Source organism: Pelophylax lessonae (genome assembly GCF_965119305.1).
Source record: "Pelophylax lessonae genome assembly, chromosome: 2".
NCBI lineage: Eukaryota > Metazoa > Chordata > Amphibia > Anura > Ranidae > Pelophylax > Pelophylax lessonae.
The window spans coordinates 359553206-359625294 of record NC_138769.1 but is presented as its reverse complement, the minus strand read 5'-3'; the positions used below and the strand labels follow the sequence as shown (position 1 = coordinate 359625294).

Here is a 72089-nt window from a genome sequence, read left to right as displayed (position 1 = left end):
GGCAGTGAGAATCAGACCTCAGAGAAAACCCAGGTTTCCCAAGTGGGATCTGCCACTAGTTCTGGATTTCCTGGCGGGTCAGATTCAAGACACGTCTGATTCTTTGACCATAAGAGAGCTTACACTGATAACAGTGTTTCTGGTAGCTATAACCTCAGCAAAAAGAGTGTCGGAAATTGGGTCCTTTGGGACACAAGAGCCTTTCTTAACTTTTTTTCCTGACAGAGTGGTGCTCATTCCCATGCTGGATGCGAGACCAAAAAGGACCTCTGTCTTCCATGAAAACATAGAAACAGTATTACCAACCTTTAGACAGGAAGAGGAAGAATCTTCGGTTCATCCGCTGGATGTTGGAGAGTGTATTAAGAAATATTTAGATGCCACTTCCTCTTTCAGAAAATCAGAACATCTTTTTGTTACCTTCTATGGAAAAAACAAAGGTTCAAGAGCCTCGACGAGATCCATTTCCTCTTGGATCATCCAGACCATCCAGTGGGCTTATAGGGCTAAGGGCTTGACCCCTCCAGCAGTAGTTACAGCTCATTCGACGCGGAGCATCTCTACCTCCTGGGCAGTATCCAGACATGTGGCTCCTGAAGTCATCTGCAGAGCAGCATCGTGGTCCTCTATTAACACTTTTTTATCCCATTACTGTGTTGAGCCAGCGGCTCTTTCTTCTGTGAATTTCGGTTTGCAAGTCCTGTCTGTTTGACAAAATGCATTAAACTTTTCTGTTCAGCACCTGCCCACCCTGTGTGTACGGCGAGTTATTTCCCGATACGTATGCTGCCATGGAGTCTGTCAGGAAAACGGAAAATTTATATCAAATACTTACCGTAATTTTCCTTTCCTGATGGACTCCATGGCAGCAGGAGTTCCCTCCCGGATTTCTGTGGAGGATAGTTACAGAACACGTGTGCTGAACAGGAGCAAAGATTTATGGGAGTGAGGTCCTATGGGTAGGTTTGGAGGCGGGGCCAAACCCGATACGTATGCTGCCATGGAGTCCATCAGGAAAGGAAAATTACGGTAAGTATTTGATATAAATTTTCCGTTTTTTCACATTCTGCTATATAACATTCCCAAAAAAAATTAAAAAATCAAAATTTTTTAACATTTTAGGCCAATTTGTTTTCTGCTACATATTTCTGGTAAAAAAAAATCACAATAAGCGCATTTTGATTGGTTTGCGCAAAAGTTATCGCGTTTTTTTTTTTTACTAGTAATGGAGGCAATCTGCGATTTTTTGTGGGACTGCGACATTGCAGCGGACAGGTTGGACCCCTAACTGACATTTTTGACACTTTTGGGGGGACCAGTGACATTACTACAGTAATCAGTGCTACAAATATTCACTGTTACTATAATAATGACACTGGCAGGGAAGGGGTTAAGCCGAAGGTGATAAAAGGGTTACGTGTGAGCCTAGGGGGTGTTTTCTAACTCTATCTGGGGGAGGGGTTTGTGAAATGAACACAGAGACCTGTGATTCTAAATAGGAGGATCACATGCGCTCTGTGATCATTTTAGACCATCATTCTCTCTCAGCGGGAAACGATCATGGTTGCCCGGCGGCAATTGCGGTCGCTGGCCCCGTGGATTGGCATCCCCGCTGCCTATTGGGGACCCCCAGGAGCGCTCCCACGAACCGACTTTCCCATACAAAACAACAAACTATACAAGTAGGCACTTTGTACCCACTTTTAATGTACAGAGAGGAAGAGGTGGAGCCTAAAGAGGAAGGGGTGTGGTTTACAGATGACAGGGCAGGTCTGAAACAGGAAGGGGTGTGGCCTTGGCAGGAAGGGGTGGGTCATAGTTAAATTATGGGGTGCATGAGTTTAGACCGGTCTAGGGCAACACAAAACCTAAATACACCACTGCCCAGAGTCACATATAGAAAGGCTTTAAATATCAAGAATAAGGTGGCCCCTAGTAAGATAAGGTCCAATATATCAAATAGGAGCCAGACCCTGATTTCTTTATATTTATATATGTTTCAATGCAGCAAATCCAAATGTTTAACCTGTATACATGTTCAGCACAGGCACAAGGAATCCAAAGTTATGGTGTTCTCAAATAATTTTGTGGAAGATAGTGGTGAACAAACACAGTGTCGCTAGGCACTTTTTGGAACATTATAATAAATCCTCCCTGGGCCTCTGGGTCTGGGTCATAGAAGATATATCAAGTTTTCCTCCAGCCAAGTACTTTAGGGGATTCTGCCAACAGGATACCTTTTGGATATATACCTGGGACACACTGGCCCCTGGAGGTCTGCACGAGAAGATTTAAGTTAGAACCTTACTGTAATATCCTCTTCATTAAATATAGTGTTTGGATAGATTGTCTTGTTTCCTTATATGTTTAAAACAGTAGTAACCGCACACAAAAGAACTTACCTTAAAACAAATCCCTCCAGTGGCATGCTGTCACTGCTGTCACAGCTGACAGGGCTTCCATCTTCACCCAATCTTCCTTCAGGGTTTGTCGGCTCCGACCATTTGAATGGCAAAACCCCCCGATGAAGTCGCTGCACGCAGGAATCACAGTGGCCACACAGCTCTCTCAATGGACAGCATACCATCCATTCAGAGTGCAGTGTGCATGTGCTGGTGGCATCACAGGCTGCTACAAATGTAAATATCTCCTAAACAGTGCACGTTTAGGGGATATTTATTGTACCTAAAGGTAAGCCTTATTAGAGACTCACCTGTAGTTTCAAATAAAAAAACAGACTTTACTACCGCTTTATTATTCTCCAATGTACACAAAGATATTCTTATGTTCCAGACCCATTGCACCCCTTTTTTCTTAGTGATGGGTGGTATTTACTATCTCTATAGATGGTTTTTTGAATATTTATAGTATACGTCTTTTATTGTACGTAATATTTTATTTTGTTGTATTTTTATTTTGTTATCTTATATGTGCTTGTATATTACCCCATTTTTAATGTGGTGCATAATTTTTAGATGCAAGTAGTTTTTGTCTTAGCTATTTACAATTTATTATATACATTTTGTGGGAGGCCCGCTATGGTCAATGAAGGCTTAATGGGATAACTATAGATATAGTAAGTACACAAAAATCTAAAGTTTGTTTATTTTTATTTCTATTTTTACCTTCATTGTTTTTTTTTTGTCATATTGTAAGACATTTTTAATGTTTTTGTTGATGTTAAATTTGGTGCCATTGAGCCTTGTGGTTCTCTGGGTACCTGTTATATAAATAGTAGCTAAGAAGCATGCATGCTCTGAAATGCATAGCCATGCCCTTCCACCTCCAGACCATCCCAGTGTGATGTCACGTCTGCCCTTTGCCTTCTGTGCATTCCAACCTGGTTTTCAGATGCTTCTGAGCTCCCTGTAGGCATCCAGAATTTGGTACACTGAGCCGGCAGCTACAAGCTTGCCCACAGAGCAGGAGATTATAATACTGAGGTACCAGAAGTTACCTCTAATTGATGAGCGAGTATTTTTCCATATAATGTGAGTTGCCAATTGTGATTTGATAAAAATGGAAATGTTTGTACTACATGTACTACACTTAATCAGTGCGCCCCTCCTTTTCTCCAGTTCTTTGAGGGATACATTGTATTTCAATAATCCACTTCGAGATACACTGAACAGTGGCTGTAGTTAAATGGCTGCAGCTGATTGAAATTCAGCCAGTAGCTAAAACACAAGGTCCCCAAGATCCAGCAATGTCTGTACTCACAAGGCCCAAGGACAGATGGATGCTGCCTTCCTTCTTCTAAACAATGCCCTCCAGTGATACCAGAAAGATCAATGGCAGACAGCCCCCCCCTCAGTCAGCTTCTTCAAAGCCCACGGGTCTCTGCATTCCTCCCCTCAGGTCGCCCACCTGAGGCCTCCTTAAGCAGCTTGTGACTGAGAGGGCAGCGTGCCTCCCCCAGGCTGGACTCTTCCACTCTGGGACAAGATTCAAGTCAATATGCATGCAAGACATGTTTAGCACCAAAGGAATGGGGAAGCTTGCCTGACCCTTGTATAAGTTATGTACTGTATGTAATACATGCTATACAACACAATGTAGTATAGCCTACATACTGTAAGAAATACATGCTAGACTACACAATTTTATGTAGCGTATATAATATATACTATTGTCTCATCATGCTATATTACACAATTTAATAAAACATATATGTTATATGCTATAACAAAAACTGAGATGTATGTGGTATAAACTATACTCAGCAGATATTATACTACTTTTTGATTCAAGTTATTGTAGCATAAATGCTATACATTATTCTCACTACATAATGGTCAGGATGTAGCCCTGATTCGCTGCTTAGCACCCCTTGCAGAAGCCCAGTCAGGTTGCCTGAAGGATTTTGGGACTTACAGGTTTGTCTCAAAAATTTTAATATCATTAAAAGCTAGTTTATTTCAGTAATTCAATTCAAAAAGTAAAACTCATATATTAAAAAGATTTATTACACACAAAGTGATATATTTCAAGCATTTAATTCTTTTATTTTGATTATTATGGCTTACAGTTACTGAAAACCCCAAATTCAGTATCTCAGAAATGTAGAATATTACATAGGACCAGAAAAAAAAAGGATTTTTAATACAGAAATGTTGGCTTGCTCAAAAGTCCATGTACAGTAAAGTATGCACTTAATTTGAAAGGGGGTAATTTCCACGCTGGGATCTAAATGACAGACTGCAGTCTACCTCACATACCGCAATAAAGGGATATGGGAAAATGAAGAAGTGTTGGTGTAACAAACTGTGTTCTAATATATTCCTATATGTGTCTATAGTGTATGAATCAATGCATACAAGTGCTAGAATCACAAAAAAATCAATGCACCGTAACTTATGAATGAAATCCAAACATGGTGTATTATAAAGTGCTCTAAGTGCAAAAAAGTGCAAAATATGCAAACCAATTGTAGAATTGTAGTGTACAAAAAGATTCAATGCACACTAATTCAAAAATCAATAATCAAAACATAATATACTATAACATCCCTCATTCAACTTGGATTCTTTGCCTCTCCACTCTTCCTCCAGACTCTGGGACCTTGATTTCCAAATGAAATGCAAAAATGACTTTCTTCCAAAAAGAGGACTTTGGACCACTGGGCAACAGTCCAGTCCTTTTTCTCCTTAGACCATGGTAAGAAATGCGACAAATGTAGCCCATGTCCTTGATACGTCTGTGTGTGGTGGCTCTTGAAGCACCGACACCAGCTGTAGTTCATTCCTTGTCAATCTCCCCCAAATTTTTGCCCTCACAATCCTCTCAAGGCAGCGGTTATTCCTGTTGCTTGTGCACCTTTTTCTACCACACTTTTTCCTTCCACTCAACTTTCCATTAATATGCTTGGATACATCACTCTGTGAACAACCAGCTTATTTAACAATGACCTTTTGTGACTTATCCACCTTGTTAAGGGTGTCAATGACTGTCTTCTGGATAACTGTCAAGTCAGCAGTCTTCCCCATAATTGTGTAACCTACTGAACCAGACAAAGAGACAATTTAAAGGCTCAGGAAACCTTTACAGGTGTTTTGGGTTAATTAGCTGAGTTTGACACCATGGGTCTACAATATTGAACTTTTTCACAATATTCTAATTTTCTGAGGTACTGAATTATGGGCTTTCACTAGCCGTAAGCCATAATCATCAAAATTAAAAGAAAGACATTCTGGAAAAAGTTCACTCTGTGTGTAATGAATCTATATAATATAGGAAATTCACTTTTTGAATTGAATTACTGAAATAAATTAACTTTTTGATGACATTACAATTTTTGGGAGATGCACCTGTATATGATTTACTATCCCTTATGGATTTTTTTGGTACCAATTGTGAATTTACTGCCTATATTGGACTCTTGCCTTGAAAAGGACTTCTAACTGACCTAATTATGGCATGACTACCTCTTGGGCATAACAACAGCAACACTTAGAGAACTTTGGCGGTGTGAATGGAGATGTCTTGAAAAAACCTTCCTTTGTTACCTTCAACTACTTTAGTAAAAAACTTTATTGTTTAGCCAATCTGCCTGGTCTGAATTCACTAAAATGGTGCATACATGACATATCAATGAACAGGGCTTATTTAAGTGGACAAGAGAAGTTAGTGAAGATACAGTACAGAGGTCTAACGAGAAGGGAGCTGTCCTAAGGAGACTATATTGCCATTGTTAATGATGACCAACTTACTACTGTCCATTGCTTAAGCAGCCAAGAAACAAGTGACATGGTCAGGGAGATGGATACTCTGGTAGTGAAAGGGTTTGATGTGTGGCCCCTTTACTAGCTACTGGTTTCCCTAATACTGGGACCATCCTCTTTGCACAGAGTACCTAGAGACCTAGCCTGGGAGTTGTGAGAGTTGTAGTGTGGCCTCAGGAGGAGAACAGTCTTGGGTTTATGGGAAGTGTGGTTCACTGCAGTAAGCTAAAGAAGTAGAAAGCCAAAATGTATTCCTTCCAAGCAAATATACTTTTGCACACTGGCACTGACTAGTATTCCCACATTTCGTCATCCTTGTTTTCTCTCCCCCACACAGCTAATGTGCCCAATGTTTTCTTTACCAACCAGTGACATCAGTGGTTGTTAGGACGCTGGCTCTGGTCTTCTGTAAAAACCCATTTGCTTGTACACAATTTTTGGACAATTTGGGACAATTTTTAGGTATTTTGTCAAGGCATCTCTGAAGAACCCCAAAGGTGCCCCAGGGTGCCTTGGCACCCTGGTTGAAAAAGGCTGATATAGAGTACATATATATACTGTATGTAAAGCGCTGAAAATTGTTGGTGCTATACAATATCTGCAACAATGAATAAATAAACTCTAGCTGCTCCTATATAGGTGCCCCTACAACACACCAGAAGCATTCAAAGTGTTGGAAAGAGGGACACATACTGTGTATGTATATTATATATATATATATATATATATATATATATATATATATATATATATATACATACACACTGCTCCAAAAAATAAAGGAACCCTTTTTTATCAGAGTGTAGCATCAAGTCAATGAAACTCCTGGGATATTGATCAGGTCAGTTAAGTAGCAGAGGAGGTTGTTAATCAATTTCAATTGCATTGGTGTTAACGAAATTAACAAGTGCACTAGAAACAAGTGCACTGGATGGGCAATGATGAGACAACCTCCAAAACAGGAATGGTTTATAGGTGGAGGCCACTGACATTTTTTTCCCCTACACATCTTTTCTGACTGTTTTTCACTAGTTTTGCATTTGGCTAAGGTCATAGGGTCATTGTCACTACTGGTAGCATGAGGCAATACCTGGACCCTATAGAGGTTGCACAGGCAGTCCAACTCCTCCAGGATGGCACATCAATACGTGCCATTGCCAGAAGTTTTGCTGTGTCTCCCAGCACAGTCTCAAGAGCATGGAGAAGATTCCAAGAGACAAGCAGTTACTCTAGGAGAGCTGGACAGGGTCAAAGAAGGTCCTTAACCCATCAGCAGGACTGGTATCTGCTCCTTTGTCCAAGGAGGAACAGGATGAACACTGCCAGAGCCCTAAAAAATGACATCCAGCAGGCCAGAGGTGTGAATGTCTCTGACCAAACAATCAGAAACAGACTTCATGAGGATGGCCTGAGGGCCCAACGTTATTACTTCCTGGCACCATGGAGCTTGATTGGCATTTGCTATTGAACACCAGAACTGACAGGTCCACCACTGTCCCCCTGTGCTTTTCACAGATTATAGCAGGTTCACTCTGAGCATATGTGACAGACATGAAAGGGTCTGGAGAAGCTGTGGAGAATGTTATGCTGCCTGTAACATTGTTCAGCATGACCGGTTTGGTGGTGGGTCAGTGATGGTCTAGGGAGGCAAATCCATGGATGGACACACAGACCTCTACAGGCCAGACAATGGGACCCTGACTGCCATTAGGTATTGGGATGCAGTCCCAAACTGGTGCAGTGGGTCCTGGGTTGCTCCTGATGCACGACAATGCCCGGCCTCATATGGCGAGAGTATGCCGCCAGTTCCTGGAGGATAAAGGAATTGATACCATTTAATGGCCCCCACGCTTGCCTGACCTAAATCTAATAGAACACCTCTGGGACATTATGTTGCGGTCCATCCTACGCCACCAGGTTGCACCTCAGTCTGTTCAGGAGCTCATAGATGCCCTGCTCTAGATTTGGGAGGAAATACTCCAGGACACCATTAGGAACATGCCCCGATGTTGTCAGGCATGCATACAAGCATGTGGGGGCCATATAGACTACTGGGTACCATTTTGAGTTGCTGCAATGAAATTTCATCAAAAATGGACTAGCCTGCTGCATTATTTTTTCACCTTGATTTTCAGAGTGTCTTTGAATTCAACTCTCTGTAGGGTGATTAATTTTCATTTCCATCAAACGATGTGGCATCCTTTCATTCATAACACATTACCCAGACCATATCAGTATAGATATCCAGCATGATATTTTTCCCCATTGAGATCTGATGTGTTTTCAAAGTGTTCCTTTTTGAGCAGTGTATATATATATATATATATATATATATATATATATATATATATATATATATAAATATAACACAAAGTGCATACTAATCGTACATGTGACAAGAAAATAGCCTAGACTATCTACAGCGCTTGCCTCAATTAAATCAATTGGATATAAATATGAACAATAGTGAAAAAATTGCATTGCAATATATAGTGAAACTTCAAATCAATTAAACACATGAAAAATAGTCTAGTTGGTATAGACCTAAAAATAAATAATGAATAAATGAATAATAAATAATATGAATAAATAAATAAGTCTTTTCAGATGGTGATCAATAAATAAATAAAAAGTCTTTCCAAGTGGTGATCAGGTGCAAAGTGCTTTGTGCTCAATAAACAAAAGTTTGTGACTTTCGTGACGTGGGTTCTTCTTTTCCCGTGGCTTGTGGTAAAATTAAATGGCTTACCGGATTTATTGGGTCTTATGTGCTGTATAGCACTAAGACCTACAGCGCTTGGAGGCCATTCCAGCGGAGTGTTCCAGCTTGCGTTCCACGTAGTGCGTAGCGTGCCGACGTGCGTTCCAAGACCTTGACTCATTTCGTCACTTCCTGTGACGTTATCTAAAGGTAGCTACCGGAACACTCCACTCGCCACTCTGCCAGGAAGTGCCTGATAGCGTCTTTGCCTGTAATCCGGAGTTTTCTTTGCACCTAATTTTAATCAGCCTGAAAAACAAACTTTTTAAAAACGGTATTATACTATATGGAGCCTTTCTTTTATATAACCCCATATCCTGAGGACTGTGACCGGGTAAGGAGGGACCCAACCCGCATCCCACCAGGAGTATCCATAAAGGGGATTCCTTATTGGCCTGATTTGCCTCCAAGCGCTGTAGGTCTTAGTGCTACACAGCACATAAGACCCAACAAATCTGGTAAGTCATTTAAATTTACCACAAGCCACGGAAAAAGAAGAACCCACGTCACGAAAGTCACAAACTTTTGTTTATTGAGCACGAAGCACTTTGCACCTGATCACCACTTGGAAAGACTCTTTATTTATTTATTGGATAAAAAGAAGGGGTGTGGAAGTTGGATCGATTTGAAAAGGTGCTGGGTCGTTTTAAACCCTCATCCCTTTAGCTAATGAAAAGCATACACATGGAAAAAATCCCCCTGATTGGGACTGTAACGGGTAACGACACAGGTAGGTATGAAAAAGAAAATAATATATTTATATATGGATAAAGTATACAAAAATTGGCAAAAGAGCAGGTATTTTACACAATTGCACAATTATAAAAATGCATTAAAATATGGGCGACTCTTTTGAAGTTAGATCAAATGATCATTTTGACATGGAGGAACCTAAAGTATGGCTTTGAAGACCCTACGCGTTTCGATGTCGCTCTTCTTCAGGGGTCTTTTGACCGTGGTCCCAATTTAAATATATAACTATTTTGCCATGTTCTATAACAGGATAAAGACAGAAAGTGTTAATTATGCATTATGGTAAAAATTATGGTACCTAGCATTTGTTTTCCTTTGTATCATTCAATATATTTTTCACCATACACATACCATGTCTTTTTTGTCATTCGATCTGAAAGAGTCGTCTTTGGTTAAAAACTCAATCGTTTTGGCGTTACCCAGAATAGCATACTAGGAGGATCCGGGGGTCATGCACTGGAAGTTCTGATCACTCCCACTCAGTCCGGTGAGGAAGAGGGTGGGTGGATCAGTGCTGGGTTTGGAGCCGAACAATGAGGACAAAACGGCAGGACAGACCACCATGACACTACACGGGGTCCATACCCCGGAGTACACCAAGTCCTCCAATCTGCAACTCCAAAAAGATTAAATTAGGATATGAATAATGTTGTCTTTATATTAGCAAAAAAAAGGTTGTATACATAATAAATACTCCAGCAAGGACAATAAGTATTGTTCACTCACTGTGTTTGAGGAGACTTGGATTCTAAGTCTTCACATCAAACTGCATTGGCCACAAGCCTAGTATCATACATAGATGTGAGTTTCTAATTTTAAATGTCAAAAAGTTTTTTTCTCTCTTATTTTTAGGAGGCAAAATTAAATGCATTCCAAATATTCAACATGTACCCACCTTTAATGCTATATTTGCATGAAGGGAGGTTGAGGCCGGGGATAGAGGGATCACACTTGCAGTCTGATTTCTTCAGAGGTCATGAAATTTCCCAAAGGACAGGAAAGACATCTGTTTTAAGTATATAAAATATATATGTATAGTTCTACCTATATTGAATAAAAACAGGTGACAAGAAAAATTGCTAGCCTGTATTTCAAGAATGAGAAACAGACTTGAGAAGCTGACTGCATACAAATATTATTTGGTTTATTTACCTCTTCTTGGTTGTCAGACAAATTACAGAGTGTGATCCTCTCCTACTAGGGGAAAACAGCCTAAATGTTTGTGGGAGGGCTGCCTTTTTATATGTGTGTAATGCCTCCTAAGTTTGCAGATTTGGAGCAGGTGTGTATGTGGGAGGGCCCCCTGAGCGGGCGGTGCGGAGCACAGCCCCATGGAGTGCTGACCAATCGGGGCCAATTGCCATGACATGTCTGCATGAATTGTTATTGTTATTATGTATACAACCTTTTTTTTGCTAACATAAAGACAACATTATTCATATCCTAATTTAATCTTTTTGGAGTTGCAGATTGGAGGACTTGGTGTACTCCAGGGTATGGACCCCGTGTAGTGTCATGGTGGTCTGTCCTGCCGTTTTGTCCTCATTGTTCGGCTCCAAACCCAGCACTGATCCACCCACCCTCTTCCTCACCGGACTGAGTGGGAGTGATCAGACCTTCCAGTGCATGACCCCCGGATCCTCCTAGTATGCTATTCTGGGTAACGCCAAAACGATTGAGTTTTTAACCAAAGACGACTCTTTCAGATCGAATGACAAAAAAGACATGGTATGTGTATGGTGAAAAATATATTGAATGATACAAAGGAAAACAAATGCTAGGTAACATAATTTTTACCATAATGCATAAATAACACTTTCTGTCTTTATCCTGTTATAGAACATGGCAAAATAGTTATATATTTAAATTGGGACCACGGTCAAAAGACCCCTGAAGAAGAGCGACATCGAAACGCGTAGGGTCTTCAAAGCCATACTTTAGGTTCCTCCATGTCAAAATGATCATTTGATCTAACTTTAAAAGAGTCGCCCATATTTTGATGCATTTTTATAATTGTGCAATTGTGTAAAATACCTGCTCTTTTGCCATTTTTTGTATACTTTATCCATATATAAATAAATTATTTTCTTTTTCATACCTGTCGTTACCCATTACAGTCCCAATCAGGGGGATTTTTTCCATGTGTATGCTTTTCTTTATTTATTTATTAATCACCATCTGAAAATACTTATTTATTTATTCATATTATTTATTATTCATTTATTCATTATTTATTTTTGGGTCTATACCAACTAGACTATTTTTCATGTGTTTAATTGATTTAAAGTTTCACTATATATTGCACTGCAATTTTTTCACTATTGTTCATATTTATAGCCGATTGATTTAATTGAGGCAAGCGCTGTATATAGCCTAGGCTATTTTCTTGTCACTTAATATTTACTTTACAGCTGCTGCCACACACTATTTATTTATTTATTTACTTATTTAATGTAATTCACCTATACTGATTTTATTAATAAAATCCCCTTTTTCCTAGGTGCGGGGAGATACACAACTTAGCATAGTGTTATCTTTCTTCTTTTAATTTTACATTTGTTAAAGTTTCCCTTTACATCCACATCTTAGTGAAAGGCCTAAATTCCCCAACTTGCCTTTCATCTTTGCAAAGTCCTTTGGAAACTGGCTCACTTTATCCATTGTCTGTTTTATTTCATCTACTTTCATTTAAATTCCAATTTACCAGAAAGTGAGACCTTTGTACTAACTTCAATAAGGTATTATTTTACTTTGATTATAGAGTACTAGTATTTTGCAAAGCACTATAGACTTAGGAAAAGGTAAAAACATTGCATACCAATATAAATGATGTTAAAGCCAATGTTTATAAAAGAATGCAAAATAAAAGTTTAAGGCTCTTAAAAAACAAAAGGATTTGATTATGATTTTCAATGAATTCTCTCATTTATATTGCCAAACAGGTGGCTTCTTTATACATTTTTTGACATTTTGTTCCCTTTGTCTGCTCTTTTGTTGACTGAAAAAAAGGATTTTCACAATCAAAAAAAAATAGATAGTTAACTTCAAAGCCATGTTCACTTAGGCAAGATAACCTAGGTTTAAATATAGTGTATAGGTTCATGTGAAATACAAAAGTTGTAGCATCATACACATGAAAGAAAATGTATTTTATATAGTATGCATTTTTGCTCCTTTAAATTAATTTTCTTGTCTATTGAACTTCAATTTCTTACAATAATAAACCCAAAGCTGGTCTACATAATGACAATAGTTGAATGTTTGAAAGAATAAAACATAATCATGGCTCTTGGTTGGTTTCCACCTGTATCACCTCCACTGCATGCTAGCAGGTGCTGGCCCTATTCATCACAGGCTTGACAGTAGAAGACAAGAATCTGGCCATCCGCACAACCAATAAAAATTTAATTTTTGTCTTACCGTAAAATCCTTTTCTCTGATGCTTATTGACGGACACAGCTCCAGAATCCTCTTGACCATTGGGTTATGCTTCCCCCTACAGGAGTAGGACACTAGGCAGGAAAAAACATTACCACGCCTATGGGGCAGTCCCAGGGGGTATACTCCCACTTCCTGCTATAGGCATTCAGTTTTGTTCCAAGCAGCGTCAGAAGAAAAATAACCCAGCTCAATAGAGGGGTGGTTCCTGTGTCCATCAATGAACATCAGAGAAAAGGATTTTACGGTAAGACAAAAATCCAATTTTCTTTTTCATTCATTGATGGACACAGCTCCTAAATCTTCTTGACCATTGGGACGTGAAAAAGCAGTGTCAAACATGAGGGGTGGGAAAAACACAGCAGAGAAAAATTCCCAAAGGCTAAACCTAGCCAACCGGGTAACATGGATCTCAACCAGAAACAACTGGAACCCACCTGAAAAAAACATACACCCTCAAAGAGGGTCCTCTCAAACAGCAGCCTGCAAAACCTTGTGGTCAAAAGCAGCATCCACAGATGACAGAACACAACTTTGTAAAACTTTGTGAAAGTGTGCACAGACGACCAAGTGGCTACCTTGCATAACTGATGCCTGATGGCAGAAGGCCCAGGAGGCACCAAGCACCCATGTAGAATGCGTCTTAACAGGGATGGGAGGAAACTGACCCTTGACTGAATAGGCCTGCACTAACGTCTGTCTGATCCATCTGGAAATGGTCATAGCAGATGCGGCCAACCCCTTTCGAGGTCCATCTGTAAGGACAAATAGTGAGTCTGATTTCCTAAATGACTCAGTTGCTGCCAGGTACACCCTGATCGGCCGAACCATATCCAGAGAATGCAAGGCAATCTCCTTAGGATGCTTAGGCTTAGGACACAGGGAAGGCAACACAACGTCTTCATTCAGATGGAAGCCAGAGACAACCTTAGGAAGGAACGATTGACAAGGGTAAAGCACCACTTTATCTCTATGAACCACCAAGTAGGGTGAACGACAAGACAAAGCTTCCAGCTCAGACACCCTGGGTGCAGATGTAATAGCCACCAAGAAGGCTACCTTCTGGGACAATGACAGCAGAGGAATGTCACAAATATTTTCATAAGGCGGTTTCTGAAGAACCAACAGCACCAAATTGAGGTCCCACGGAGGCAACAGAGACCGCCCAGGTGGAGCCAAGTGGCGAACCCCCTGAAAAAAGGTGCAAACCAAGGAATGCTTAGCCAAAGGGCATTGAAAAAAAATTACCAAGGCCAAAACCTGGCCCTAGATGGTACCCAGGGCCATGCGCTGTTCCACACCCTTTTGGAGAAACGGCAAAATTTGAGCCACCAAAAATGAACAGGGAGAAAACCCCAGAGACTCACACCAAGCAATGTATGCTTTCCAAATGTGATTGTAAATCTTCCTAGAGGTAGATTTCCTAGCCTTTAACAGCCTGGGAATCACCGAGTCAGACAACCCCCTATCCTTCAGGACCTGGCTTTCAACAGTCAAGCCATTAAAACCAGTGACCATAAAGCAGGATGGAAGATCGGTCCTTGGGCCAACAGGTCTTCTCTAAAAGGAGGTCCCAAAGGGACATCGGCGACCAGCCATTCTATATCCGCGTACCAAGACTGGCGAGGCCAGTCTGGGGCCACAAGGATGACCGGAATTCCTTCTGCCTTGATCCTCCATAGAAGTCTCGGCAGAAGTTTGAGAGGGGGAATGGTGTATATCAGATGGTAATGGCCCCAAGGAACCACCAGTGCATCTTTTTCATCGGTTAGAGGATCTCTAGACCTTGCCATAAATCTCTGCACCTTGCTGTTGAGACGAAAGGCCAACAGGTCCACCTCGGGAGTTCCCCACCTCCGGATGAAGAGACCCTTGGTCCAAGGCCTGTCGACTGAGGTAGTCCACCTGCCAATTTGTCACCCCCGGAATATGCACAGCAGAGAGAGATGGAAATAAATGTTCCACCCACCTCAGAATGCCAGCTATTTCTCGAGCCACAAAGATACTTTTTTTGCCCCCTTGGTGATTGACATATGCCACAGCCATGGCATTGTTCAATTGAATCCCTACCAGATACCCCTGAAGGCGAACCGTCCAATGGGCCAGAATAGTCTGGTTGTCCCAAGTTCCAGTACTGGTAGTCTGTACTCCTCCAGAGTCTAGACCCCCTGAGCACAATCCATACCCAAAAAAACCTCCCCACCCGGACAAGCTGGCATCCATGGTGACCATCGTCCAGTACAGGGGGAGGAAGGATTTTCCCTGTCGAAGAGTCAAAGAGCTAGAGAGCCAGAGAGCGAAGCCAACAGATCAGGGACCCTCTCGTACCCCGACTCAGCAGGATCAGATTCTCTAGGGACTGTGGATTCCTGTCCCACTTGGCAAGAATCTCTCTCTGCAGAGGTCTCATGTGGAACTGTGCAAACGGAACCACCTCAACCTGACTCCATCAGGCCCAGCACCCGCATGCAAGTCCTGAGGGACAAACGACTGCTGGACAACAGAAGTCAAATAGCATCCTGCAGCTTCTGGAGCTTGCCCAGCGGAAGAAACACCCTGGCTGAGGGCGAGCCCAGAGTCAGACCCAGATAGTCCAACTTGGTTGATTAAACCAGAGCTGACTTCTGGAAGTTTTAAATCCAACCGAACTCCTGCAGAGTCCGCACAGTGATGTGAGGTTGTATTGTAGAGCAGTCGTAGACTCCTCACAAAAGGAGATCATCCAGGTACCCCAGCACCACAACCCCCCGCTGTCTCAATAATGCTAGCACCGGGCCCAACACTTTTGTGAAGACTCGAGGAGCTGAAGCGAGACTAAAGGGTAACGCCACAAATTGATACTGCTCCTCGCCTATGGCAAAGTGGCCAGAAGATCCCCCTTTATTTAAGAGATGCCCCCACCGAACAGACAGACTCCATCTGAAACTTCTGTACCCGCACACAAGTGGTTCAGGGATTTGAGGTCCAGGATTGGACGAACTTTGCTTTCCTTTCTGGGAATCGTGAACAGGTTGGAAACTTCAGAAAACGTTCCAAGCTTGGATCCGGTACAATCACCCCTTGCAGTAGCAAATCTTGTACTGCCCCGAAGAGACCACAAAGGTGGTCTGGTGTAAACGCAGGTTGGAAGGAAAAAAACTATCTGGAGGATAAGCCCAAAATTCAATCTTGTAGCCGGACCGAATCAGCTTGTGGACCCACTTGTCTTAAATCAGGAAGGTCCACGGGTCCGGAAAGAAGTGAAGACGTCCCCCCATGCCAGATACGAGTGAGGGTGCCCTTTCAGGCAGAAGAGGGTTTATCTGCAGGTCTGGAAGGACCTGCCCCCTCGGTTTACCAGGCCAGGGCCTATTGGAACCTCCTGAGACGTTCCGAACGGATTTGGATCCTTTCTATTGAGACCCTGAGGAACGAAAAAAAAAAAACGTATGAGCCGAGCAAAATGCCCCTGGAAGCCTGTGGGAGGAGAGTAATCTTTCCTCCTGTGACTCCCTTAATGATTTCATCCACAGAAGAACCAAACAGGCAATCCCCCACAAAGGGGAGATCCGCCAAGGCCTTTTTGGAAGCTTGGTCCACAGACCAACATTTCAGCCATATCAGAGAGGCATCACAGAGAAACTGCAGCCCCTGGACCAACTGGTTCACCAGCTCCACAAAGGCAGGGGGAAGCTGTTCCCCCTCCAGGTCCTGGCACAAAAGCTTAGCCCACTCCGCCAAGGTCTGGGACACCAAGGCAATGGTTAACACCAGCCTAAGGACCGAACCAGCCATAGAATACAGTATAAATAATAAATAGAAAAGCTGCGCTAGAATGAGAGGACTATGGATGAATTGAATGCAAAAGTCCTAATAAAGTCCCATTATAAATTGTATGTTTAGTGAACAAAAAAGAAAAGTGAAAATATAAGTCCAAATGCATCCAGATGGTGTATAACTCTTCTAGAGGGATTAACACTAGATGTATATACTGCTTACCAGAAACAGCAAATTAAATCACTTGATAAGATGATAATGGCTCTCCGGATCCACTGTATAACCAGGGGAAGGGATTCCAGGCCTCAGACGACACGATACATTCAATAAGCGTCAATCATGTGTATATAAAATAAAATATTCATAGCGTGATACTGTATTTGTAACAGAAGTGCACACACTAGGTATAAAATCACCTATGTGAATAAATTGAGAGTAGGGGCTAGGTAAAGTAGAAGACCACCACCAACATCACAGGCTGCTTACCAGACACAAATGAGTTGATAGCACAAAAAGGAATAAAGTCCAAAACCGCCAAAGATCAATCACATGTGTCATAATCCAGTCCACAGCTGTGACCACCACCAACATATACCACTGCTTACCAGAAATATATTAAAATGTCTAAAACAGCCAGCTGAGCTGTTTAGACCTAACCACCTCCTAAGATGCCCTGTATGGTTCTTAGACAGTTGCCTGCATCATTTTAATATATTTCTGGTAAGCAGTGGTTTATGTTGGTGGTGGTCACAGCTGTGGACTGGATTCTGTCGCATGTGATTGATCTTTGGCGGTTTTGGACTTAATTCCTTTTTGTGCTATCAACTCATTTGTGTCTGGTAAGCAGCTTGTGATACAAACCTCTTACAGGGCAATGGCTCCCTCTCACCGCTATATCAGGGACTTTTTCCCTGGTTTGTCTGTTCCATCTAGCCCCGGTGATGAGATGCTGGCCAACTCATTGGATGGATGGGCAGCTGGTCTTCCCTCCGCCATCGGAGATGCCCTGTCATAGCGGGCGGCGCGTCACGAAGAGGCTGGAACTTTCCACGTCTCTCAGACCCGCCCTCATTGCGCTTTCTCACGGGATTGGGCATTGCGAATTCGCGCCCTTCCCGGTCAGAGCAGGGGGCGGATTCTTTGCCGGACTGCAATGACATCACACGCCATCACGGCGTGTTGACTCTTGCAGTTGGGGGCTATTTAGTCCACACCGAAGCTCGGGTCGGTCTGGTTGCACAGGAGGTCACAGCGCTCCAGCGAGTGTCACGATTGACACATTTTTCGTGTTTTGGCAGCTTCTACAGGTCAGTACCCAGAATAGAGATTACATGGCTATGATACCTGTATGGGTTTTCATTTCCTAATTTGGTTATGTGGTCTACATAAAACAAACCTTTTCCCCCCCTTTCCCCCCCTTTTTTTGTGTTTCTTTTAGGCTTACCTTGTTCCTCATTTACCATTAGGGGGATGCCTCTCCAAAACACATCGTTACATACCAACCTATTTATTCGTGGTGTGTAATACATACTTAGGTATGTTATTTTATTATTTTTTGGTCCATGTTAATGATACCTATATATGCTATGATGCACATTACCCCTTACCTGCTTCACAAAAAGATATATATATATATCTTTTTGTATCTATTCTTATCGTTATTGGTATTCTTTGGATAAGTGTCAGTGTGGCTTATATCCTGCACTTTCATTTATATATACCCCGTCTCCTTTTTTCTACAGTGAATATAGCTCTGCTCATTGATACCTATATCCATACGTTTGACTGCGTTCCTGTACCAAAACGTCTATACATCTTTTTGTGATCTCCTGAACTACAATAATTAACGTTTTACCTTAGGGGTAAGACTTTGGATACCATTATCTTCATTATCATATATTTTTTTCTATGATATATTTTTTCAACTAATTATTATACATATTTTATTATGTTCTCTTTTATTAGATGGAGACCCCGTTTCTTAAATATCCCCCCACCTCTGCCATCCCTCCCTTTGGGTGGTAGTGGTGCCGTTTTCTGGACTCCTGCCCATTGCCTGCCGTGTAACCACAAGCACTAATACCTACATAATGAAAAAGTAGTGTTATCACACTCTGCTATCAATATTGCCATATTGGTAAGAAAATATAGTCAATTTATTTTTATGTTTCATGTGAACTATGTATTTTGATATCTGTGTAATTTAATAAAAAAAAATAAAAAATGTTTTAACAGACTCTGTATGAATCTTAAATCTTTTTTTCTATATTCTCTTCTACTTCCATAGAATTATTACAGTCTTCACATAACTCCTGAAGAAGCGCACATCGCGCGAAACATTTAGAGTATGTCTGTGACAAAAATATATTACTGAATACTGAGCCTTCCAAACCACCATCGCTGGATTCGTGTTTAACTACCAATTAAGCTTATTGGGAACAGCCTCAGGGTTGTCTGTTATTCCTGTTCTGTATCAGGTTTTCAAATGTTACATTTTTTCCAATAAGGTGGTTACGGAGGTTACGGTTATACTAACGAATATATCAGTATATATGTTTGTTTTTAAGATTTTGTCTTTGATTTAATTTTCTTTTGTTGTTCTTTGTCTTACACTTGTGGTGGTATACATATGTATATGGTTTTTAAAATTTTTCTAAATAAAATATAAAATTTTTAATGACTTAATTGTCTGGTTATGGTGCCAACAAAGTCCATTCAGTTCTACCCCTTCTATATATGTTTAAATTAGGACACGGCACATAATTACCCCAGTGTCCACAGCGTCATCCTGTGGTGACACCAATTTCTTTTTTTTATATAATTTTGTATATTGGTTTTAATTGCATGTTAGTTGGGTTAAACTTTTTCTTCTTTTTTTTTTCTTTTGGTACAAGGCTTACTTTTACAAACAGTTGAGCATTTGTTTAAGGGGAAATATTTTGGGACTTTAATTTCTTTTGGGTTTTTTTTTTCCTATTAAAAGGGCCTTTTTTTAAGCTGGGGGTGATTATTGCACATTTACTCCATACTTACTGGACCATTACAGTTTGGCCGAAATACCCCCCCCCCCCCCCCGGTTTGGTTCATGCCAGAACTCTCGAACATCGCAAAAGGTCAGACCTGAACTACGAACTCTATTAAAGACTATGGGACTCGTACCTAAAAAATCAAAAGTGGCCATTTTAACCACCTAGGCGGTAATCCCGAGCGTGACTAGGGGTGGATTTTTCATTGCAGGAGCGGTAACCCCGAGTCACGCCCGGGGTGGATGTGCAGAGAGCGCAGCGGTGTTCTCTTACCTTCTCCTGGCGATCCAGCGATGATCTCTCATTGCTGAGATCACCAGCCGAGAGTCCCGCCGCTCCTCCGTCCTCCGTCAGTATGAGGACTTCCTAGTTCCGTTCCCTGCAGCAGCAATGCTGCATGGGAGCGGAACTAGGGAGGGAAATTCAAAAAAAAACGTTGCACAAAACACAAAACACATTTTATATTATATATATATATATGCATATATATATATATATATATATATATATATATATATATATATATATATATACATATATATATATATATATACATATATATATATATATATATATATATATATATATATATATATATATATATATATATATGTATATATATATATATATATATGCATATATATATATATGCATATATATATATATATATATATATATGCGCATATATATATACCGGTGTATATATATATGTGTATATATATATATGCATATATATATATATGTGTATATATATATATATATATATATATATATATATATATATATATATATATATATATATGCACACACACACACATATATATATATAAAATTATATTATTGATTCAATTATAATTCATGCGTTATATATTATATATATATGTGTGTATATATATATATATATATATATATACACACACACACATATATCTATATATAATATATAATGCATGAATTATAATCTAATCAATAATATTATTTTATTATATATATTATATATTAAATAATAAAATAATATTATTGATTTGATTATAATTCATGCGTTTGTGTTTTAAATTTATCACATCTGGGATGTCTACTAGACTCTTGTTTTGGTCAGGTTTAAGTCAGTAATTACTAAGAATTGTAGGCCTATAATACATAATGCCAAATTTCCATGAAAACAATTGTACCGCTTTTGGTATGTAATTCCTGACATAATCATACCGCCAGGGAGGTTAAAGGCTTATATGCAAGTTATTGGCCATACAAAGGGTATGGGGGGCCCAGATACTTTCCTGGAGGACATGTATCTATGCAAAAAACTTTTTTAAAAAATATCTTTTTTACAGGAGCAGTGATTTACTTAAAGTGAAACAATAAAAATGAAAAATTCCTTTAAATATAGTGTCTGCGGGGTCCCTTAGTCTGCTAGGAAAGTGGCGCATCTGTACCATGTGTAAAACCTGCTACAGCAAAATGTACATTTATAAAGAAAAAAAAATGATTTAAATTGCTGGCAATACAATACCATTGTCGGCAATACAAAAATGTTAACTTTTGCTCGACTCGAACTGTTCCCCCAACTCTACTGACCATCTGTTTCTTGGAGGTGCCTATTGTTCACCGCATGAACAGTACTCACATACAACTCTCCCCACTGTACCCATAGATAAATAAAAATTTAGACATACATTGGATAGGTCTATTTCAGCCGATTCTCCCTCATTCCAAATACACTGCTTTATGAGAGTTTAAAATAAATTGGCCAACACTAGGACAGCTTCACAACAGCGACAACAGGGACAGCCTCAGCGAACTGCTGGACAATTTCTGTCTGCTAGTCAAAGTGGGTCAGGTATCATTTAATAAAAAATCATGTGTCGCTGCTTTCTGGGAAAAAGCCTTTTTTTTTCAAACTGAAATTAATAAGATCAAGCTAACTGTGAAAGAAAAAATAATAAATCCACAGCCAAAAGATGCCACTTAAGTCTGTTGCTGAGTCCATAAAGATCAGTTCTGTTATACCATGTACAGTTTTAAGGCATCAGCCAAGCTTGTTAGTTTAAACATTTTTGTATTTTTGATGTTGCCCTCTGAGCCACATGAAACATCCTCTGCCCATTGTACACTGTTTAAAAAACTTTTTGTTTTTTTTTGCATTGTTAGGTTCAGCTATTAGCTCGAAAATGGACAGAAATTATGAATAAAAAAGTATTCTCCCAGTCCCCTACAAACTTTAATGGGATTTGATGCCAAGTGTAGGTTTGCTCATTTTCAATTAGGATGCACTGAACCCTTGGCAAATCGAGCCTCGGCAGATTTGCCCATCCTTATCCTTAAGTCGTTTAACTTCCAGTCAAAATTATGCCATAAATTCTTTTATAGTGCCTAATTTGAATGCATTTTATTTCTTGTCATACCTAAAAATATTTTGGAAATTTTTTTTTATTTTTAATAGTATTTATGGTTCCTTTTCAGACGTTTAAAAGAAGAATTTTGATGATTTTGGATATACAGTACAGTATTTCCACATTTTTAATGTTTTAGTCACCCTAGTTCAATATACCATACATCTTCTATTTTAAGGATATTCAGGACAGGGCCTAAAGCAGGGTACACACTAGTAGAAAATCTGCCGAAAATTCCCGCCCGATGTGAAATCGTCCGATTTTCACCTAGTGTGTACACAACTTTCAGCAGCCGATGCCGACATTTTCAACGAAAAAAAACAGAGGGACAAACACCAAAATTTTTTTCGTCCGTCCCCAGACGACCGATTTTCGTTTAATGTGTATGCAGTACGTCCGTGAAAAATCGGTTACGAAAGACCGCGCATGATCTGAAGTTGCTGACAACCCGGAAGTCTAGGAACAAATGTGCCAAAAAAAAAGAAAAATGGGACCAGAAATTTCGTGAACATTTATGCACTGTCGACTAAAAACGGTAATGAACGCTGAGAAGACAGAGAAAAATCTGAGGATATTTCGTCCGATTTTTGTCAAGTGTGTACGGCCCTTTAAGGTGGTAACACAATTGAATACATAGATTTATACTTACTAGATTCTTATTAGGAAGAAATAGGCAAAATAAGCAAAACTAAAGGAAAAACTCACTTTTTTGCAATATTTCCTAACCAAACTGTAATTTGCACAAAGATATTTAACCCTTGTGACTAACCTGTTAAACCCTATGAGAGACTGACAGCTGCTGCGGCTGAACAGCACACTGAGCAGTGCTAATATTTAGGGCAGTATACAGACCTAATCCATTCGCACTTAATGTTGGAGCCTCAGTCTCAGTCAAATGTTCAGTGTGCAAGAGGCATAAGGGACACTATACAGACCACCAGTGTAAATGGAGACTTCACCTGACCTCCAATGTATGGGGTCATATTTCTACTGACCACCAACGTAAGGGAACATTACAATTTTCTTTTCCGGACACGTTTTTTATATTTATTTTTTTCAAAACCTTCATTTTATTATTAATACTGAAAATAATGTTGTTATATAAAGCAACCCTGGGTGTCAAATATGCTGAGTATGCCCAATTCCTATTCTTTTATTTATTGTGAATCTATAACTTATTGTTCACACTAATGTCCAGAGAGATGTAGATATTATTTATAAGCAGTGGCTCCCCGAGACGTAAATGTTGTTTCAAGGGTTCCATAATGTAAAAAAAAAGGTTGAAAAAGACTGCCTTACAGAAAAGATATGCAGCCACTCAGCCCAACTTTGAAAATACAAGACCATTATAAGTCACCATTAGCACTTGAGGCCTTATGGAAAAGCTCCACCCAAAACGGAATATGTGTCTATTCAAGTTCTATTAGGAAAATAAATATTTACTTCTATTTGTGATATTAGCTGCTCGTTCATAAAGACAGCCGCCAATATAACAAGGAAAATCAAAAATACTTTTGCAGCTGTATTGCCAGTAGCACTTTGGAGGGGTTCAGTTCTGGACAGATGTCAGAGAGATCTCAAGTTCAAATTTCTTTTTAGTGTTTTCCTGGAGATAAATACACAAAGCTATTAAGCATGTTTTGTACTTTCTCCTTAGCTCCAACCCCCTCTCTCGCAGTCTCTGCCTCTAAATCTTGACAAGGCACAACCTGTTTAAGGTATTCCTTGGACACACCTCAGTAAGATCTAAGCAAGTCAGCACACTGTGACTCTGTACCTGAATTAGATCCAGGTCTGTCAGGACCTTTTCTACTGACATACAGGTAGGATTCCTTCAATTAACAATTTTTCTTATAGAACTGTGTAAGAGTTTGAGCCTAGAACACACAAAAACAATGAGGATTTCATGGGAAACCCTTGCTGTACTGCTTCTGCTCTTCGTTGTGTAACAGATACAACGTGTAACTTGCTCTCAGAGTAACTTTACTGCTCCTTGTTCAGTTACTTATCATTTCACCTGATCTCTGTACCTTTAGTATTCACAGCGGTCATTTTATACTTGTATTTGTAATGCATAGCAAACTTACTTGAACAAATATAACTTGTCCTATTTGAAATCAACTACACAACTTTTTTGTGTCACCCCGGAGCTGTTCCCGCACACAAATAATTTTCTAACTTATTATGTAACAGTGAAAGGAAATGTAGACAAGAACAAAATTATGTGAAATCTGTGTGTATGTGTGTATATATATATATATATATATATTGTATAGTCTCCTTTAAAGAAAATAAAAGATTTGTACGCAACAATATAGAAGACAAACGACAATAGAAGTATTAAAGTACAACATACAGATCAAAAGAGAGCATAAATATAATACATGGCTATAGATAATACATATAGACTATAGACAGAACCAGAGCCTTCCCATGGCCTCCGTCTTTGTCCTTTATAAAGACAGTTTTTTTAGTAGTCGTGTTTTCCCACGATGATTCTTATTACGATGAAAACAATTGTATGTGTACTTTTTTGTTCAGCTGAATGATTTTGTAATAGTTTGTTGTGCTTTGAAAGAGCTGCAGTTAATGTTTGGCCAAATATTAAAATGTCGTTCTGATTGCACTTTCTCTTTACATCTTGTACCACCAGGTTAGATTATGGTGGTGTTGCCACAATAAAAATAACTATTCCTGTCTCTGCATAAAAGACTTTAGGATTGCTTAACTATTTAAAGAGTAAGGACGTTGTATTGCTGTGAGTTAACCAAACAGCATAATGATTATTGTACAATTTATAGCCATTGGAATGCCCCACAAAATGATACCTTGTGTAGATAAATGCAAACTAGCCTGCTTAACTTTTTCCCCACACGATACCACACAGGTCAAACAGAACGGTAATGGTAAAACTAGATATATATATATATGTGTGTGTATATATATATATATATATATATATATATATATATATATATATATATGTATATGTATCTATATATATATAGATATATATCTATATATATATATATATATATATATATATATATATATATATAGATAGATAGATATAGATATATGTGTATATATTGACTTTCAATCCAATAGTTGGAGCTTTAGTCTACTTAGACTTCCATACAAGTGTGAAATCACGGGGGGGGTTCATTAAAATATATGTGTTTGTTTGTTTATTGGAAATTAGATTTGGGAGAGTTGGAAGCCAGTAATCAAATAGAATACACATTTTTTTAATATACTTCCCATTCTGTACTGTTGCTAATATCCCAAGTTTCTATGGCAATATTTGTGCAAACGTCCTGCAAGGCATGCGATTGTGGTAACCAAACCAATTCTGCACCTTTTTTGACAGGTGGTGATGTAACATACAAAAGTACGCACTAACTGCACATCTGGGGCATTATTTCTAAATATATATATATATATATATATATATATATATATATATATATACATATACACACACACACACAGTATATCACAAAAGTGAGTACACCCCTCACATTTTTGTAAATATTTTATCATATCTTTTCATGTGACAACACTGAAGAAATGACACTTTGCTACAATGTAAAGTAGTGAGTATACAGCTTGTATAACAGTGTAAATTTGCTGTCCCCTCAAAATAACTCACAGCCATTAATGTCTAAGCCACTGGCAACAAAAGTGAGTACACCCCTAAGTGGAAATGCCCAAATTGGACCCAAAGCGTCAATATTTTGTGCGGCCACCAATATTTTCCAGCACTGCCCTAATCCTCTTGGGAATGGAGTTCACCAGAGCTTCACATGTTGCCACTGGATTCCTCTTCCACTCCTCCATGATGACATCACAGAGCTGGTGTCTTTGGTGGTTCTGTTTGAGGATGCCCCACAGATGCTCAATAGGGTTTAGGTCTGGAAACATGCTTTGCCAGTCCATCACCTTTACCCTCAGCTTCTTTGGCAAGGCAGTGGTCGTCTTGGAGGTGTTACCATGTTGGAATACTGCCCTGCGGCCCAGTCCCTGAAGGGAGGGGATCATGGTCTGCTTCAGTGTGTGACAGTACATGTTGGCATTCATGGTTCCCTCAATAAATTGTGGCTCCCCAGTGCCGACAGCACTCATGCAGCCCCAGACAATGACACTCCCACCACCATGCTTGACTGTAGGCAAGACACACTTGTCTTTGTACTCCTCACCTGGTTGTCACCACACACGCTTGACACCATCTGAACCAAATAAGTTTATCTTGGTCTCATTAGACCACAGGATATGGTTCCGGTAAACCACGTCCTTAGTCTGCTTGTCTTCAGCAAACTGTCTGTGGACTTTCTTGTGCATCATCTTTAGAAGATGATGACAGCCATGCAGACCAATTTGATGCAGTGTGCAGCGTATGGTCTGAGCACTGAAAGGCTGACCCCCCACCCCTTCAACCTTTGCAGCAATTCTGGCAGCACTCATAAGTCTATTTCCCACAGACAACCTCTGGATATGATGCTAAACAAGTGCACTAAACTTCTTTAGTCGACCATGGCGAGGCCTGTTCTGAGTGGAACCTGTCCTGTAAAACCGCTGTTTGGTCTTGGCCACCATGCTGCAGCTCAGTTTCACGGTCTTGGCAATCTTCTTATAGCCTAGGCCATCTTTATGTAGAGCAACAATTCTTTTTTTCAGATCCTCAGAGAGTTCTTTGCTATGAGGTGCCACATTGAACTTCCAGTGACCAGTATGTGAGAGGGAGAGCGATAACACACAATTTACCACACCTGCTCCCCATTCACACCTGAGACCTTGTAACACTAATGAGTTACATGACACCGGGGAGGGAAGATGGCTAATTTGGCCCAATTTGGACATTTTCACTTAGGGGTGTACTCACTTTTGTTGCCAGCAGTTTAGACATTAATGACTTTGTGTTGAGTTAATTTAAGGGGGCAACAAATTTACACTGTTATACAAGCCATACACTCACTACTATACTTTGTAGCAAAGTGTAATTTCTTCAGTGTTGTCACATGAAAAGATATAATAAAATGTTTACAAAAATGTGAGGGGTGTACTCACTTTTGTGAGATACTGTATATATATATATATATATATATATATATATATATATATATATATATATGGGTTTTAGTGCACATTCCTGTAACACAAAGTTGAGAATCCAAAGAGGTCAGGGAGGCCAAAATGTAGGTTCCAGATATCATTTTTGTAAACTCCTTAGCTCCTGGAACTAACCCACTTGTGACCTAAAATCCAACCCAAACCAAATGCGGTGCAAGTTACATTTTGTAATAACGGCAATGTTGTAAAACCGGCAATGTTGTAGATACAAATTTTGATATGACCTTCTAGCCAATAAAAACAGGGGATATTTTTACAGTACATCTGTTAATTTAAATTGCCTAACGTTACAATGTTGCCAGCTTCCAAGGACCAACAAAATGCTGGTTTCTAAAACAGTTTATTGGGACAGAAAACATTTGTTATTATCTATGAGCATATTGCCAGAAATATCACTGGCATTTTGTCCAGCATTTCCTCTGGAACTGCTATGCTTGTAAAATATCATAAGGTGTGTTTACACCTGTGTTGTATTCTGTAAAATAATATATATATATATATATATATATATATATATATATATATATATATATATACATAAAGAACAGACAGTTACCTTTAGATCATGTTTATCCTTTTAAAAAATGTTAATAAAAATGCTTATTCTTTTCTTCAGCTTCACTATGTTTTTAAATACAGTCCTGTGCTAATTAACCACTTCCCTCCTGGCCTATTGTAAAATGACAGCTGGGTGAGAATTTACTAATCCTGGGTGAACATCCTTCAGGAATGGGCCTCATGCACACCCTAGAGGATGCACAGCAGCATGATCTGTCATCCGATGTGTCCACCAGACCCAGTGGAAGACAGATCACTCTTAAGAATCACAGTAATCACATGTCTATAGTACACAAAGGCTTTTATTCATAGCTATTCAATGTGTACTATTGTGATCTATGTGATTGGTTACAGTAATCACATGGTACAGGGGCTAATCACAGCACCTGTATCATGTGATAGCTGTAGCCAATCACATAGATCACAATAGTACACAATGGCACATGAATGGATGCCATTCACAAAAATAATTGCTTATAAAAGTGATCAGATCATCACTGTGATAAGCATCCTAGTGAAAAAAAAATCCTAGTCACCTCCCCAGAGCAGTACAGTGTCACCAATTTGTAAAAAATAAAAAAAAATTGTATTAAAAGAAAAAAAAATTAAAAAAAAGTATTTTATACTATACGATGATGATGTACTGCTATGGTGACATGACAGTTTGTAAAAAAAAAAAAATGTGGAAAAAAAATTATTTAATTTCTTAATTTTTCATAAAATTGTGACAAAAAAAGGAGAAAGATTATTTATTTGCAAAATGTTATAACAAACTAAGAACAATGTTTCAAAATTATTGGTATTTTTTTTTTTGTTATATAGTAAAAATAGAAAACCCAGTGATGATTAAATACCAACAAAACAAATCTGTTTAAAAAAAATAAATAAATTATTTTGGGTAGTGTTGCATGACGGAGTAATAGGCATTTAAAGTGTGACAGTGCTGAAAGTTGAAAATTGGCCTGGGCAGGAAGGGGGTAAAAGTGTCCAGTATTTAGGTGGTTAAATAAATCCATCAAACAACACAATTAAACTTGAGTAAAAATGTAAGACTAATGTACACTTTTTAGTATATAACTACTACTTATATAACTACTACTTTCATAACTACATGAAAAGAAAATATTTTTTTGTATGCAGAAACTCATACAACCAATAGTTAGCATAGATGTGTGACAAAAGTCACCCAAACATGCCAGACAAGATACTTTGGGCATTCCTTCTCAGTTAGGAATGACGTACTTAAACATGTTGCTTTTAAATTTACAATGATCCATATAAAGTTTTGACAGGCCAGGCTCTGCCTTTTAAATATGTATTTTGCTACATAGTTTTAAATGTTGCACAATTTAGTGGCTATTACAGCTATGCCAGATATCCAGCAGTATAATAAAATTGTGCTCTTTCTATATGAATCCCATAATTACACTACATGACCAAGAGTATGTGTACACACATCTAAATTATTGTGTGCAAGTGATGCCAGTGAGGGTGCTGGTAATGCTACAGTAAAATAGGCATCTTAGACAACTGTGCATTTTCAACATTGTAGTAACTGGTACTACAAAAAGGCCTTTTCTGTTCTGGAATGAATGTGCCCCTGTGCATGAAGCCAGCTCCATAAAGACACGATTCAGCCCTTTTCTGGCAAAACGCGTTAGTTTGGGTGGATGACAGGCGGACAGGAAGAGACTAAATCATCTATGATTACTTCTCTAAACCTTGGAGGACCGGAGTGATGTCATGACACTACTTATGGTCTAGGAGGAAACTAAACATTTTTTCTTTTTTTTTTAAGTTAAAAAATGTTTTTGTTTTTTTTTTTTAACTTTTGCTTTTAAAGAGGAAGTAAACCCTCCTCTGCAACTTGTACCTATAGGTAAGCCTATGATAAGGCTTACCTATAGGTACTGTAAATATCTCCTAAACATGTACCGTTTAGGAGATATTTACCTTACATGCAGGCAGTAACATAACTGGCGCATGCGCTCTGAAGCAACGGCCGCTGGTGCGTTCCTTCAGAGCCCCGTGCTGTGACCGTCGGCTCCCGCGCGTGCATGTGAGTGACGTCACCACGGCTCCGGCCAATCAGATGGCCGGATGCCGCGATCCCGGAAGACGGGCGACTGAACATGTCGCCCATCATACAGGTAAGCGGGGGCTCGTTCTAAGGTAAGTATTTCATAATGAGCTAGTATGCGATGCAGGTTGAAAAAAAAAAAAACTTGTAATGGGTTTACAACCTCTGTAAAGAAGAGATATGGGGTCTATTTGACCTCAGATCTCTCTAAAAAAAAAAAAGGACCTGTCAACCTTTCTATTACAAGTAATCAAAAAAAAAACTGAAAGGGACAGTGTAAAAATAAAAAATAAAATAAATAAGAAAAAAAATGTAAAGTGCCATCATCCCTCCGTGCTTGTGCACAGAAGCGAACGCATACGTAGCATATGTACACAAATGTGAGGTATCAGTGTGTTAGAGCGAGAGCAATAATTCTATTGTAACTCTCTCTGTAACTCTAAACAGATAACCTGTAAAAAAATGTAAAGCGTCGCCTATGGAGATTTGTAAGTACCGTCGTTTGGTGCCATTTCACAAGCATGTGAACTTTTAAATGTGACATGTTAGGTATCTATGTACTGTGCGTAACATCATATTTCATATTTTACAAAAAAATTGGGGTATATATTGTGGTTTTTTTTTTGTATAAGAGCATTTTTATAAATGTATTTTTTCCAAACCGTTTGACATAAAAGGTTGCAACAATAGCCATTTTATTCCCTAGGGTCTCTGCTAAAAAAAAAATATATATATATATGTTTAGGGGTTACAGCATAAGTAATTTTCTAGCAAAAGATACTAATTTAAACTTGTACACAAAGTGGATAAGTAAGAAAAAAAACTTATAATATCACAGCAGGTGTATGACACTACAGAAAGTAGTTTGGCATGACACCAGTGATCCATACAACTCTTCTAGATAATAGGTATATTTACTTTACAATGCATTTGATTCCATGATGTTTTAACATATTAAAGAGAACAAAGACAAAATAAGAAAACAAGGAACCTAAGCTTACTTATCTACTTCTGAATGGGAATGATTGCCTAATTTTAGCCATAGCTTTATGTAATAAAAGGCCAAAATAGATAGTGCTCAAATTTGCATAGACGGGTGCAGAGGCTTCTAAATTTAGCCTAAAAAAGTGTATTAATCTTAATAAAAATGTATAAATGGAAGCCCATACTGAAATCAGCTTTCTCTAAACAGTATTTCTTACACTATCACTTCATTGTTGCTACAAAAGTTCTATTACTATGATCTAATAGATATGTGCTCAAATTAAATATCCACATTTGTGATTCCAGATGTCAAAACACTAATTTCACTTAAAGTGTGTTTCTTAAAATGGCGCTCTTTATATTTACTTTATATTTAGCATTTTCAAACTTGCATTTGGTATACCAATACCCCATAGCGATTTTAATTATTTTCTATTTATTAGCTTTGGTTTATCAGATTGTGAGAGAAATCATTAGCTCTAAAGTAAACTATTGCCCAAAAAAATGTATATATATACTGTATATATATTAGCTCTAAAGTAAACTATTGCCAAAAAAATGTATATATACTATATATATATATATATATATATATATACAGGGTAACAGATACAGCATAATGTAGCTTCTAGAACAAGCTGTTAGCACGTGGCTGTTCATGCAAACACTTTCCCTTCAAAAATGCAGGTGAGCTTCATGTGGTTCTCCAACTTCCTGGTAGTAGAGAATAGACCTACCGCCAAAGCCTCATGCCACAACTTGATTCTCTGTGCCCAAGCTACCTAGCAGCAGGCCCAGACATTTTCATATATGGGTGGAGGTGTGCCAAATTATATGCAAATACCAGCTTACAGTAAATGCTATTTGTATATCAATGTTTGGAAGCTCTATGTGGCTCATTATTTGTATGAGTAATGTTACTATATTATTACCAAGAGTATTGTTTGTTGTTGCCTACTGGATAACTAATCCAGGTGAAAACATTTAATTTTTAATTGTCTTGTTCTAGACTTAATATTGGAAAGTAAACACAAGCGGGATTACAGGTTATACACCCGGCTCAACAGAAGTCATACGTTTGGGCAACATCTGTGGAAGGGACATGTTGGAATGAATATAATGTTCCAGGGATGGGATTCCTCCATCCACCTCGTTTGTGTTGATGGGGGAGTCTGATATCTTTTTTTCATTCAGTGTATTGTATCTAAGTGTATTGCCAGTATTAATGCTTTGGTAAATTACCATTAGAAGCAGTAAGGAAATACACCTATAGTAAGATGGTGGAGGTCACATTTACATTTTAACACTTAAGAACCACCCCTACTGCAGCAGGGCGGCCCTTAAGCGTAAAATCACGTACCTGTACGTGATTTCTGGCAAGGGCTCTGGGGGGCGCCCACGTGTGCCGCTGGAACCCGCTCCATCTGTGGTTGGACACAGCGGGAGCCAATCAGCGGGTCCGGCGGACCCGATGTCCACCGGAAACACAGCGATCGTTCTGAGAGAGGCAGAACAGTGGTCTGCCTATGTAAACAAGGCCTTTTTGCTAATAAGAAAGATGGAGATCTTGTGTTTCTGCTAAGCAGGAACACAGATCTCTGTCTTCCTACAGTGCAACCATCCCCCACACAGTTAGTAATCACTCCCAGGGAACACATTTAACCCTTTGATTGCCCCTGATGTTAACCCCTTCCCTGACAGTGTCTTTTGTACAGTGACAGTCCATTTTTTTTAGCACTGATCACTGTATTAGTGTCACTGGCCCCCAAAAAGTGTCACTTAGTGTCAGATTTGTCCGCCGCAATATCGCAGTCCTACTAAAAATCACTAATCACCGACATTACTAGTATAAATAAAAAGTCTATAAATCCATCCCATAGTTTGTAGATGCTATAACTTTTGCAAAAACCAAACAATACACGCTTATTGGGATTTTTTTTTGTACCAAAAACATATAGCAGAATACATATTGGCCTAAATTGATGAAGAAATTAGATTTAGATTTTTTTATTAGATATGTTTTATAGCAAAAAGTAAAAAACATTGTTTTTTTTTTTTTCAAAATTGATGGTCTTATTTTTGTTTATAGCGCAAAAAATAGAAACCGCAGAGGTGGTCAAATACCACCAAAAGAAAGCTCTATTTGTGGGGGAAAAAGGACATCAGTTTTGATTAGGTACAGTGTCACATGACCGCGCAATTGTCAGTTAAAACAATGCACGTCAGTATCGCAAAAAATGGCCTGGTCAGGAAGGGGGTAAATCTTCCGGTGCTGAAGCGGTTAAAGTGGAAATGCGACCAGGCTAGGCTATTTAGTATTGGCCTCTGTAGCTGCAGGCATTGTGTATCAATTAATTCTCAAAGTTCACAGCAGAAGCAATGATATCTCAGGCAGCTCAGCTCTCCCTTCTCTCCTTCTCAGAGTTCCTGTTGTATGTTTACATAGAAGATTATTAAAAGGCTGTTGAGTCAACGCTGGGAGTAGGGAGGAAGGTGGACTGAGCTGCAGAGATAACAATAAAAAAAAAATTAAAAAAAGACTTTTTATAGAACTATATTCCTACCTGGACACAGAATAAGTGTGGTTTAAGAAGTAAGCAAATAGGGAGGCCATGCCCACCAGATCAAGGTAAGTATGTACCTGGGGAGTGAGTCGTAGGCTAGTTTATGTTAGGGAAGAGAGGGGGAAAGTGCACTTTGTTTTAAAATAAAACTTTAGTGTTAAAAAATCGCTGGAAAGCTTTTATTGCCGAAAAAAATAGTTGTATGTCTCTTCTACAGAAAATGCTTCTTACCTGCCATCTAACAAATTTCTTTAGATTGTACACTTAGCTGTGCATGTGCAACTCAGTGTAAATTCTTGGCATCCATGCAACTCACATCATCCTGTGCTAGTGTAGCAGGTTTTCTAGGCCTTGAGCCTAAGATGGGTCTGCCATTGTTACTGGTGACACTTCCAACACATTTGAGTTGTGACCCCAGGTGTGAGAACTGAGGCAATGACCATTCCGGCATCTTTGGTTTGTTTGTTTTATTGTATTTAGGGGATGGGAGAAGGGAATGAGTGAGATACTCCTCTGGCTCAACTACTGTAGGTACACTTTGGGACACTTGAAGAAAAATGCCTGTTAGTGCTGCCTTGACACTGGCTAAATGCCAACCAGCGCTTCTTGACGCTCAAAGATACTGTAGTACTGAAACTGTGCTGGAACCTCGACTTTAATTCAGAAGATCCAGGACTGTAGAACACTTGACTCTTGACACTGCTTTAGCTCAAAAGTCACTGAACAGCTCCCTCCAGCCCTTCACTGGCTGAGGTAGCTCTGTGGAGATACTTGTGCTGCTGCAACTCTTAACCTTGTACACTTCACACTGATTCTTCAGGGCCCAAACTGCAGGTGCCCTCTTTACACTTCAGGGTCCTCTCACTAGGTACCCCCTCTAATACTTCAGGGTCCTCTGACTAGGCACCCCCTTTAAAACTAGCTGACTCCTGGATTCCTAGAACCTTCACCGGAGTGGTCCCCTCTGACTCTAGGCAGACCCCCAGGGGCAGTCCACAGTACTCACGACCTTTGTAGGCTTTCCTGGAACTGGACCCTTCTCTCTCTCCGCTGGTTCTCAGCACACCGGATCCCCTCTGCAGCTCAGCTTCACTCTCTTTGGATTCCCAGGCCGCCACCCGGGACACCCACTTCCTCTGACAGCCGTACTCACCCTCCTGGGACACTGCTTCCCGCAAAAGACACTGAGTCATGCGCCCCCTTCAGACTTATACCCACTCTCAGAATCCTCTGCGGAAGAATCTGCCTTCTGGGGTAGTTACAAACCTGAATGTGTCCCTGATTTGGTTTCCTCCACTGCCCAATGATAAGCCTCTCATAGAGCCAGTGGGGAGACTCCCCTCTCAGCAGACACACCCAAGAACCATGACAACCTACTGAAATCACGGCTCTGCTGTTAGGCAGCCAAAACCCACTATACTTTACCTAGCACTTACCTGTAGGGTGCTACATCAGCCAATGAAAACAAATGCCAAACTCAGAAAAGGACCAGGAGAGGTCAACAGCACTCATCCTTTTAAGGACCTCAATGCTGCTGTTGTGATCCTTGGGAATAATTTTCTCCACAGTGCCTGCATCTACATAGCTCTGTAAGGGCTTGTTTAAATCAAATTTACTAATTATTAAAGTGATACTAAAGTCTTGGGGTTTTTTTAGTTAAAATGTTATACTTACCTGCTTTGTGAAGTGGTTTTTCATAGAGCAGTCCAGATCCTCCTCTTCTGGGATCCCTGTTTGGTGCTCCTGGCCCCTCCCTCCTGCTGAGTACTCCCACATCAAGCAGCTTGCTATTGGAGCACCCAAGCTGGGCCAGGGCTCACTGTTTACATTCAGACATGGAGCCGTGGCCCTGCTCTGCCCCCTTTCTCTACTCATTGGCTGACTGTCTTAGATTGACAGCTGCGGGAGCCAATGGCACTGCGCTGCTGTCTCAGCCAATGAAGAGGGGAGTCCTGGGCAGCGAGAGCACTCCTGCAACATTGCTGGATCTAGATGGACCTCAGGTAAGTATTATGCTATGTTTCCACTAGTGTGACTCCAAAGTTGCACGATTTAGAGTGCGGTTTTGATGCAACTTTGAGTGCAATTTTGATCTGACTTTACACTCTCTGACTCAAAGTCACATCAAAAGTTGCATTAAAGTAGTGCAGGCAACTTTTCAAAGTCGCTGCAACTTTAAGTCGCATAGATTGGAACAGGTGCCATTGAAATCAATAGGCTGTGACTTTTCATGCAACCTTTTGTGCCCAAATGCGCATGACAAGTCGCACTAGTGGAAACTGAACCTTAGGGGGCTAAGGGGGGCTGCTGCACACAGAAGACTTTTTATCTTAATGCAAAGAATGCATTAGGATAAAAAAAACCTTCTGCCTTTACAATCACTTTAAGGCTATGTAAATACATTAAAATCCAAAGACCTGGCCAGGGGTTCACTTTAATCCCCATTCACACTGTACATTTTAGGTGTGGTGCATGGTATGCAAATTACGTCTTTTACATGGCTTACCATTGAACTCTATATAATGCACATTTTGGCAGAAACTACATCAAAGGTGCAGCAAGCAGGACTTTTTCTCAGCACACTAAAAATAAGCAGATGCAAATGGGGCCTTAGGCATTCAACTGTTGGGTAAATCGGTATTTTTTTTAACACCACTGAGTCTGAGAACTTTTTTCCTCTTCATAATACAAACTTACGTTTTAAGGAAAGTTGCCTGACGAGTTGGATGAGTGAAATGCTACACCCAGATTTCTAGCTGCTGTTCTGTGGTTCACATTTTTTGCATCTTAATGAGCAACCGCATTATAGCTCAACTCCTTCCCAAATGAAATGTTTCTTCACTTCACTGAGAATAGTGAGTAAGGGTATTGCAATGTTAACACCGTCATCCCCCTGTAATGCAAGTAATCTGCTGCTTCATGATCCTTGACCACAGTGACTGGCATGCTGGCATATGTTCTAAGATACACGATATTATCTAAAGTATTGGGACGCCTGCCTTTACACACACATGAACTTTAATGCCATCCCAGTCTTATGGGCCATACACACTATAAGATTTTCTGAAGACTTTTTACTTTAGATTTACCAAAACTATATAATATGAGGTCAAACCTAAACACTTTCAATTTGTATGCAATCTGGCAGGCCCTTGCACTACATAGAAAAGGTAAATCTAAAGGAAAAAGTCTTCAGAGTGTATGGCCCTTTAGTCCGTAGGGTTCAATATTGAGTTGGCCCACCCTTTGCAGCTATAACACCTTCAACTCTTCTAGGAAGGCTGTCCACAAGGTTTAGGAGTTTTTTCCATGGAAATGTTTGACCATTCTTCCAGAAGCGCATTTGTGAGGTCAGGCACTGAGAAGGCCTGGCTCGCATTTTGCAATCAAATTCATCCCAAAGGTGTTCTATCAGGGTTAGGACTCTGTGCAGGCCAGTCAAGTTCCTCCACCCCAAACTCGCTCATCCATGTCTTTATGGACCTTGCTTTGTGCACTGGTGCGCAGTCATGTTGGAACAGGAAGGGGCTATCCACAAACTTTTCCCACAAAGTTGAGAGCCTGAAATTGTCCAAAATGTCTTGATATGCTGCAGATACCTTAAGAGTTCCTTTCACTGGAACTAAGGGGCCAAGCCCAATCCCTGAAACACAGCTCCACACCTTAATCCCCCCCTCCACCAAATGATTTGGACCAGTGCACAAAGCAAAGTCCATAAAGACGAGTTTGGGATGGAGGAACCTGACTGGCCTGAGCAGGGTCCTGACCTCAACCTGATAGAACACTTTAAGGATGAATTATCTCCAACATCGTTGCCTGACCTCACAAATGCGCTTATGGAAAAATGGTCAAACATTCCCATAACCACACTCCTAAACCTTGTGGACAGCCTTCTCAGAAGGGTTGAAGCTGTTATCGCTGCAAAGGGTGGGCCAACTCAATATTGAACCCTACAGACTAAGACTGGGATGCCATTAAAGTTCATGTGTGTGTAAAGGCAAGCATCCCAACATTTTTGGTAATATAGTGTGTGTGCAAGAGGCAAATAAGCAGATTTGGACATACTGATCTCTATTATAACAAACACTACAATAAATCAAATACTTTGGACAACACATTGTATCTAGCGGTGAGTTTTGTGTTTGGACCAGATGTGGTTTTGATGCAAATCCGGCCTGTTCTCATTTTATAGACCAGCAGAACAAATTCTGAATGAAAAGCTATCAATAAATGGAGAAGGCAGATCTTGTATTCATCCACCTGTCCTCCATTCATAGATCATTTTTCATTCATAGAAGCTATAATATAGCTTTTATGGATAGAGGAGGGGTGGGGTAGGAGGCAGAAAAGGCAGGCATAGGCACTCTTGATGAGCTCCTGTTACATTTCCAATGCTGTGTTACCCCTTTAACACCTGTAACACCAGAATAATACCGCTGCGGGGGTATAGAAGAGGGCAGAGAACTTTAAATTTCCACTATAAGACAGCAGTACAAAAAACACTTCATATCAAAGTGATTGTAAGATGTGTTTTTTTTTTTATTAAAAATAATAAACATATTATACTTACCTGTTCTGTTGCAGTGGATTTGCACAGAGCAGCCTGGATCCTCCTCTTCTCGGATCCCTCTTTGGCTCTCCTGGCCCCTCCCTCCTGTTAGGTTCTCCCACAGCAAGCAGCTTGCTATGGGGGCACCCAATCCGAGTCACCTCTCCCTGTGTCCATCTAGACATGGAGCTGCGGCCCAGCCCGGCCCCTCTTTCCATTCTCATTGGCTGACTGACTTTGATTGACAATGGCGCCGCACTGCTGTCTCAGCCAATGAGGAGGGGATTTCTTGACGGCTGAGACATTTCTACAACATCGCTGAAGCTAGAGGGCTAGAGGGACCTCAGGTAAGTATTAGGGGGGCTAAGGGGGGCTGCTGCACACAGACAGCTTTTTATCTTAATGCATAGAATGCCTTTACAACTCCTTTAAATGTAATATTTGCACCTACACTGAGGCTTTAAAACCAAAGATGTATGTAAAAATGTTATGCTATATGGGCTTCAAAGCCAATAGTACAAAAGAAAGGGTGATAAGCAAAGCGCAGTGACCCGTAACATCCAATGAGATTTAATTCTAAGGTCTCATGCACACAGGGCGTTTTTACAGCTGCTTTTAGGAGCATCAGACGTTTTTGTTTGCAGCTTAAAAACGCCCCTCCATGTTATTCATGGCCTCATGCACACACCGGCTTTACAGAGCTGTAAGTGACATAGGTGTTTTTAAGCTGTAAAATAAACAAAGGGCAAGCAAATTCCGGAGCAGCAGTGTTAAGCTGTAAAAACGCCTGATGCTGCTTAAGGCTGCTTAACGCCACATACAGCTTTAGGCCACGTCAGTAATTTTTAAGCTGTAGTAGTTGGATTTGAGGTTGGAAAACAGAAGAGGGCAGAGAAAGGCTGCTAAATACCAAGTGCTTGTTTGCATATCTGTGATGACAGACATCGCATGTGATTCGCAGCGCACTGCTCTGCAAATCACATGCGCGATAATAAAGGTATAGGTGTCAGCGCAACTTAAAATAATATTAGTGCTTAAATTAAATTAATACATACTCAATCAATAAATATAAGGTGCCGTATTAGTGATAAAGTGCATATATGCCTAAATGTATTGGATATAAATAAATCAATAAATATATCAATCAATCAGCATATCCATTCTTTGACCATAATTAGGGCATGTGCAGGATAATTATTTATATACTCATATATAAATAAATAAATCAATAAATATCTCCAATAAAAATCTCCAAAAAAGTCTATAAATTATAAAGTGGCAAATTCTTCTTGAAAGTGCTCTTGTGCTTATTGTGCTTCATTAAATCTTCTTTGCATCTGTGCCAAGTGATAACACACGGTGCTCCCCTCTTAGTCCCTCACTCACCAGACTTTTGAGGGTAGTAAGCCTATTACAGCCTCCCACGCAAGGTGTTATAGCTTGTATCCACTGCAGCAAGCACTCCAGCTCTTTCCTCAAGTAAATATGATATGTGGCTTAGGGAATCCTTATCAACGCTGCTCAGAAGGCTCCCCCCATAACAAAAGAGAAGATCTCCATCGTGAGGTACCTTCTAACACGTTTATTACATAAAATTCAATGTTACACTTACATAAAATGACCATCAAAAACGCCTTAGTATCTATTTCCTGGTGTTGGAGGCCGCTTCCGCTTCCTACGTTCCACACACCGGATGTGATGATAGACGTACAGGCAACGGCTTGACACGTTTCGCTCCAAGGCAACTTGGAACAGGCACTTGGTATTTAGCAGACTTTCTCTTCCCTCTTCTATTTTCCAACCTCAAATCCAACTACTACAGCCTTAAGCAGCATCAGGCGTTTTTACAATCAGAGCGTCCTCAAAAGCTATCCTGCGATGTCTGTCTGTGCGATGCAAATTCAGCCATACAGACTGTATGGCTGAATTTGCATCGCATTCGAACACAACTCTCACAGGACCCTTTTTTGGGTCCGCACCAGAATCAGATCGATTCATATCCGAACTGACAGTTCGCACTGCGATATTGACACCCCCAACAATTCGCATATGGCAGTGTGAACTGCCTGCGAGTTGAGTGCGATGAGGGAACCCGCAGTGGATTTGCAGGGTTCCCGCATCGTATATATGTGAACCGGCACTAACAAGTTAATGCAACATGCATTAACGCCAATACAAAACGTTTCTAAAAGCACGTTTTTACAGCTGCTTTTTCCTGGCGTCAGAACTGGCTTAACAGCTCGTTTTTTCAAATGCCCCGTATGTATGAGGCCTTAGGGAGTAGGATGATGTGATATGAATAATGATTGGTAGCTCTGGCTTCCTGCATTGTGCACATTGCTCCTTATTGAACAACCGTATCACCTACATTGCTATGTATGAATGTGTGACAAGATTATCTTGGAGATATACAGACGAAAAACCTCCAAGGATGCATTTCTTCCCTTACTCCAAAGTACATTTATTTTTCTCACATGGCCAGTTATTGCTCAGGAAGGAAAATGATGTATTCATAGACTTTAAAGGTAAACAAACGTTATCAGCTAAATTGATAATTTATTGCCTGACCTTTTGTTGCGTGTTTATTTACACTGGCTGCGAGGTTCATTTTCAAATGCATGAATAAAGTACAGATAAGTTCAAAATATACTTGCTTTGCCACACCTTCAGTGATAAAACAAAATGGTTTGACACATGCAGATAAATATTGTGTGTTCAGCATAAATGGTTTATTATATTTACTATGAAGAGCCAGGTTATTACTAAAGACTAGAAAAGCTGAACTCTAGGTAATCAGCTAAATACACAGGGGAAATACATATATAAAAGCTTTTTATGTGCTTGTATTTCTGTCCATCCAGTCCTGAGGTTTACACAGCTCTCCCACACAGCACAGCCCTGTCCGGCAGGGCACCAGACCTGATTTTTCCTTGTGGCAGTTAACCACATTAAGGCCGCCCATTTACTGTGGCAGGCTGCCTCTCCTGCGCGAACCAACGTAGCCCTACGTTGGTCGCACGTGTGGCACTGGGGGGCGGCACGCTCCCGCCCCCACTAGGCAGCAGGGATGCCGATGCACGGGGCCGGCGGCCGCGATTGCCGCCAGGCACCCGTGATCGCTCCCCGCTGAGAGAGAAGGAGGGTCAGCTGTGGAGACAGGACGGCAGACCGCTGTTCTGTCAGCAACGAACTCCTATTTATGTTCAGTGTTCATTCCATAAGTACATCCCCCACACAGTTAGAAAGCACCCCCTAGGGACACATTTAACCCTTTGATCGCCCCTGGTGTTAACCCCTTCCCTGACAGTGTCATTAGTACAGTAACGACCGCGCAATTGTTAGGTAAAGTAAGGCAGTGCTGAATCGCAAAAAATGGCCTGGTCATTAAGGGGGAAAACCTTCCAGTCCAGAAGTGGTTAAATTAACGCCTTCAGCCTAGAAGGTTTTACCCCCTTAAAGCGATTGTAAACCCACTTTAAAGTATTTTGCCTATAGGTAAGCCTATATTAAGGCTTACCTATAGGTGCTATAAATATCTCCTAAACATGCACCGTTTAGGAGATATTTGCAGTGCATGCAGCCGATGACTTCATCGGCGCATGCGCTTTGAAGGAACGGCCACCCGTGCTGTTCCTTCACAGCCCTATGCCGTGAACGGCAGCTCCCACATGCATGCGCGGGAGTGATGTAATCGCGTCTCCGGCCAATCAGATGACCGGAGGAAGCGAACAAGGAAGCAGGACAGCCGGACATTGTCAGGTGAGCGGGCGGCACTGCGGGGGCTTTGTTTTAAGGTAAGTATTTCATAATGAGCTAGTATGCGATGCATACTAGCTCATAATGCCTTTGTCTTTACAGGTTTTTTTTTTTTTCTAATTTATTTTGTTGAGAGTTTACTTCCTCTTTAATGACCAGATCATTTTTTGCGATATGGCGCTGTGCTACTTTACTTGACACTTGCGCAATCGTGCGACGCTGTACCCAAATTAAATTGATGTCCTTTTTTTCCCACAAATAGAACTTTCTTTTGGCGGTATTTGATCACCTCTGCGGTTTTTATTATTTGCGCTATAAACAAAAAATTAGCGACAATTTTGAAAAAAAAAATATATATATATATTTTTTACTTTCTGCTATAAAACATTCCAAATTTAAAAAAAAAATGTAATTTCTTCATAAATTTAGGCCAATATGTATTCTGCTACATATTTTTGGGAAAAAAAATCCCAATAAGAGTATATTGATTGGTTTGCGCAAACGTTATAGCGTCTACAAACGATGGGATATTTTTATGGATTTATTTTTTACTAGTAATGGCAGCGATCAGTGATTTATAGTGGGACTGCAGCATTGGGGCGTAAAAATCAGATACCTAACAAACACTTTTAACACTTTTTTGGGGACCACTAACATTATTACAGTGATCAGTGTTAAAGAAAAAATAACCACTGTTACTGTACTAATGGCACTGGCAGGGAAGGGGTTAACAGCAGGGGCGATCAAAGGGTTAAATGTGTTCCCTGAGAGTGCTTGCTAACTGTGTGGAGGTTGCTCTGACTGGAGGAGGACAGATATCGGTGTTTCTGCACAAGATCTCTGTTTATCTCCCTGTCAGAACGGCAATCTCCCTGGTTTACATAGGCAGATCGCCATTCTGTGTCTCTCAGGAACGATCGCGAGTGGCCGGCGGACATCGGGTCCACCGGAAGGGCTGATTGGCTTCCCTTCTAGCCAATCAGCACACGATTGTGCCTCCGGCGGTGTGTGCACGCCCCCTGGAGCCCCTGCATGAAATGACAGGGGAGCAGACCTATCATAGTAAAAGTACGTTAGGTGGTCGGCAAGTGGTTCAAGAGTAACTCTGCTTTTGTTGAGGAAAAAAAAAACATTCTCTTCTAGGCGATCAATGTACATTGCAAGGATTTTACAAAACATTGTTGCAGATTTCTACCTTTTGTTATTCTGAAGAAACAGCTGTCTGTGTCCATGTGCAATGTGGATGTGAATGGGAGTGATTTATAATTATCAATCAGCTGCAGCACTTGCAGGGCAGGGTTTTGATTTTTTTTAGACGTGATTTCCCTTTGGGAGTATCCTACCAAAAAAGGTGTTTTTTGTTGCAGGGGTATCCCAAAATCTGACTTGTATGTTAGTGTAGACTTCTGGGAAAATCAGTAAGCCAATCACGCAAGCAGAAAATTACGTTTCTGGGGGCATTCTGTTCACCATTGCTGTACAGAATGTCTCTACATTGCCAAACTGCATTTCATTTTACAGAAAATTACAATGCTGTAGATTGAAGAGGAAAGATTATTTCTAAGAACATTCATTTACAATATGACTTATGTAGCAGTTGCATATGCTATATTATTTTTTTCCCATTAAAGTGGAGTTTAACCACTTCAGCCCCGGAAGGTTTTACCCCCTTAATGACCAGGCCCTTTTTTGCGATTCGGCACTGCGTTGATTTAACTGACAATTGCGTGGTCAGGCGACACTGTACCCAAATACAATTGATGTCCTTTTTTCCCACAAATAGAGCTTTCTTTTGGTGGTATTTGATCACCTCTGTGGTTTTTCATTTTTGCTCTATAAACAAAAAAAAGCGTACGTTTTGAAAAAACACCAATATTTTCTACTTTCTGCTATACAACATTCCCAATAAAGAATTTTAAAAAATCTATTTTTTTTTTTACCAGTTTAGGCCAATTTGTATTCTGCTACATATTTTTGGTAAAAAAAAAAAATCCCAAAAAGCATTTTTTGGTTTAAAATAATTGGTTTGCACAAAAGTTATTGCGTTTACAAACAACGGGATAGATTTATGGATTTTTTATTTTTTTTATTAGTAATGCCGGCGATCAGCGATTTTTATCGGGACTGCGACATTGCGGCGGACAGATCGGACACTAAGTGTCACTTTTTTGGGACCAGGGACATTAATACAGTGATCAGTGCTAAATAATATGCACTGTTACTGTATAAATGACACTGGCAGGTAAGGGGTTAACACTGGGGGTGATCAAGGGGTTAAATGTGTTCCCTAGATGTGCTTACTAACTGTGTGGGGGGTGGATTGAACAGAGGCACAGAGAGATCGGTGATTCAGCTTAGCTAAATCACACAATCTTTCCCTGCCTCAGTGACAGGAGAGCCATCTTACATTGTTTACATTCCAGACGGCTCTCCTGTCAGTATTGCCGAAGATTGCGGGAGGCCGGCGACCTGCCTCCAACTGTGTGTAATCACAGTGGGAGATCGACTCCAGCGGCCAGTGTTTTTCTTGTTAGCATGACCGGACTCCCTCCTTGTGCTGCTTTTCTCTATCCCAGGGACTCTATCCCAGGGACTAAAACCAAGTCAAATTCAGGTACTTATACTGCTTGCATTAAAAACCTATGTATAAAATCTATATAAATAATGCACTATTGTAAACCATGCTGCAAAAGAACTGCATGGCGTATTTTTTCAATGTACACCACTTCTGTGGGGTGGTGTGAACTGGCATGATAGGAAGCAAAGCTTTTTGCCTTAGGTTGGGACTGTACTGGGCAAGCTTGTAAAGCGCAGTCCCAATGCTCCTGGTATGAACGGGTCCTTAAATTGTGAATATACTGAAATAATTGACACACGCAGCTAGTTATACTTGTTACTTTAATATATCATGTCATTTAAATTCCTCTTATTGTGGTGTCATGCCAGTGTTCAAGAACACCTGTATATCATGGCTCATCTTAAAGAGAATGACATGCATTCACGTGTTAAGGCTGAGTTTACATGCACACTGCCAGCTTTGCACGTGCAGCTATATTTAAGTTACAAACAATAAGTAAATAATTCCTGATACCCAGCCCAGAACTATTAGGTCACTAGAGCATATTTGTAGGATTGCCTGGTGGGAGACATTTAAAAGAAGGCAGCAGGTCCAAGGTCTCTTTGTCCAAAGTGCCCTCTCTGATTCTAAAAGTCATTCGATCATTTTTTTAAAGCGCATGTCCAGTCAAAATTGTTTTCTGGTCTTAGATAGTAGGGATGGGTTTCTCTGTCTGACCAAGCTGACCCAATCTTTCCATTAAAACAATATATTTGATTGATAGGAGTTTTAATGTAGTCGCATTTCAGTATACTTTCTTTTAGTTTTTATATATACTTTACAGGATTTATTTATTTTTCAAGAATTAATTTTTAAAGAATTGAAAGTCATCAAATATTACAGTTATTCAGAATTTCTCAAACTTTTCAACACGCCTCTCCTCTGTCCCGCTGGTGCCGGTCTCAGCCTCGCAAAAGGATTCTCACCATATGTTATTCCACAGGGCTTATAGAACACCTGTCCGGCTGCACTGTTGGGACTGTAGCCTACTCCCCTGTGCCCTAAGTGTGATAGGGAACAGGGAACATTGATACACATGTTGTGGAGATGCCCAAAACTTTTTTTGATATTGGTTTACAGTTATAACCACAATATCCAGAGTTTATAACTTTCAATTGCTTCGTGATCCGGTGGTTTGCCTCTTAGGGGCACTGGAGGTGGAAACCTTGACTCCCAATGCCCATGTGGAGGTAATTCGGCTGCTATAAGTAGCTCGAAAACTTATAGCTAGATACTGGATCAGTCCCTTCGGTGCAGCAGTGGATTAAACAGGTTAATAGCTCCCTAATCAGGGATTAATTTATCAGCACAGGAAGGCACAAAAGAAGTTCTATTCAATTTGGCAACCTTGGCTGGAGGATCCAGCCTTGGCTCCTCCAGAGCTGGTCATGCATAGGCTTTTTGAAGTTTAGTCATAAATGTTTGGTATGTTGCAGTTGATTGCAGATGGTGAAGAGTCCCTCCCCTTCCTTACTTCTCTTTTCCCCTATTGCCCTTCCCTAGTGTTTTTCTTTCCCTTACCTTTCACCCATCTTCCTCTCCCCCTTAAGTTTCTTTTCTTTTTACTCTCTTACTATCCTAATGTTTGCCACTTAGCTATTTGATCGCCTCATAATTATTTTCTGCTGGTTTCAGATATTATTGTCATTGCTTTGTGGTATCTTGTGCATTCATTGTACCACTACACGTTGTTCAACAATGATCCTTATTTGAATTACGATTAATACTGTGTGTACAATGTTTGCTCTTATTCTTCAATAAAAGTTTACTTTCTTGAAAAAAAAAAACTTTTCAACACAGAGGAACCCTTGAAATAACTTTCCGGTCTTAGGGAACCCCTTCTATCCACAACATTATACCCTTACACGTAGCTAAAAAGATCAATGGTGCCAGTGAGAACATATCTGAGAGGCAGAAAACTGCTCATTGTTCAAGGAACCCCTAGCAACCTCTGGAGGAACCTTAGGGTTCCATGGATTCCATGAGAAACCCTGCTCTAATTAATGTATGGTCTTCAGAAGACATTAGAGGCTGTAATTACAGACTATTGTGCTCTAGCATGACGTTCTTGAAGTTCTAAAAAAAAAGAGAATTTGTTGCTTCAATCTCCTAAAGCACAGAATTATTTTTACTTGAATATTAATATGTGTGATAGCTGCTTGTCCTGATTAATATCAGCCAAGTTGTTACTAAGAAAAAACTTAAAGCCGATCCTGACATCTGAGAGGTCCCTTTCCAGCACCTTCTTCTAGGCTTCTTCCAGGTGCTGGCTTTGGCTATCTTCATAGGCTGGCGTGGAATTATGTAACTCCTGCACATATGCTGGAGCTCAGGCATACCATAACCTGCTCGCAATATTTTAAAGGTAGACTTTACTTCAGCTTTAATTTCTGAACTGCAAAGAATGTGTATTCAGCATGAGAAGGCGTCATGGGATTTTTTGTTCAGAACTGTGAACCCTTAGTCCTTAACTCTTTTCTCTTCCACGTTGGTATGACTCATGTTATCATATTACTTTTATCTCTGACCTTTCTACAAAAGAAAAACACCTTTTTTCATTCTTTTGCAGGCTTGTATCTTTAAACCTTGTTCTGCTATGCACATACATTCATTTGATACAGTAGCTTGATTTATAGCAGTATGGTCTATATAAAGTAAATACCATTGTTGATAAGGAAACTGTCTTCATCCTGTTTTATAAACCAATGTTATAATAGTTGTCTCAGCTATTGCAGAGAATCATGGCATAGCATGATGCCAATATTGAGGCAATGGGATTGTTTTACTAGAGGAAAATAGACTAGTCACTTTGCAAGGGAACTTTCCCCGAGCATAGCGAAGGAGCTGAAGCTTTGCTCACTTTCATCATCCAATCATGTGTAAACAAAAATGCAGTTTTTTTTATTTTCCTTGCACATGACTGTATATTCTTTGAAAAGTGAATTTCCAAGAAATTCACCTAAGCTAAGTAAAAATTCCCTTGTAAAGTGAATAGCCAATTTGCCTTTGGTAAACCAATCCCAATAAATGCACTAACAGTAACATCCCAATTCTAGGCAATGTTTTTTTTGTTTTTTGATTAGGCATAGATTTAGAATCTTTGTTAGATTGAGTCTGGGCCCTCATTTTGGAGTTGTCCTAGTAACACTCTATCACACTTTAACACAAACACAAAAGGTATCATCTCACACAGGGTGTCAATTGTGGGGGAAATTTCCCATTAGGGATTCAGACAGCAGTAAGCACCTAACAGAGAATTCGATATTCCTCTATTTTATCCAAAATGATCAGCTCAAGTTGGGATTTAAATGGGGTTACATTTATGGCTCGTTTCCACTGAGCTTTCTAGTACGGTTCGGTTCGGTACGGTACGCTATTTATGCCGTTTCCATTATGAATGGTACCCTAATTCCGAACCGTACCATACCACTTTTTGGTACCCTTTCGTTGGGGTACCAAGCACATTAGTACCGTACCAACAGGGTGGAGCTACACTCTGCAGAACTTTGATTGGTTGACAGAGAATCGTCTATCACAGCTTTCCTGCTACACCACGCCTATCATGAAAGGGTACTATTGGCAGTGGAAACGCAATGTGTACCGTTCCGAACCGTACTGTACTGAACCGAACCGTACCATACCACTCAGTGGAAACGAGGCATTAAATTGCCAGCACTGTTTCTAACTCCCTTGTATTTTCCTATCTCTAGGAGATTGGAATTAGGGAAATGGTAGGGTGTTCTGACCATTCCATAAGAACAATAGGGCACTTGGAAACATGTTTTTTTTTTTACTCTATTTGCACATAAACACTCCAAAGACATGCTGGTAGGTTAATCGGATCCCGTATAAAACTGTCCCTACTATATATGTATGTATGAATGTGAGTTAGGGACCTTAGGTTGTAAGCTCCTTGAGGGCAGGGACTGATGTGAATGTGTAATGTATATGTAGAGCGCTGCGTAAATTGACAGCGCTATATAAGATCCTGAAATAAATAAAATAAATAAAAATAAATAAACTAAAATGTACTTTGGATGAACTCTATATCAAGCTCAACTGTACCCTTACGTAAAGGCTTGGTATAACATTCTGACCATGTTTCATGTTACACCCATATATGTGGTGTAACATGAAACATGGTCACATTCCCCAGCCCCTCACCATCAAATCGCCCTCTTGTTTCCCCTCTTACCTGAATTACAGTGTTCCCAATGCAGCATCCTGGATTTTTTTTATTTGGTGCGACTCTGCATGGCTCTGCCTACAAAGCCATCTCATCCATTCACAGAGATCTGTGAATTAAAAACTACAAGTCCCATCTTCCACCTCAAATGTCAATGGGGAAAAAATTAGGTGACCTAATTGTACTCATAGTCAACTAATTACTTTCTTCAGACCCATATGGTAGGTCCCTCTCTCCGTACAGACTGGTGCCAGAGGAATATTTTGCAGGAGCTTGTGCATTTCACATGTGATTGTGATTGCAATGCTTTGTGAGACCCAATGAAAACGAACATGAATGCACATTTTTATAGTTTCATTGAAGTTTTTCTATTTTATTTACAAAAGGTGGAATATTCCTTTAAAGTCGTTGTAAACTCTTACATATACCCAGTAAAGTGACTAAACTCAGGTGATACACAGAGATGAAACAAATCCTCCTACATAAGTTGTACTTTTTTAGCTGTAGCCATTTCTTATGCACAGCCTCCCAAAGCACACATTTTACACAGCATCAATCAGCTCTAGAAAGCAGGGTGCAAGGATCTGACGTCACATACAGTGCACAGCTAGTATATACAGCTTTAGTGCAATCTATTAGAACACATTCCCCCTAACAGACCCATAAAAAAGGCAAGCAGAGTTAAAGCTATGAGTCACCTCCTGTGTGTTGGGGAAGGGTGGGTCTTTTCCTGGGCGACTGTTGTATTGGCTTAGAATTTGATCAGTGATTCATTCAGACAGCAGAGAGAAGAGAGACCCGAGAGGAACCTGACTTGGTGCTTTGGTTTTGGGCTAGTACACACTATGGAGCAGTGATGGCGAACTTTGGCACCCCAGATGTTTTAGAACTACATTTCCCTTGATGCTCAACTACACTTCGGAGTGCATGAGCATCATGGGAAATGTAGTTCCAAAACATCTGGGGTGCCAAGGTTCGCCATCACTGTGAGGGATGTGCTTTGTTAATTTTTTATGTTTTTAGGTTTAAAACGACTTTAATAAGGAATAGTGTAAAAGGATGTGTTATGATTAAAGCGGAGTTCCAGCCTAAAAGTACAAAAACCTGAAAAAGAACTGGATAATTAATATTTTTTTTTTGTTTCACTTACCTTGTTTTTAATGAAAATGAACTTACCTTCCTTCCTCTTCCTCCTTGTGTGGCCACGGCCCCCGACGTCACTTCCTCCTTTGCATTGCGTCCTGGGAGATGAGCGTCATCAATCCCAGGATGCAATGGGTGCCGATCGCAATCTACAGCGCATGCGCGAGATTGCGATCAGAATTCTGGGTAGCCCAGAGCCAGGAAGAGGAACACAGTGGGGGACACCATGGCTTCAGATGCCCACACTGGAGATGGCCGCGCTCTGCAATCAATTTTAAAGGTAAGTATTTATCTTTATTCAGTAAATGTAATGTAATGTAATGTGGGGTTAGTGTTAGGGTAATTGGGGGTAGATTAGGATTAGGGGGGTATTTTTAGCTCAAAAAAGTGTATGTGGCCGGAACTCCGCTTTAAGCCATTTGAGTAAAAGGAGTCAAGGGCACTATGTTTGTACTTTTCTGATATATTGCACAATTAATGAAGCTCAGCTCCTGGCTTTATATATTTTGGAATAATAGAAAATGACCTAAAATGTATGATGTATTTCCCAAACTGCTCAATGAAACTCCAGCTGGATAATGCCTATCTAATGCAATTGTTTTTGCTTCCACTGTTAGACTGTTACCTTTAGTTTACCGGCAAGGTTTGGTGTGTGGGTGGGGGTTTGCTATATGTTATGCAGAGGAGTTAAAAGCAATGGTAAAATCTTAACTATGCTGGGAAACACCTTTCATGACAACACTTCCTTATACCACAAAAAAACATTAACAGGTCGTCTTGTTTTTTTTTAATTACTTATCTATACTATATAACCTTTTATATATCATGTATGTTAAAGCAGCCCTATTCTTTGCCACTTTTTTTTACTGGGACCATTGCCATATATAAATTATTAGTCTTATAGAAAAAACTCCCTGGTGCAAATTCAGTGAACAACAAACTTTGCTCCAATTTGTACCCTAAGAAAGTACTGCCATGTTTCTTTTTACGCAGCATAAAAGAGGGAAAACCGGGTGTCAATCACAGCTTGCGACACTTCGGCCTTTCCTATGACAGTCATTTGTCACTGCCAGGGTCGCCTTTAGAAACCATGGGGTACATGATCACACACTCTGTGGAATCCATAGTAGTAATGCTCCAAAGTCGTCTCTTTCCCTGTACTTCCAGTTTCCATATAAATCTAGAATATTTTAACATATAGTCTTGCCTCTCCACCTCCTGCTCCAACATGTTTTACTTCGACGGGGACTTAAATATGGAGCTGGTTCTATAACAGCGACGGCCTCACTGTGGGGTCCGTTCATTTCTACTTGACAAGCAGCATTGTACAGTCTGATAAGGACCCCCTTCCCCTGCTTGGTATGACTGTGAGTGTATGCAATGTGCAGGCACAATAAGTTGTATTAGTGCAGACTGCAGAGCAGTACATAAAGAAAGTGCAATGACAAGTATGCAGGGCAGGGCAGTGAGCAGTATAAAATGGCAGGGCATTACTGTGGAGTGTTGGTTTTATATTGTAAAGTGCTGTGTAAACTTTTGGTGTTAAATAAATCCTGTAAAATATTAATAATAATATAAATCAATAGAAAAGTGCAGGGCAGTGAGCAGTAGGCAGTGAGTAGTCTGTGGAGGTAAAGAAGTGCAGGGTCATGCACAATACCTGGTGGCTGTATGTACTGGCAGTGGCAGGGCAGTATGCAGTGACATGTCAGTGAGTATTATGTAATGGCAGTGCTATTCCATGAGCTGTATATAATGACAGCACAATGAGCTGTAGGTAGTAGCAGTGCAGGGCAGTATCTAGAGGCAGGGAGGTGAGTAGTATATAATGGCAGTGCAGTGAACTTTATATAGAGTTTATGAAGTTGTATAAAATGGTAGTGCCGGACAGTGTTGAGTGTGGAGTGACATTGAGAAGTATGTACTGGCAGGGCAGTGATCAGTGTGTAAGGGTAGGCCATGTAGTGGCAGGTCAGGGGAGTGAGCAGTATGGATTGGCAGGTTAGGACAGTGGGCAGTATGTAGTGGCAGGTCAGGGCAGTATGTAGTGGAATGTTAGGACAGTGGGCAGTATGAAGTGAAAGGTCACTGCAGTGGAGAGTATGTAGGGGCAGGTCAGGGCAGTGGGTAGAATGTAGTGTCAGGCCAGGACAGTGGGCAATATGTGGTTGCAGACCAGGGCAGTGGGCAGTATGTAGTGGCAGTGGGCAGTATGTAGTGGCAGGGCAATATATAGAAGCAGGGCAGGTGTACTGAATAGTATGTAGTGCAGGGCAAGACAATGGGAAATATGCAGTGGCAGGGCAGTGCATTGAGCAGTATGTAGAGACAGGGCAGGGCAGTAGGCAGTATGTAGTAACAGATTGGTCTGTAGAGGCAGGGAACTGTGTAGTGGTAGAACAGTAAGTAGTGGCAGGGCAGTATATTTAAATAGGGCAGAGTAGTATGTAGTGGCAGGGCAGTGTAGTGATCAGTATATAGTGGCAGGACATGGTAGTGGCAGGGCAGAGCAGTATATAGAAGTTGGGAAGTATGAAATAGTAGGGCACAGTGTAGTGGCAGCATGGCATATAGAAGCAGGGTACGGCAAACTATAGTGGCAGGGCAGAGAAATTCCTGCAGGAGAAAGCAGAGAGATCAGCTTCTTACCATTGTTCATGGGGGATGAAGTCCAGCTTCCATCTTTTTCCTTCCTCAGTGTCTCCCCACTTTCAGCAGCTTCAGCCAGAGTGCAGTGACCACCTGTGATAGGATGGTAGAAGGTGGCCACACCCCTGGCCCTGCCCACCTAGGGAGAAAGATCCTGTGCTCTGAGAGAGTGCCCGCCAGCTCCCACCGCTTCCTACCACCAGGGGAGCTCTGGACAGAGAGCATATATACAGAAAAGTGAGCCACAGACAGTCCCTACTTGGCTTTGGTCCTCCCTACTAACCTATTGGGGGCCAGGCTGTGTACAAGGGGACTGCTTGTACTAGTCATTGCTTTTATTATATTCAAAAGCCAGAAGGATTGGTAAGGGATGGAGATGAGGGCTTAGCTCTTATCTTTTATTACAGTGCTGTGTAGTCTGTTTAGGCTGAATATTTATAGAAAAGAGAGAATATGAATACAGCTGTTGCTAAAGCAGATTATGTGGATACCATTTATGTTTACGTGTTTGGCGAATGTAAAGGTTCACTTTAAACATATGTAATGCAAGGGCGTGTTCAATAATGTCAATCTGGAAATCAGTGCAGCAAGAATTTTAAATATTTCTCTTCTGAGAGATTCTAGTTCAATATATTCAGTGATGTAAAGATGATTTGTGTTTAATTAATTGATTGCATTGGTTAATGAATTGGTTGATTGATCTGAGTAGCTGCACTGTGGAAAGAAATATTTGCATTGTATCAATGTTGTTGAAGAATCAGGGAATGTAAAGTAAGAATTTATAGGAATGGGGATCCAGATAGAAGACCTGTTTACACTACAGTGTTTTGTCACTCTAAACCAATCACATGGCATAACCCTAATATAATTTTAGAGAAAAAGAAAAGAATCCATTCTAATAAATCACTTGGTGGTACTTTATAGGAATTAAAATACCTCAATCAGGAAAATACTCCATTATGGCCACTAGATGCAGCTTATCATCATAGGAAATAAACATATTAGGCAAAACACAGGAATAACTTGTGACAGTGGAGCAGATGCTTGAAATACTAACACAGTGAATTTTTATAAATAGCTCCCTTAGACAAACTTAATTGATTATATTAATATAACACCACTTCTATTAATACAATAAAAAAGTGTTATTCACACCAGAGTTTAATGTAAATCATAATTACTTTTATGTAATTTATTTCAAAGAAGAGTTTCTATCTTTCATAAAAAGTTTGCCTTATCCTTTGTATGTGTTTATCTAAAGTAATAATAATTACTAATACTCTGTTTTTGCTCCATCAGGGATCTAAATCACAATGGATTGGAAGACATTCCAGGGTCTCTTAAGCGGTGTGAACAAGTACTCCACAGCTTTTGGACGTATTTGGCTATCAGTTGTCTTTGTATTCCGAGTTCTAGTGTATGTGGTTGCAGCCGAGAAAGTATGGGGAGATGAGCAAAAAGATTTTGATTGTAATACCCGGCAACCAGGCTGCACCAATGTCTGCTACGACCACTACTTCCCCATCTCTCATATTCGGCTTTGGGCTCTCCAGCTCATATTTGTGACATGTCCTTCCCTTCTGGTAATAATGCACGTTGCTTATAGAGAAGATCGAGAAAAAAAGAACCGCTTGAAAAATGGTGAAAATTGTTCTAAGCTGTATCCTAATACTGGCAAGAAACACGGAGGTCTTTGGTGGACTTACTTTCTCAGTCTTTTTTTTAAAACTGGCATAGAAATAACCTTTCTGTATATCTTGCATAAAATGTGGGACAGCTTTGACATGCCTCGGCTTGTCAAGTGTACTAATGTGGAACCCTGCCCCAACATCGTGGATTGTTACATTGCAAGGCCAACCGAGAAGAAAGTTTTCACCTACTTCATGGTAGCTGCTTCTGGACTCTGCATTGTCCTCAGCCTTTGTGAGATATTTTACCTGCTCTTTAAAAGGGTTTTCAGTTGTGTTAACAAGTACAAAAAGTCCAGCCATCACTCAGTAACCTACAGCAAAGCTTCTACTTGCCAGTGCCATATCCACTTAGAAAACCCAGAGAAGAAGCCACTTAATAAGACAGTCGAATCAATAAGAGCTTCAGCACCAGATTTAACATCTTTGTAATTCTGTTCCATTGGTCCATACTATATATTTTTTTTTATCACAGACTAAAGTTATCCAGCATTATCCATGAAAATAAAGGTTTTATATTCAGTTTTTAAGACAGACTATGAACAACCTTTTTTTTGTACAGCCATTTTAGAGAAGGCATTGGAGGGAGCTGCTGGGTGAAGACAAAGGAAATGAGTCTCCGAAAGTTTCTTCTTCTATTAAAGCTACTAAAACATACTAGCCATGCTTAATGTTTACAAGAAATAGCTTTTCCTATCATGGAAACCTCAAGAAAAGGGGTGTGGACACAACAAATCAGAATGGATTACAGTATAAATATGTAACTGCCGGCTCTTTGGATCAAAGAGTATCAGATACACACTACTTCATTTCATGGTTTTTATGAAAGGTGGCACCCAGCAATCTGGGATGGATTTCAAATAAGTAAACTAAACACTGCCACAGTATATGCTCATCTAAACTTGACTGTTGATATGTTCTCTCTCTTAATGGGAGCTAAGGAGGTTGAATAATAACTGCATTCTCTCTAACAATTATAGACTTATATATGTCCTTGCAGACTCCTATGATGCCAGTATGATGGGTTTCCTTTTCTGATGATACTTCCTGTTTCTCCCAATTATGCCTACGGTCCTAAATCCTGGTAGACAGGCTGCTCATTCACCTCAATACAGAGCAGGTCTCTTTTCTCTAAACAGCTCCCTCTAGTGGTGGGCAGAAACTGCTTGTCTACAACAAAAATTGATCCAAACAGCAAGGCCAGGCTACTGGAAACAGAATTCATCTGCCCATTATATTTGTTTTACTGTATAGGAACAAGTGCAAACGTATAATGTTTATTAAATATGCAGTAATACTTTATTAAGTCGAAGAGCAAGTCCAATTAACGGACACTAATATCTGATCATGAACCAACATTGAACCAGATGGACTTGTTTCTTTTTTCAACCTGACTAACTATGTAACTATGATGGGATTGCACAGGAATACACAAATGATAGTTGTGATTTTATCTGAAATCCAAAGTCAGCATAGTATCAAGAAAGGAATGAGAAATGCAAAGGATGCAAGCCCTATTAAAACAGCTTTTTTCTGCAACTTTTTTAACAAGCATGTACTGGTCTTTGCTGCAAAAGGGCTAGCGCCAAAGTAACCATGACCTGAGAACAAAAAGACTTTTTGCTGCTACTTACTGTACAGAGTCATCTCTACAACAGTCACATGTCTACAGACTACAGTTATCAATCTGCAGATATGCTCTGCCCTCTCATGTTAGCGTGTATCATTGTCCACAACGGGACTAACAAGAGAATTTTTCAGTAAATCACAAGCTGCAGGGAGTACATCTAAAAACCTATTTTAGAAATATTACTAAATAGAATGTAGAGTGTTGCGTACGTTGATTTTAATAATTGCCTCCTTAAAGTGGATGTAAAACCTCACATATACCCAGTGAATTGAACAGCCTCAGATGATACACAGAGATGAGACAAATCTTCCTACATAAGTTGTACATGTATATCTGCTGCCTTCAGCTTTCTATATTCTTTAGAATGTGAACATCGAGTTATACATTTTTCTTTCTGTTTCAGCAGTGGGAGGGGAGTCTAGGCATACACTGTGTGTAAGCTGATTGGGCTAAAAGGCACACACCCCTGCTCCACATAGGCAGAGGAACAAATAAACTTGCAGAGCTGTGCTGTGAATAGACCAGCTCTCTGCTAATCTAGCTCTATGCCCCCACCCTGACACAAATTTCCAGCTGCTTTTATCTCCTGTGTCGGAGAGCTTTGTCAGAAGTTATCATGCTGATAACAGAGGAATGGAGCAGCAGAAATACACAGGACTTAGGGCATTGGAGAAAGATATGTAAACACTACAGTTATTTGTGCATAGGTCAGATTTTATGAATGGGGTTTACATCCACTTTAAAGTGGTTTTAAAGTTGAAAAGATTTTTATACCTTAATGTAGTCTATGCATTAGGGTAAAAAAACGTTCAGTTGCTATTCCTCCCCCACTTCCCTAAACACTTACCTGAGTCTTGTATAGATCCAGCGCTGGGCTTATCTGCGGTTCTTCTCTTCCTTCTCTCTGCTCTCACAAGCTTGGCTGAGAGCAGCTGGAGCCATTTCACTCCTGCTGTTGTCAGTCAAAGCCTGTTAGGCGAGAGCAGGGGACATGGCCAAGTAACGCTGTGTGTGTCTATGGACGCACACAGCCCGGCTTGGGATTGAGCCTGCACGTGCACCCCCAAAGGAAGCAGCTTGGTGGCACATGGAATGGACCCCAGAATTGGAGGTTCAAGCCACTCTGTGCAATACTTTTGCCCAGGGTAGGTAAGTTTGACATGTTTTTTATTTTAGTTTAAAAAAAAAAGACTTTACAACCTCTTTAAAGTCTTCTTCGTGTTTAGACTACATTCTCTTTTTTAAAAGACATTTTTTTTTTAAAATTCTGAGGCGTTCAAATGTTTGTATGTATATTTTTTTGTAATGTAATGATGATCATGTTGTCCTATTTAGAACATAATGATATGTTACTAAAATTGGATGTAGCATAATTGGATGCTACATAAAAACACTAAGCCAATTGCAGAGTGCTCTATAACGAATACAAAAATCTGCAATTAGAGGCAACTGCTAAATACAAAATTGTGTGTTGATAAACACATAGTTAGAACAATACAACTGACTGGTATTCAAATAAAAAGATTTCACAGATTTTTTTATACATTTAGACTATCTACAAATTCCTAGGAGGCTGACCCTGTCTTAAAAATCCATTTTATATCACACTGTTGGGTCAGAAGTAAATAACTTTACACTTCTTTGGTAAATAATAGTGGCACTTTATAACTTGTTTTTTTCAAGTATAACTAAGGGCAAAACTTTTTGTTTAGTTTTGGATAAAGTAGAGATGGATAAGAACATCTGTCAGTTTTTATTGCTGTCTGTGCCCTCATTAGGGAGATTTGCCCTTTCTATTTGTCCTCTTTACCATTGTCATTGAAAGTGAAAGTAAAAGAAAATCCCAAATTTTGGGTTGTCCCCAGAAAAGTAATAGAGGGGAAATCTTCCAATGGGGACACTAGTTCTGGTGACCTGGGAGTCCTCAAGGAATTCCCCTAATTTTCAGGACAGCAAATGAAGGGAAATCTCTGCAATAGCACACAGATAGCGGAAAGAATTCTGACAGGGGTTATAACCCTTCTTTGCTCTATCCAAAATGAAAAAAAGTTTTGCCTATGGTTCTTCTTTAATGTCTGCCTCCAGGCTAACAATGCTGGGATGAAAAAAAGAGCACTTATTATAATTGTTATTGGACTTGGGACTAGCACAAATTGACTAGAATAATGTTAGGAAATCTTACCAACTAAAGGATGACTACTTAAGCAATGGTTCATTAGGTAAGATGTCATAAGACCACTATTTTTTCTTCTTTCTAAAAATGTGGTCTTGTGTTTAGGAATCTTTGAAAATTTCAATACCACTAGTGCATCTTCTGGTATAGTAAAATAGATGAAACATCTAACATCTATCAAATTAAAAGTGCACAGCCTCTGAAGTCTCCATAATATAAATAAATTTGCAATTCAGAACAGGCTTAAGGCTGGGTTCACGCTAATGCGGTCTGCCGCATTGCATGTCGTTTGTACCGGAATCCTACTGGATTCCTGTACAAATACATGTGAGTTCAGTGCGGTGCCAATTGAGCCATACATTATGTATGGCTCAATTCACACTGGATCCACACCAAAAACATGCAGGAACTTTTTTTTGTCTGCACTTGAATCGGATCGCATGGGTGTTCAGACCCATGTGATCCGATTCCATCCGATTCCTCAGTTCGCACTGCATTCTGTGAACCGATTTAGGGGTGTCCTTAATTTTATACTGAAACCCGCAGAGGTTCGCAGAGCACAGTGTGAACTGCCTGCGATTCTGATGCCGTGCGGGAAGCCGCACAGGAATCGCTGCGGTCCCCGCATTACATCAGTGTGAACCGAGCTTAAAGGACATGCAAAGATGTTTTTCTGTAATATGAGATTTTGTATATCAGAGAAGACCCTTCTTCTTTCTGTATGCTCTATTTATTATTTGTACAAAATGTATATTTTATTAAAATTGAATTTTTTAAGTAAATCACAATTGTCTGTTATTCTGAACAGCTTATTTGCATGGAAATGCAACAATCACTGATTTGCAGAACATGGAATCAAACCAACTTTCTCCTGTTAGACCTATGCAGCATATCAAACCTATCTAGTTTCCCCAAAGAGCAATTGGTTAGTGAGTGGTTTCTTCTTTCATATACAAGAGACCAAAGCCATAAGTTGCTAAAAAAATAAAATGCTCACTTATCTCCAACCAATACCTATTATGGCCATCTGTGTAACCACTTGGGATATTTCTCATTGTTTCATGTCTATATAATGAATGTTACGAAGTAAGGGAAAATCTCTCAATTTCCTATTTGTATGGATGTCAGGCAGCACAGAAAGTGAGGGGGAAAACCCATAAGGAAAGGCAGATGGGCAGAAATCTAAAAACAAATCAACGAAGAGACAGAAGTTTAGAACCTCTCTTTGGATTTTATTGTTCCCATGAAAGAGCTTTGCTCTCTTTTCTTGTCCAGGTGACAGGGGTCAGGTAGAACAGAAAAGAAAGCAGTAACTCTATTTCCAGTACAGCACGTAAGGGATAGTCACCTTTTCCATCAGGAACACGAAAAGCATAGCCGTAATCTTTGAAAAGAGGTCCCTCTGCAGAACTTGTCGGTGATAAACATGAACCGAGGGTTGTAATCTCAAATAAAATATATACTGTATCACAAAAGAACAAAACTTGCGGGAACTGTGCTCCTCTGGAAAACTAGTGCAAGTACATTTACTGGTAAGTCTATTTCTATTTTTCACAAATTGTCTTTCAGGACAGCAGATGAGAGGATAAGCAAGAACCTACAAGGACAGGGAAGGGCACATATTGAAGACATCTCCTCCTACAGGGCAGACCATAAAAATGACAAATACCGAGGCCCCAGGTATACAAACCTCTCAATCTAGTGGTATAACTAAAAATATATGTGAACCTTCACCTTGTAAAACAACCCATTCAGTTTAAAATAGAAATGAAAGGCAAAAAATGTGTGTGTACATTTTAAAAACATTATGAATACAGTAAACCCCCGCTCCATCGCGGTTCAGTTTTTGCGGTCCCGGTATATTGCGGGTTTTTTGTAATGTTATTTTACTATATAAATCATTAAAAATGAAATATTTTTGTGTTTTCCATAGCTCTTGCTATGTCTCTCAGTATCTTTTATATGTTTAAACGAGTTTCTATTGTTTTAAAAGTGTGTTTAAAAACCTTATAATGCTTTTACACGTACAGTGACAGTAAAAAAATCATGCTTACAATGCATTTTAATAGGGTTTTTCTATTGCGCGGATTTTCACTTTTCGTGGCTGGGTCTGGAACATAACCCCCGCAATGGAGGGGGGTTTACTGTACCTTTTTTTCTCCTTTGCTCACATAATCTCTGTTCTCAGGGGCATAAGGAGTTCAGAGAGCTGGGGAAGGAGAAAAAGGAGCACACTGAACTTACCAGGGAATGTCTGTGAAGGGAGGGGGGCCATATCAGCACAAGTCTATTTATTGGAGGAGAGCAGGCTAAGTTCCCTGCACAGCCAGAAAACTGTTCACGCTGTGCTCTCATGCCTAGTGTGATAAGTTTTGAACAGGAAAGCAGAGTGACTGGCAGGAACACTAGATATTTTACACAGAGGACACAATATAAAGAGAACGGGAGACTTGTTCATGCAAGTACATGGTACAGCAGGCACATATCAGGAATATTAAATGTTGGGTTAACATATTCTTTAAAGGAAAGAGACATGAAAATTTCATGCGATATAGGAAAAGGTTTGCCGTCTAGAGTAAATTTACAGGAAGTTACACAGGTCTGACAGTATAAGGAAGTATACGGTATATTCAAAAAATTATAATGAGCCCTTGGCCCTTGACCACGTGAAGACATACACAAACCCAGAGAATTACTCTGACTCTGCTATAACATTCAGCCACAAGCATATTGTGTAAATAAGAGATTAGTACATAGCTTAAGCTAATCATAGTTTAGAATTATAATAGTCCTGAAGATTTCATAAATCTCTGTTGAAATATACTACCTCACTGGAACATAAATGTGCTGAATGAGGTCTGAACCGCACTAACCCTATGACTAAGCAAAGTTTTTTGTGAAACGTGTCAACCCTTGCTGCTGTCTGTCTGTCTGTATCGTGATGTTTTGATATTATAATCTTCTTGAATATTATGGAATAAAGTTTTTCATTCTCTACTGTCTGGAGTGCGGTTATCATCTCTCTCAAGGTAAAGAGGAGCTCCAGTCATGTTTGTGTTTTATAAAGTCAGCAGCTACAAAACTGTAGCTGCTAACTCTTAATAAACAGACACTCACCTGTCCCAGGATCCAACGAGGTGTTCACCTGAACCATTATTTCCACCCGAGCCGTCTTCTGTCCACAGCACAGCCATCTCAACTGTAGGTGCCCTGCTGTGACAGCTTGCGGCTTCACAGCTGGGTGCTCACTGCTCATGCATGAGCCACACATGTTATGAATGGTCCTGTAGTCTTCTGGGATCTGTGACGTGTCCCAGAAGACTGTAGGGTGGTGGAGAACTTCTAAACATGTGGAGTAGGTCACCAATATCCCTTTCACATTTAGGACATAGGGGAGAGCTCCTGACCAACCACTACTCCTCATCGATGCATCTGGGTCGGTGTTTGATAACCTCTATGCAATAAAAATAAATAGGAGAGCATTGAGGACAGATCAGTAGCTCGATTTCAGTTTTTGCAGATGACACAAAATTAAGCAGGCCAATACCTTTGCATAGTGAGGCAGGAATCTTAAAGAATGACCTGAACTAAATCGCAGAGTGGGCAACTACATGGCAAATGAGGTTTAATGTGGAGAAGTGTAAGGTATTGCATTTAGGGACAAAAAACATAAAAGCACAATACCCTTTAGGGGGGAAACCTCCAGGGGAATCAAAAATTGAGAAAGATCTGGGGGTCTTAGTAGAAGATAGACTTAGCAATAGCATGCAATGTCAAGCTGCAGCTACCAAAGCCGACAGAATATTAGCATGCATAAAGAAGGGGATGTTTTCCAGAGATAAAACTATAATCCTACCACTTTATAAAACACTGGTCCGACCATATCTGGAGTATTCTGTCAAGTTCTGGTTTCCAGTCCTCAGAAGGGATGTGTTGGAGCTGGAAAGGGTCCAGAGAAGTGCAACTAAACTGATTAGGGATATGGAGGACCATAATTATGAAGAGCGCTTCTTCTCTGCATTAAATACAAATGTCAAGGTGATTTTTGGTATGTTTTTTAATTTGTTGAGGGGATGGTTTTTGGTGTCATTTGTACTGAATGTCTGAGCATTTTTTTTTTTTTTTTTTGAGGTCTGTTACTGTTATTTGCTTTTTTTTTTTTTTTTTTTTTGTTCCTACTTGGTTAATATGCTTAATAGCATTTATTAATGTACATACTGTTTATCTCGGTCTTTTTTTCTTTCTATACTTACCCTTTATGTTCTTTTGAGTCCTGTTAAGTTTTTCCTTATCCTTTCAGGTGCCATCTTCAAGCATGAATCCAGAGGAAGCTAATATAGCAAAACACATTTATTCCATACGCTTGCATCATCTACATTTGTCTGCCTTATAATATGACCTGTTCTTTATTATATGTTTTAACTAGATGGCACTTAATTTTATTGTGATATAATAAACCTATGTTTTTATGAGGTAAGGTTTTTTTCCCCTTTTTTGTGTATTTGGTTCAGTTTTTTCCTGATTGGCTGGCATATTTAAAGTCCCTTTTCGCTGTGGTTTTTGGAGTTCCCCTTCCTTTCTGGTTGGGGTCCCTCTCTCCACAGGGATAATCTTGTGGTTTGATACATGTAGTAGTGGGATGGTGCCATAATGAGTATAAATAAATAAAAGGTTGCAGCGCTAAACAATACTATGAAAAGTATCTGAAATTCAAGTCTATCAATGAAACAAAAGTCCAGTCAACTCATAAATCCAAGTGGATGACGATATTCTGTGTCAATGTAAATTTAATACCGACACCAGTTTCTCCAACAAAGTAAAAAGTGACCCATATGCTGTCTTGTCAGGACAGCTGAAAGCGTGTGAGATGAAGCCAGAGGAATCAAGCGGGGAATGATCTTCTTATCCCTTCACCGGACTTGCTTTCCTCAGATGTTAAATCCAGAGTGGCAAATTAACAGGCAGGAGAGAAAAGAGAAGAGATCTCCTCATGGTGTAGTAGTTATTCAAGTTTCCACAAAAGTTAAAAACAATGTACAAAACACAAATGGAGATCTATACAGTGCAACAACATATATAGCACTTACATATAAAGCCAACAGACTGAAAAGACTGGTGGCTTTTGGACCTCTGGCATTTAACCCTGCTCTACAGCCGTTTCGCGCCACGCGCTTCTTTAGAAGTAGTAAGGATAATTAATGCTCCTGAAGAAGCACTGACAAGACAGCATATGGGTCTGGTGAGTGTTCACTTTTTACTTTGTTGGAGAAACTGGTGTCGGCATTGAATTTACATTGACACAGAATATCGTCATCCACTTGGATTTATGAGTTGCCTGGACTTTTGTTTCATTGATGGACTTGATTTTCAGACACTTTTAATAATATTGTTTAGCGCTGCAACCTTTTATTTATTTATTTCACTGGTGTTTGTATGTTCACACTGTTTTGCAAGCTGCTATTTCTTATGGATTAGGCGCTGACATTTTTCTTTTTGTTTATGTTTTTTATGACATAATGAGGATAATTATATGTTTCTGTCTGGCTTACACCCCTCTTTCTACTTATCAAAAAAAAGTCAAAATTAAGGTTTTGGAGTGGCCTAGTCAAAGTCTGAACTTAAATTTGATTGAGATGTTGTGCTCTGAACTTAAACAGGCCTTTCATGCTTGAAAACCCTCCAATGTGGCTGAATTAAGACAATTTTGCAAAGAAGAGTGGGCTAAAATTCCTCCACAGTGATGTGAAAGACTCATTGCCAATTATCACAAATGCTTGATTGCAGTTGTTGCCGCCAAGGATGGCAAAACCAGTTATTAGGTTTAGGGGGCAATTACCTTCACAAAGGGCCAGACAGGTTTGGACAGCTTTATTTCCCTTAATAAATAAAATATATACATACTTATGTATTACATTTGTTTTTTGTTTGATTTACCATCAATATACAATTCACTTCAACCATGTGTGTCACCCTCTAGTGTGTGCTAGATGTAAATAAGTTTGTTAAGTATAGGGAAATCGGTTTGGCTGAGAGCCAGTCCTGGGTTGAATCTGGGTCAGGGCTGTGTGACTAAGGGAGGCTGGATGACTCAGCAAGCAGCATCTCTGGAGACTCCCCCTGCTTTCTGGAACCTTGGAGAAGCTTCCAGAAGTAGGGGCTGGAGCTCTTGGAGATGCTGCTTGGAGTAATCATGAGGACCTCAGCCAATCCCCAGCAAAACGGGCAAGCAGGGGGCAGGCCACCTTATATGCATTCATGGGTTCTGCAAGCAGGGGCAGTCAGGTGGAAGATGGAGAACGAGTGCTGAGGTGCCCCTTGAGGTTACACCCTAGTCTAGGGGGGGTGACCTCAGGGCTGGGGCTCAGATGCTGGAGGGACACTCTACAACACACAAAGGAAATCCTTCCTGGAGGCATGAGAGCAAGAAGAGAACAGCAGGAGAAGGGCAGCACGTCCACTAGTTCTCCAGAGTCAGACGGTTGGGTTGGTGAGTGAGCAGTCTGGGAGGACTGTGGAGAGAGAGAATGTTAGTCTGGGAGGACTGTGGAGAAGTAGCCAGGAGGGCTAGTGAAAAAAAGCAGCTGCAGCCAGGCGAGCTGGCAGTGCCTGAAGAGGTGGTGCTGGGATCAGTAGCCATATAGCCATAGGGATGTAAGATGGACACTTTGCTACACAACCAAAGGGCCCAGGGTACCTGCCTATGAAGGACTTTTGCTTTTGATCTGGCTGAGTTTCTAGTAAGATCCATTAAAGTGTCCCAGCTTAATTTTTCTGCAAGCAAGTTTGTTGGAGGAAGCGAGGAGTGTATATAGACTGTACATAGGAGAAGTTGTCCCTGAAGTTGTTTAAAGTCAAGTGGGCATCCCATATTACCTCTATCCCCATCCAAGTTTATCACCCTCAATAAAACAAAAAAAAACAAAGCACTGAACTGTTTTCTGACTCTGAAGCGACTGTGAAAATTTGGTGTGCCTGGCTGTGCAGGGTGAGGGATCCCATTTAACTTCCAGGTCCTTAGGGGTGCGCTACATGTGGGGGCTTTGTCCAGGATATTGCCCACGGCAATCTGCACAGCCATTACTCCTAGCGACCATAGATTAATTGAGCCAGGAAACTATGCTTTGTTCCAGGACTCCTGAGGGTTAAAACCAGGGAAACAGACTCATGTGCTCTTCCCGTTTGTGACTGTACTGCCTAAACCAAGTGCCGTTGTCCATAGCAACCAGCGGACCTGCTGACGAACCAGTGCCCTAACCGCGGCTGGAACGAACACTTGTGTTGAAACCTGCTATTCAGTGAGAACTGTGTTATGTGCTGCCGCCTGTGGCAACCACGGTGGGCGATCGCACCCATGGATTACAAATCATCCAGCGGTCTGCTTGAAGCTTGAAAGAGTGACTGTATGCTGCAATGTCCTGCTGAGAACAGTAAAATGTGCGCCAAAATGTCTGCTGTTGCCCATGGGGATCAAGGTAAGCCAGAAGGTGTCTGCAGGAGAGGGTCTGTCAGTTAGCCAACCACAGCTTATATTAACCACTTGCCGACCGCCGCACGACTATCTACGTCGGCGGTCAGCCCCTCACAGGCAAACTAACGTAGGGCTACGTTGCTTGCTTGTGAGGGTCTAGGGAGCGAGCGCGCGCCCCCGGAGGCGCGCTCCCGCTCCCGCGTGGTCACGGACCCCCCCGCGCGTGTGACCAGCGGACCCGATGTCCGCCGGCCACTCGGCGATCGGCGGGGGAGAGGGAGAATGTCAGGCAGCTTGTGTAAACAAGCTGCCTGTCATTCTCCTCGCTGCAAAGACACTGATCACATGGATCTACTATGTAGATCCGTCGATCAGTGTCCTTACAGCTGAAGCCACAGCCAATCACAGTAGAAAGCACGCCCCTAGGGACACACACAGCCCCTCCCTCCCAAATAAAGTTAACCCCTTCACTACCAGTGTATTTTTACAGTAACAGTGCATATATATAGCACCGATTACTGTAGAAATGTCACTGGTAACCCCAAAAGTGTCAAAAATGTCAGTCAAGGGTCCGATCTGTCCGCCGCAATGTCGCAGTACCGCAAAAAAAAACGCAGATCGCCGCCATTACGCGTTAAAAAAAAAAACAACAAAAATGACAAAAATCTTTCCCTTTGTTAGTAAACGCAATAACTTTTGCGCAAACCAATCAAAATACGCTTTTTGCTATTTTTTTTTACAAACATAGGTAGCATAAAACAAATTGGCTGAAAATGTTAAAAAATTTTGATTTTTACATTTTTTTTGGGGGGAATTTCATATAAAAAAATGTGAAAAATATTGTTATTTTTGCAAAATTGACGCTCTTTTTTTGTTTATAGCGCGTGATCAAAAAATCGCACAGGTGACCAAATACCACCAAAAGAAAGCTCTATTTGTGGGAAAAAAAGGACGCCAAATTCGTTTAGGTACAGCGTCGCACAACCGCGCAATTGTCCTTTAAAGTCACGCAGTGCCGAATCGCAAAATACCCCCTGGTCGGAATGGGGGTAAAATCTTCCGGGGCTTAAGTGGTTAAGGACTATCTTAACCCTGCTAACTACAATGTGACATGTGTTACAGACTTTACTGTTGCTCAATGCAACCACAGTAACTCTTGCTACCATGTCTGGACATGTTCTGCAAGTGCCAGTATGTACATCATCATCAGTGTGCTGCCTGTGCCTGAAAACATCAGTACAGTTAACAAGGGGTTACAGCAGAGCGCACAGGAACAAACCTGCTTATCAGTCTGGAAGTTGGGGGCTAAGCCACTCCCTGGAGGAGTCCCAATGTGCTTTGCTTGCGGAGAGAGAGGAGAAAGATGGCAGAAGGTGCACACAGGGCGACTGATAAGGCAATACAGCCAGCCCTCCTGTACTGGGTCCAGGCCCCATCAGTTCAAAAAGGGGGCCCAGGCACCTGCCAAGCAGGAGGGCCAGCTATACTGCCTTATTGTGGACACTGATCCTCTTCTGCCTCCCCCTGCAGCTCTGCCGACTCCTCCTATTTCTCCCTCTAGCTGCACTGTAGGGGATCAGTTCTAGCACATGTGCCCCCTTCCATCTGCTCTCCAGGCCCCCCTGTGTGCCCTGCCGGCTTTCCTCCTCTCCTCCCCTGCCAGCAGCTGCTGCGGAAACACAGGGGGAATTTCAGGATGGAGAGGAGAGAAAGGGTCCAGTAAAATTTGTTATATTTACTTGTCTTGTTTCCTGAATGAAGACAGTAAGCAATTTCTACTGGCCACTCCTGTGGCCATTCATCACTGAAGCATAATAAACTATGTTTACTATGCTTCCGTTAGCAAATGAACAGGAAGCCTCAAAGTGCTTCAAATTCATTCACCTGTGCTGCTGAGGCTGCAGAGAAAGGGACTGATGTATCTATGTCAGTTGTCACTTTCGGCGGGGGGGGGGAGGGTTCTGTCAGGTAGACTGTACTGGGCCCCTTGATTTCTAACAACAGCCCTTACTGCACGTGTGTACCCAGTGCCGACCTGGTTGCCTGACATGCAGGAACTGACACTGGTAGACACTGGTGTCATGCTGGAGTTAGTGATAGGAATGTATTCTTTTCTTGTTCTGTTTGCAGGTATCATTGTGGACGGCTGTTTACCCTGCTGTGTTATGGACTCAACATCTGCATCGGTAACTGTGACGAGAGAGAGTGTCAGTCTGGGAGGACAGTGGAGAAGTAGCCAGGAGGGCTAGTGAAAGGTGCAGCTGCAGCTAGGCGGGCTGGCAGTGCCTAAAAGGTAGCGATGGGATCAGTAGCCACAGGGATGTAACTACACAACCAAGGGCCCCGGGGTCCCTGCCTGTCAGGGGTTTTGCTTTTGATCAAGCTGAGTGTCTGGTCTAAGTGTCCCAGCTGAGTTTTTCTGCAAGCACGTGTGTTGAAGGAAAAGAGGAGTGTATATAGACTGTACATAGAAGTCAAGTGGGCATCCCATAATACCCCTATCCCCATCCAAGTTTATCACCCTCAATAAAACCAAAAAAAAAAACTGGACTGTTTTCTGACTCTAAAGTGGCTGTGAAAATTAATTGTGCCTGGCTGTGCAGGGTGGGGGATCCTATTTCACTTGCTGCTCCTTAGGGGGTGTGCTACAGATGGTACACCCCAAATTGAGCCAGGAGCAAGAGAGGAATAAGAAAAGATGTTCTGGAGGTCTGTCATGATAGCTTACTTCCAACCCTAAACTGCGTGTCTTTAACCAGTTGCCGACTACCCGCCGCAGTTTTACAGTTTTTTGGCTGCGTGAACCGACGTAACTGTACCTCAGTCGCACGCGGGGGGGAAGGGCCCCTACCCCCGCGTGCGTGCGCTGTCGCGCGATGTGCTGCTTCAGTTCAGAACAATCAGTTAGCTCATCAGGTCCAGGCCAATGATTTTTGGCCTAGATTTGGTGGTCAGTTCTGACCAATTGCAGAACGTCCTGTGCCTGTGTGAATGATGCAATCTTCTCTCCTGGAGCACTTTTCGGTTCCAGCGTGAGAGGAGAGAACATCAGACAGTAAGTATACAAGCACTACTCTGACACCGGTACACATAGGCACATTTGTCACCCCCTGATCATGCCCCAGTTAACCCTTTCACTCCCTGTCACAGTGTCACTATATACAGTATACAGATAATTTACTGATCAATGGATTAGTGTCCCTTATGATGCAAGTTAGTGTAAAAGGCAGTTAGTGGTAGTTTAGCGTCAGTCACAGATAGGTTTAGGGTACCCGTCATATATTCCCTAATAAAGATTTAACCCCCTGAACACCCCCATTTAACCCATTCATTGCCCTGTCACAGTGTCACTATTATAGTGTACAGATCTTTTTTCTGATCACTGTATTAAAGGTGACATCAGTTAGCCTTAACGTTAGCGTAAATCCAGGACAGCGTCAGAATGCCCGCCGCATATTTAGTAATACATTTTAACCCTTATGATTGTTAGTGACACACACACAAAAAACACCCCCATTACTAGTATAGTGTCTGAATAGATCAATATCTTTGATCAGATCAGAACTATACTATGGCCCCTAATAGTTTAGTATAGTGTTCCCAAAATACAGCGTTAGCAGGATCAGCCCTGGCACCTGCCAGCACCTACCAGCACCTGCATTTAGCCCCTCTGCCCAGCCCCTAAGAAGTGCACTATCAGCAGATTACTGTCACTTCCAATACACAGCACATTAAACTGCAGCGTTAGCAGAGTCAGGCCTGATCTCTGCTAGCACTAGCAGTTAAATTGTTTGGTAGCAGTTTAAACAGTCTTTGACAACCAGGTGCTTTTTTACCAGTGAGTCACACTAGACAGGGCTGTCTTACCGAATGGGCACGCTGGGCAGTTGCCCGGTGGCCCCACCTGCCCAGTGACCCAGCACCAGCCAAGCATTAGTCTTGACTCCCGTGTGCATCCCGCCGCTGAACTTAGCAGGTGGCAAGCGCCTGTCGGCCCTGCGCTGCTGTCAGGCCACTTGGGGCATGGAAGGGGAGCCCACAACTGCAGGAATACCTGTCCACCTCCACGGGCACAGGCACATGCAGGACAGTCGAGCTCCTGTCCATGTGTGTGTTCACCAGACCCAGCCACCGAACTTTGAAGCTGTCATTAGCCTGGCACTGCTGTATCAATAAATATCGCCTTATTGATAATTTGCATTTTTACTCTCATGGGTGATTGTGTAGGCGAGGCCCCAGTGCACTGCATTGCCCGGGGGCCTATAATGCTCTTAAGATGGCACTGACACTAGATACCTATAAATTTATTGGCCAAAATGTCCAAACAAAAGTACCCTAGTGAAGAGGCCTACACGATGCTGAAGATGACAGATGAGAGTGATGAAGAATCCTCACTGTCAGAATCAGGCTCAGTATTCGAACGTGTAGAGAGCAGCAGCACCCTGACAGATAGCTCTGATGAAAGAGTAGTGGTCCCTGCTAAGGTCAGGCGTGCCTGACCCCGTTCTTCTGTTGTTAAGGTACAACAATCACAAGGTTCTCGTATGCAGAAGAGTGTCGGTACTAGTGTTGCCCAATCTTCTGGTGAACTGGTAAGCACAAGCGGCCTCAAACATTCTGGTCCTAGACAAACCAGCACTGCAGTAACACTTGGTGACGTGGCGAGTCCCATAAGTGCAGTTCAAGCTGGTGCAGTGGCTAGCACAAGTTGTGTCCTGCAGCCACTAAGAATTCGAAGACAGGCCCATAGAGCTCATCGTATCCTTCCTGATGTGCTTGCAAATCCTGATTGGGAGCCCACCACTTTTGCAGCGCCTGTACTTCCCCCATTCACTGGCCAACCTGGAATTCGGGTGGAAACAGACAATTTTATTCCCCTTGATTTTTATGAGCTGTTTTTCACAGAACATCTGTACAGATCTATTTTGGACCAAAGCAATTTATATGTCGATCACCGCAAATTCAAATTTGACCCTTGCCATAGAATTTGCATGGAAATGTATCACTGGTTCCGAATTTAAAACCTTTCTGGGCCTATCCCTCATCATGGGCATTACTAAAAAGAGTGAGTTGTGGTCATATTGGTCCACTGACCCAATTCATCATATGGCTGTGTTCTCTGCTGCCATGGCCAGGACTAGATACGAGCAAATGTTGCGGTTCATGCTGTAATGTTCTGGTACCTCTGGTACCCTTGTTCCATATTCTCTCTTGCTAAATTGCGTCCCATCTTGTTATACAAGAAGACGCATACACCTTTAAGACCGGATGACATCATTGCTGAGCGCCGCTATGAGCGGCTATTTCAATCGCCGGCTTTCTCTCACTCATCGCTCGTTCAAACCACATGTTCACCGCACCTTCTCCTGTGAAGTCGGAGCTGCTGACACTTCCCTTTGCTGAACTGAAGCCGGAACCTCGCTGCTGATCCGTATCTCGCTACGGGATCACCTCTCACTAATGGACACTGTTACTACTAACCTATCTAAGTGATAAGTACCCCACAGGGGATTCCTTACTAACCAATCTCCTACTGTCATCTACTGCGATTACCAGGACTATCTGTATCTATCTACTCCTTATCATCTGCATAGACTGTTAGCTCTTGGGACTACCTTCAACTATCCTTGCACTAGGTTACTCTGTCTAAGTATACTCCATCTGTGTCCTCTTACCATCTGCATTATACTTGACATCAGAACCTATCTGCTTTACCATCACCTGCAACTCTCCTAATACTACTCCTAAAGCTTACCATACAATAGCCTGTCCCTCATCTATACATTCTCATATATTCTATCCCTCCATTAAACATCTGATTGAGTATATGTATATTGCATAACAGGCTGTGCACTATGATGAAGTCCTGAGAGTTGGATATGTTTGTTCAACAGAATCTCTACAAGGCTACTGAGTGTAATAATTCTGCAGCTGAAAATCCATCCACTAACAAAAACGCATGAACGTTACACATGCATTTCAATGGCAATGAACTCTGTCGTCCTGGGGGGTGACCCTGGATATGACCGGTTCCACAGAATTTGGCCCCTCGTAAATCACTTCAACCAAAAGTTTGCAGCCTTGTATATACCCCCAACAAGCTGTCTGCTTTGATAAGTCCCTGATTACATTTTTTGGCTGCCTTGTTAGCAAACACTTTCTCATCAGCAAGCATGCAAGATATGGGGTCAAGATGTATAAGCTCTGTGACAGGGCAACAGGCTATACATGTAGTTTATGGATTTACGAGAGAAAAGATAGCAATGTGAAGCCCCCCAACTGCCCAGACTACTATAGAGAATAGGGAGCAAGATTGTTTGGGACTTGGTGTCACCCTTATTCGGAAAGGGGTACCGTTTATACGAGGACACTTATTACATAAGCATGCCACTTTTTTAGTCACCTTTTCGATTCTGGAATTGGCACATGTTGCACCGTGCGACCTAATCACCGGGCTTCCCCCAACGGCTTGTAGATTCCCGACTTAGACAGGGGGAGAGAGCCTGCTTAAAGTGTAATAAATTGCTTGCAGTGAAGTGGAGGGACACACGGAATGTTTTCGTTCTGTT

General features: G+C 40.8%; 1 protein-coding gene across 1 annotated transcript; it reads left to right on the top strand.

Moving 5' to 3' along the window:
• The first annotated feature begins 24038 nt into the window (after positions 1–24038).
• GJB3 (gap junction protein beta 3) lies at positions 24039–54701 on the top strand. The gene is made up of 2 exons (XM_082247727.1): positions 24039–24168; positions 53861–54701. Exon 2 carries the CDS (start codon positions 53875–53877, stop codon positions 54679–54681), a length of 807 nt encoding a protein of 268 aa, XP_082103853.1. The 5' UTR covers positions 24039–24168; positions 53861–53874; the 3' UTR covers positions 54682–54701.
• The last annotated feature ends 17388 nt before the right edge of the window (positions 54702–72089 follow it).

Bases quoted from the DNA above. Each gene is read 5' to 3' on its own strand.
- GJB3 (XM_082247727.1), top strand. From the start codon at position 53,875: ATGGATTGGAAGACATTCCAGGGTCTCTTAAGCGGTGTGAACAAGTAC.